The sequence below is a fragment of the Carya illinoinensis genome, chromosome 8 (assembly GCF_018687715.1).
Source record: "Carya illinoinensis cultivar Pawnee chromosome 8, C.illinoinensisPawnee_v1, whole genome shotgun sequence".
Classification (NCBI taxonomy): domain Eukaryota; kingdom Viridiplantae; phylum Streptophyta; class Magnoliopsida; order Fagales; family Juglandaceae; genus Carya; species Carya illinoinensis.
In genome coordinates, this window is record NC_056759.1 from 25,892,086 (window position 1) to 25,964,174 (window position 72,089).

General features: G+C 37.2%; 1 protein-coding gene and 1 pseudogene across 1 annotated transcript; one reads left to right on the plus strand and one right to left on the minus strand.

Moving 5' to 3' along the window:
- The first annotated feature begins 12,059 nt into the window (after positions 1-12,059).
- LOC122274544 lies at positions 12,060-31,074 on the plus strand (annotated as a pseudogene).
- A 497-nt stretch (positions 31,075-31,571) lies between these two features.
- LOC122319331 (potassium transporter 5-like) lies at positions 31,572-37,122 on the minus strand. Its single transcript, XM_043137357.1, has 9 exons — positions 36,502-37,122; positions 36,308-36,406; positions 35,563-35,771; positions 35,211-35,436; positions 34,029-34,277; positions 33,611-33,922; positions 33,081-33,248; positions 32,726-32,980; positions 31,572-32,569 (listed from the first exon to the last, which is right to left on the minus strand). Exons 3-9 carry the CDS (start codon positions 35,752-35,754, stop codon positions 31,647-31,649), a joined length of 2,325 nt encoding a protein of 774 aa, XP_042993291.1. The 5' UTR covers positions 35,755-35,771; positions 36,308-36,406; positions 36,502-37,122; the 3' UTR covers positions 31,572-31,646.
- Positions 37,123-72,089: the final 34,967 nt, after the last annotated feature.

A 72,089-nucleotide genomic window follows, 5' to 3' on the forward strand; every position in this document is an offset into this window, starting at 1 on the left:
CATGTTTTGTCAATTACTTCCTAATTTAGTTTAATTCTTAATTTAGTTTTATTAATTTCTAAGTTTAATCTATTAGTCCTTTACATTCCAATCCGACAATCAAAATCTAAAAACATGAATCTAGTCCATGACTAGTACCCTTTTCCATCCATTGCACATACCATCATTTTATTTTCTCTTTGTGAAGTTTTTCACCCTTTTCAACGAGTTTGATTTTTAAGCAACTTTCCCTGAGGAGACGATCTAAGAATTTATTCCTAATTATTACACAACATCCTCCTGCACTTAGGATAGCTTTAGTGTTACTCATTTTTGAGTGAGTCAAGTTTTTGGCGCCGTTGCCGGGGAAAGTATTTTAGCTTAAATTTAAACTCGTTATTTTTGTTATGCTCTTTAAACTGATGTTTCATGTCATGGGTGAGAGACAGTTCAAATATGTTGCTTAGAGTCACATCGTGTGTTGAGAGTAGTATACACAGTTTGGAGATAGATAGCTCTTCTGTCTTTTCTATAAGTGAGTCAGGTGAGGAAATTGAAATTGAACCAGAAAACATGGCTGCACCTGCACCACGCACTCTTAAGGATTATTTGCAACCCACTCGCACCACTACACCTTCATGCATAGTTTTACCTAAAAATGCACCTAATTTCTCTATTAAGCATGGCATGATGTCAGTGATACCTCAGTTCCACGAGATGGATTCTGAGAGTCTTTACCAGCACTTGACAGATTTTGAGTTGGCTTGCACTACTTTTATCACTAGGGCTGTTACTGATGAATTCATTAGACTTCGTTTATTTCCTTTCTCTTTAAAGGATAAAACGAAGATTTGGTTTAATTCTTTGAGGCCTAATTCTATTTCTAGTTGGTCTGATATGCAGCGTGAATTCTTACAAAATTTTTTTCCTTTTTAGAGAACTCAGTTTTTGCAAGAGCAAATCAGCCAGTTCAATCAGAGACCTGATGAGACATTTCAGGCCAGTTGGGAAAAATTTAAAGATTTGGTGAACATTTGTCCACATCATGGTTTTGAATCTTGGAGGTTGGTGAGCTACTTTTACACTGGTCTCACTCCAGAATGCAAGCAGTTTGTTCAGACAATGTGCAATGGGGAGTTCTTCAGCAAGGAACCTGATGAAGCTCTATCATTTTTTGACTACCTTGCTGAGAGCGCACAACAGTAGAACACTCGTACTGATCAAGTTCTATTAGCAGTACAGCCACTGAGGGCTATTTCTGGAGGGGCTAGATATGAGCTTAAAGAAGACACTGATGTTCAAGCCCGAATAGCTGCATTGACTAGAAGACTAGAGGTCATGGAAATGGAAAAAGTGAAGGCTGTGAAAGTAGTAGAGGCATGTTCTATATGTGCTGACTCAAACCATAAGACCCAAGATTGCCCAATTATGCCAGTATTTCAAGAAGGTGGGTCTGAGCAGATGCAATCCGCTAACTGGGTTAATAGAGCACAAAATCAGCCTTTCTCCAACACATATAATCCGGGGTGGATGAATCACCCAAATTTCTCATGGAGAAATGATCAGCCTGGTCGGTCCCCACCACCTCAGCAGCAGCCATTTAATCAGGGTGCTCCTCAGCACCAGTATCCACCATATCAGAATCCTCAGAGCTATCCTTATGTAGCTCCTCCTGGATTTCAGCCTCATGTAGCTGCACAGAGTTCTCAGCCTTCATCATCTGCAAAGAAGACTCTAGATGACCGTATGGCTCAAATGGCCAATACACTTTAGCAATTCATGCAGATTCAGGCCACCACAAATAATCAGAACACTCAGGCCATAAATGAGTTGCGACGCATTATTAATAAGATGAGCACAACCTTGAGCACCCTAGAGAAAGGGAAATTTCCAGCACAGCCTCAGCCTAATCCTCAGGTATATAGCCAACAACAACAGCAAGTGCATAATGTCTCAGGGGATGTTATTGAGACAGTGAAGGCAGTTCTTACTTTGAGAAGTGGGAAGGAAGTTCCCCAACCAGAGATGCCTATAGACACACAGGTAGTTGGTCCTACACCTGAAGATGTAACAGAGACTGATAAAGTTGAGAAAGAATCAGAGGTAGTGAGACTAGAGCTGAAGAAGCCTGTGAGTGCAGATGTTGAGACTAGTAAGGGATACCAACCTGTGGTTCCCTATCCTCAAAGATTGGCAGCTGCCCAAAAGAACAAGTATCACAAGGAGATTCAAGAGATTTTCAAGCAAGTGAAGATCAATATTCCACTCTTAGATGCTATACAACAAGTGTCTTCATATGCAAAATTTTTGAAGGGCTTGTGCACAGTGAAGAGGAAGCTGAATGTGAAGAAGAAAGCTTTCCTAACGGAGCAAGTTAGTGCATTGATATTGAGCGAGACTCCTCAGAAGTTTGGAGATCCCGACTCTCCCAACATTTCCATTATGATTGGTGAATCACGCATTGGGAGAGCTTTACTTGATTTGGGGAGTAGTGTGAACTTACTACCGTTCTCAGTATATGAGCAGTTGGGATTGGGTGAGCTGAAAAAGACCACCATCATGCTACAGTTGGCTGACAGATCAGTTAAGATACCGAGGGGTATTGTAGAGGACGTGTTGGTCCAGGTGGACAAATTCTACTACCCAGTGGATTTTGTGGTTCTTGACATGCAGCAGCCGGTCTCCACTATTTACCAAGCTCCTGTCATCCTTGGAAGACCATTTCTAGCTACATCAAATGCATTGATCAATTACAGAAGTGGAGTTTTGAAGCTTACCTTTGGGAACATGACACTTGAGTTGAACGTTTTCAATGCTTGCAAGATGCCAGCACATTTTGATGACACAAGTGATTTGAATGCTGTGGAGAGTTTGACACCAACAAAGTTTATTTGCTAAAATTCTCCTTTCTCTGATAATGATTCTATTTTTCAGACACCTGAATTTTTACTTAATGAAAAAATTGATCATATCAATGAAGATGACTTTGAATTTTTTGATTGTTTTGCAGATTCTTCTTTACCACTTCAAGAGTTAAACATCAACATTAAGGACAAGAAAGGAGTTGAAAACGTGGTAGCTGACCATCTCTCTAGATTGTCATCATCTCCTTCTTCAAATGTCAGCCTTCCTCTTGATGATAGTTTCCCGGATGAGCAGCTGTTTGTGGTTGATAGAGCTCCCTGGTATGCTGACATAGTCAATTATCTGGTGACTGAGCAAATGCCTTCTGAATGGTCCACCCAAGATAAGCGTCGGTTTCTCTCTAAGGTACGACACTTTTATTTTGATGATCCATATCTTTTTAAATATTGTTCGGACCAATTGATTCGAAGATGCATTCCTGATGATGAGTTTTCTTCGGTTTTGAGATTTTGTCATATGGGTGCATGTGGTGGTCATTTTTCAGCAAAGAAAACAGTTTCAAAAATTTTGCAAAGCGGTTTTTACTGGCCTTCCATGTTTAAAGATGCTTATAATTTTTGCAAGGCTTGTGAGCCTTGTAAAAAATTGGGATCCATTAGCAAAAGAGACATGATGCCTCTTTCCCCTATTCTTACTTTAAAAATTTTTGATTGTTGGGGAATAGACTTCATGGGACCTTTCCAGTTTTTTTTGAAAACACATATATTCTATTGACTGTGGATTATGTTTCAAAATGGGTGAAGGCCATTGCTTGCAAAACAAATGACCATCATGTTGTCCTGAAATTTTTGCAATATTTGTTTGCTCGTTTTGGCATGCCAAAAGTTATTATAAGTGATGGGGGTTCTCATTTTTGCAATAAACCATTTTCTACACTTGTAAAGAAATATGGTATCACACACAGAGTTTCTACCCCTTATCACCCTCAAACAAATGGGCAAGCTGAATTGGCAAACAGAGAGATAAAAATTATTTTAGAGAAAACCATCAAGCCTAATAGGAAAGATTGGTCGGTTAAACTTCTTGATGCTTTGTGGGCTTATAGGACAGCTTTTAAAACAAATCTAGGGATATCTCCTTATCGATTAGTTTATGGTAAAGCTTGTCATTTACCTGTTGATATTCAGCATCGAGCTCTTTGGGCCATAAAACATGTTAACATGTCACTTGATGAAGCTTCAGGATTGAGAAAATTGCAGATCAATGAATTGGATGAAGCTCGTCGGAATGCTTATGACAACGCTCAGCTTGCAAAAGAACGCATGAAAATTCTGCATGATCAGAAAATTCATCCAAAGCATTTCACATTTGGCCTGGAAGTTCTTCTTTACAACTTTCGCTTGCACATTTTTCCTGGAAAGTTGAAATCCCGATGGAGTGGGCCGTACATTGTAAAGACCGTTCATCCTCATGGTGCGGTAGACATTGTCAATCCGAAGAATGGTAATAGCTTCACTGTCAACGGACAACGTCTAAAGTCATTTATGAAAGTCTTTGATCCACATGAAGAGATCTTGCTTGTGCAAGACCCCAGGGAAGTGTTTTGATTTGCTTCTCCTTCTTTAAAGTTTTCTTTACTTGCTTTGTTTTTATTTGTTCTTTTGCTTTGATTTTATATTTCATGTTGTTTGTTTGTTTTGCTTGTTTTGTCTGTGCACTTTGTTTTCTTTCGTTCGACTCATTGAGGATTATGTCTCTCACTAGTTGGGGGGTAGCATGTGTGCACAGTTTAAAAAATATATATATATATAAAAAATAAAAAAATAAGATTTGTGAAATTTGAGCATCTTGGTGGAGTAGGTGAGCGGGATCATTTGTGAAGATTTATTTTCAAGCTTAAACATAGAGCATGATTTTTTATGCATCATATTTTGTTGATATGTGGCTTGAAACACTGGGATGTTATGCTTATTGAGATGAAACTTGATAAAATTTTTGTAGAACGAAAGGCAAATTTTGAAGGACATTTTGCACATGCTTACGCTTGTAGTGTTCCTTATTTACCATTCATTGATTTAACACTGGAGAAGTAAACTGCAGGACTACCGAGCCATGCCAAAAAGAAAAAGAAGAAAAAAAGAAAAGAAAAAAGGAAAAGGATTTGAAAAGATTAGAATGAAAAGAAAAGAAGAAAAGAAAAAAAAAACAAAAAGAAGAGAAAAAAAAAAGAGAGAGAGAAAAGGAATAAAGGCAACTTAGTGAACTTTCCTAAGTAAAAAGGGCTAGAAACAGTTACCCAAGACTTTGGGGGTTGAGTTTCCAACCTTTAAAAACAAAGCTGGCGTGAAAACTGCTAGACCCTTGGGCTTTGAGGTAGTTAGAATCAGCAATGATTAATCTTAAGGTTGAAAAATCCTATGGCAAATCATGGCTGGTAATGAGGAACACACAACCGGTCTAGCTCCACACACACATTTGAGTTCTGAGACATTTGCCTTAATTCTATGTGAAAGATTGTTGAGATAGTCTTGGTGGGTATAATCCTTGGGGGTTGAGTAGTAATGTGTCACTTTTGTGAGAATTCAGAATTGTGTTTGATTGTTTTTGTTTGAATTTCGATCTTTATGCAATATTCATCTCAATTAATTTTCACTATTTTGCTCAAGGATTAGCAAAATGCTAGTTGGGGGTGTGATTGAGCTGAATTATTGCATTTTTAATACTCTTGGAACCAATATATATTATTCTTTCATTACTTGATCATTGGTTTTATATGGAAAAATGAATAAATCAAAGTTGTAATTTTAATTGATTAAAAGCATGAATTTCTGCTTTAATTTTATCAACTGTTGATTACTATGGATTATGGTACATATCGCTCGAGCAGCGGCTTTTGGCCATTCGAACGAATTCAGGCAGATTCAAACGCTCGACTGCTGCTCGACAGTGAGCTCGAGCGGGTGTGCGGGAAAGGAGATCGCTTGAGCGGAGGCATTTGGCCGCTCGAGCGAAGTCAGGCAGAGTGGAACGCTCGATGTTCGCTCGATCCTCCGCTCGAGCAAATTTAGGCAGAGTCGAACGCTCGATGTTCGCTCGACACTCCGCTCGAGCGAATATCGTATTTTACAGATTAGTGTTTATTCCGCCGTCAGAGTATATAAATGATTTTTTACATCTTATGGCGGACTCTTGGCCTGAAAAACTCGGTTTTGATTAGAGAAATACTTAGAATTTATTTTTCCTTGGATTTTCGTTCAGATTCGGAAAGGAGGATTCATACAATCGATCATTCACGCAACTACACAATTTCCACTGGATCATTCACTCACACTGCAGCAGATTGAAGAACTCCTTGAGGGGTCCAATTGCCACTGCAGCTCAGCCTCCTCCACCGCTTCAAATCTTCGTCTCCATTCAATTGGCTTGATCTTTTCAATTCCCTACTTGCTATTTCATTTCAGTTTTAAGTTTCTGAATTATTTTGGAGAATTTTGATTTAGACGTTTGAGTAATTTATTTGTTATTCATTTAATTCATGTTATTTATTTTTATCGTTTCGTTAAACTTTCATTTTAATAGTCATTACAATTATGGTGATTTAATTTGAGAATTTGTGTTTTGAATACAATGATGAACCCTAGAACATTGATTTTGGGGCTTTTCAATTTTCAGTGCATGTTTTGTCAATTACTTCTTAATTTAGTTTAATTCTTAATTTAGTTTTATTAATTTCTAAGTTTAATATATTAGTCCTTTACATTCCAATCCGACAATCAAAATCTAAAAACATGAATCTCGTCCATGACTAGTACCCTTTTCCATCCATTGCACATACCATCATTTTATTTTCTCTTTGTGAAGTTTTTCACCATTTTCAACGAGTTTGATTTTTAAGCAACTTTCTCTGAAGAGACGATCTAGGAATTTATTTCTAATTATTACACGACATCCTCCTGCACTTGGACACATAATCAACAGCTACCAAAATGTAGAGATTGCCAAAAGAAACTGGGAATGGTCCCATGAAATCGATGCCCCAAGAATCAAATATTTCAACAACCAAACTTGGATTTAATGGCATCAAATTTTAGCGGGTAATCCCTTTCAATTTTTGACAACGTTCACGTGCTTTACTAAATTCATGGGTGTCCTTGAAAAGAGTGGGCCAATAAAAATCATATTGCAAAATTTTAAAAGTTGTTTTCTTTCCAGAAAAATGACCACCACATGCCCCAGAATGACAAAAAGACATCACACTTTGAAATTCACTATCAGAAATACATTGCCTAATTATCTGATCTGGGCAATATTTAAACAAATATGGATCATCTCAAAAGAATTTTTTTACCTCTACAAAAAATTTTCTCTTGTCTTGTTGAGTCCAAATGTGAGGAATTTCACCTTTAACAAGAAAATTAACGATGTTAGCATACAAAGGCAATTGAGATATAATAAAACATTGCTCATCTGGGAATGCGTCTATAATAGGAACTATCTCTATGGAATTTGAAAGAATAAATCTAGACAGATGATCAGCAACAACATTTTCAACTCATTTTTTATCTTTAATTATCAAATCAAATTCTTGCAGCAAAAGGATCCATCTAAGCAACTTGAGCTTTGCATCTTTTTTTCGCTAAAATGTATTTCAAAGCAACATGATCAGTAAAAATGACAATTTGAGACCCAATCAAATTAGAACAAAAATTTTCAAGTGCAAAAATTACTACAAGTAGCTCTTTTTCAGTTGTTGAATAATTCATTTGAATACTATTTAAAGTTCTACTTGTATAATAAATAACACAAGGCTTTTTGTCCTTACGTTGGCCCAACACAGCTCCAACAACATAATCACTAACATCACACATAATTTCAAATGGTAAATTCTAATCAGGTGATTGCATAATTGGGGCTGAAATCAGCATACATTTTAGCTTTGTAAAAGCTAACTTACAATCCTCAGTCCACAAAAAAACATTTCTTTTGACAATAAATTGCACAAAGGTCTAGAAATTGTACTGAAGTCTTTAATGAACTTCCTATAAAAATATGCATAACTTCGAAAAGATCTGATATCCTTGATGTTCTTTGGAATGAGCAAATTAGAAATTAATTCAATTTTGACCTTGTCCACTTCAATACCTTGAGAAGAGACAATGTGACCAAGGACAATCCCTTAAGTGACCATAAAATGATACTTTTCCTAGTTTAAAATCAAATTCTTTTCTTTGCATCTAATCAGCACTTTTTCCAAATGAGTCAAACATTTATAAAATAAATCACCAAAAATAAAAAAATTATCCATGAATATCTCAACAAAATACTCTACCATGTCACTAAATATGCTCATCATGCATCTTTGAAATGTAGTAGGAGCATTATAAAGTTTGAATGACATCCTTCGATATGCAAAGGTACCAAATGGACATGTAAAAGTGATCTTTTCTTGATACTCAAGAGCAATCTCAATTTGGTTATATCTAGAATAACCATCTAGGAAGCAATAGAATTTATGGTCCGCTACACGTTCAATGATTTGATCCATGAATGGTAGGTGAAAATCATCATTCCTAGTGACAGAATTTAGTTTTCTGTAGTCAATGCACATACGTCAACCAGTAGTAACTCTAGTTGGAATCAATTCATTATCAACATTCTTAATTACAGTCACACCTGATTTCTTAGGTACCACCTGCGTAGGACTAACCCATTTACTGACAGAAATAGGGTAAATGATCCCACATCCATAAGTTTTAACACCTCCGCTTTGACAACTTCTTTCATGTTGGGGTTCAGTCTACGTTGCATCTCTCTAGAGGGCTTAGCATTGTCATCTAGATATATCCTGTGGGTACAAATTAAAGGACTAATACCTTTAATATCAGCTATGCTTCTTTGTGTTCAATGAAAACACCAATTAATTTTCTCTCCTAAATTTCATCTAGTTTTGATGAGATGACCACTGGTAATGTCTTTTCTTGACCTAGAAAAACATATTCGAGATCAGCAGGTAGATGTTTCAAGTCGAGTTTTAGTGTTTGCACACTTGAGGGGAGGGGCAAGATATCATGAGGTGGTAATTCCTCAAAATGTGTCCTTCATTTATCAGTGTCTATTATAGGAGTAGATTCTAACAAAAAATTCATAGATGCAAGCATAGAGTTATCATCAAAATTTTCACCATGAACCAAACAAGCCTTAAGAGGGTCAGGAAAAATTGACAAATCAAATTTATTTTGAACAAAAGTTTGGATCAAATTTACTTCATGCACATCATCATCATCACCAAGTTGTTTATAAATATTAAAAATATTCAACTCCAAAGTCATGTTGCCAAAAGAAATTATCATCACACCACTCCTAAAATTTATTAAAGCATTTGAGATCGCAAGGAATGGCCTACCAGAGTGCAAACATCAAAGACAGGTTCTGTGTCCAAAACAATAAAATCCACTGGGAAATAAAATTTGCCTACTTACACTAACACATCCTCAACTATCCCTCTTGGTATTTTTATTGAACGGTCAGCAAGTTTGAGTGTTACCTTGGTGGGTTTAAGTTCACCAAGACCTAATTGCTCATATACCGAGTAAGGTAGGAGGTTAACACTAGCTCCAAAGTCAAGTAGGGCTTTCTCAATTTTAAAATTCCCAATAACGCAAGAAATTATTGGACAACCTAGATCTTTATATTTTGGAGGAGAATTATTTTGAAAGATGACGCTTACCTGTTCTATGAGGAAAGCCTTCTTTTGCACTTTCATCGTACATTGCACTGTACACAGATCTTTCAAAAATTTAGCGTATGACGGAATTTGTTTAATCGCATCTAACAAAGGAACGTTAATTTTCACTTTTTTGAAAATCTCAAGAATTATCAGCATTTTGAACCAATTTATGAGAAGGTTATAATCTTTAGGGAAAAAGGGTAGGTATTAAGGCTTTCACAGGCATATCTAGCTCAACCTTGTTAAGCTCACTATCACTCTTGAAATTTAAAGAATTGTTGGTTTCATCAACTTTTATTGAAATACTTTTATCAATTGTTTGTCCATTCCTTAGAGTGGTGATGGACTTGGCATGTTCAAATTTTGAATTAGAAGAATTTGAATTTCTTACCTCAAAGTTTCCTTTGGGATTTGGCTGAAGTTGAGTAAGAAACTTACCATTTTCTTGAGCGTGCAATGAGGAGGTCAGGTTGCTGGTCGCTAATAGAACTTCTCTTCTCATTAATGGCCTGCATTGTCTGAGTGTTAATATTGGCTTGCCCCTGCATAAAAGTTTGTAATATCTTCTCAAGGGTTTTCTTATGTGGAAGCACATAAGGAGTAGAAGAAGAAGGCCCTTGAAGATTTTGATTTGAATTTGAATCGTTCCTCCAACTAAAGTTGGGGTGATTTCTCATCCAGGATTTTAAGTTTCTGAATAAGGGGAAGAAAATGGTCTTATATTAGAATTTATGGCATTTGCTTGTTTGATGGTCATGTTGGTGGCATTCAACTTGCATTTCCTTTTGTCCTTTCAACAATCTATATATGTAGGAATTTCTATATGTAAATGTGGGCTTGTTGGCTTGCTTTGGGTGTTATTCAACTTTTTATATGATTAAAATATACAAAAGACTGTTTGTGAAATTATTATTGCACAAGTTTGGGAAAGGCATTGAATGTACGTTGATGTTTGTGCATGTGAATATGTATTTTGATTTCTCATTATTTCTTATTGAAAAGTATTATGTATAGCATTCATTTCAACACTAGCTAATGCCAAAGATTGCACAACAGATCGAAATGGAAGAAAGAGTCATTCCTAGTCTGTTATGATGATGTGAGCCTCGATCGGTGTGGTATGGAGCCCCTCATGTGCTCTAGAGCAGCTATGCATACATCCATGATAGTGAATAAAAAATAAATACTGAGAATATAAAAAAGACATGGACACATAGGTTTACACGGTTTGGCATATTGCCTACATCCATGGGGCATTTAGGGAGGAGAAATCCACTATGATATGTTTGCTTTACAGTCTCTCATAGCCTCTCATTTCTTACTGTACAATAGAGATCTTATAGCAAAGGCACTTTAGCCTATCCCTAGAACTGTAGATAGGCAAGCTGGTTAGATTAGTCTCTATAGCAGGGGTATTCACGATTGGGCGACAGAAAGGAAAACATCGCTTAGTGGGTGATAGAAAGGAAGCCGTAGACCATGCATGACGGCGCAAATAGATGGGTCTCCAATCCCCTATTTGAGTAAGATAAGGTTTATATATAAAAAGAAAAATAAATAGATCTTTTATTATGAAATTCCCCACGCGTACACAAGATGGGATTTAGCGGGGTAACTTGAGGAGTCAATGTTGATTTGGCTCAAGTTAGGGGCCCAGTGCCCATCTTCCATAAATGATTACTACTAAAAGAAGATGTGGATCATGCATGGACTCTAGCCTTCCTATCTATTAGGGCAGATAGATCCCTGCATTATGGATATGAATAGAATGGTGACCAAATAATTATGCGGTGCAAGGGATAGTCCTTATTATGGCTAAGTCTTAGATGAAGTTGATCGATTAATAGTACTCGTCCAGTATTCTCCACACCTATATATAGAGACAATAGATAACCCTCTGATCATTTGATTGAACACCCTTAAACTATCATCTCTCATTTATTATTGACTTAGGCATTGGAGGTGTCTCAAGCACATCTTGTCGCCAATGTTACTCTTTGCAATGAACGGTCACAACTGGTGGTAGGACATGTCCTTTACAGTGGCGCTGTCTATACCATCCAATATTCTGTGATTTTAGTTTCTCATCAAACTTCAATGTGATTTCCTCATGCCGACCATGACATATTCTCAAGCAACTCGTGATGCAAACGCAACACCTACACACATGGAAACATGGTTAGCAATGATAGAAGAAAAGCTGAAGATGGCATTGGATGCCATGAAAAACCTGAGGAAAGAGAACGAGGAACTAAAGTGCTACAAAATCGAGCTCAGTGACACTACCATGCCCAACCATAGCGAACGTGGAGAACAAGAAACACATAGCAAAAAGGGAGTGAATGCGGAGAATGTTGAAAAGAAGAAGCTGCATGACGAGCTACGTAGCCTTGTCAGCAAGTATGAGGAGATGGCGAAGAAGATGGACGGATCTTCCTCGGTGGAACAGCTCTGAAGCCACATATATCTGCCTTATGGAGCAGAAGTAATGGCCGTGCCACTCCTCTTGAAGTTTAAAGTGCCACAAATAGAGATGTATGATGGGTACAAGGACCCAATAGATCACCTGGCGAACTTGAAGGCACATATCACACTTCATGATTTCCCAAGAGAAATTGCTTCTCGAACTTTTCCTATGATCCTGAGGGGAATGGCGAGAGGATGGTTTGGAACATCTCGACAAAGATTGTCGATAGCTTTAAAGAGTTGGCTAGACAATTCTTAATACAATTTGTGCCCAATAGAAAGTGTAGCAACCTAGTGGAATACCTCCTGACCGTTAAGCAAAGAGAAGAGAATAGCCTAAAGACATACCTCACTTGTTTTAATAAAGAGAGGTTGACAACAGATGATCAAGACAAGAAGATTACCCTAGCCGCCCTATTGGGTAAAATCTGGCCACTTAGCTTGTTCATGACTAAACTGGCTAAAAAGACCCCCTCTACCCTAAGAGAGTTTATGGATAGGGCTCATGACTTCGCCAACACCAAAGATACATTATAGGATCTTTTAGAACCAAGGATAGGGAAAACGAAAGCGGAGTGCAAAAATAATACGGGCGACACGAAAGCTGCACTGAACCACCAAGATAGGAGGAGTGAAAGGCAACAGGAGCATAACACTCAACTCATCCACAATAATTTGAATGTGCAAGAAAAGGAAGAATCAAAAAGAGAACACTTCCAACCCAAAGCTGACAGGCGGTATTGCAAACATCATCAAACTGACTCATACTGGATAAAGGATTGCATGACCATGAAGAAAAGAGTGATTGAACTAACGGGCACTGGAGAGTTTGAACGAATGGTCGCGGAACAAGTAAAGCCTAAATAACAATTTGAGGACACCACCCACGTAGAAGCAACAGGTTGGATAGGCAGCACCCATTGAGGGACGACGCCTGTAATAATGACAGGGACAAGGTGCCTCAAAATAACGACAAGGACAAGGCAACCCTAGGCAAAATCAGGACAATAGTAGACAGATTTGTTAGGGGCAGTGCATCATCTTCCAATAAGAGGGTGCACGCCTAAAGGGTGAGATACAAAAAAATCTATGTAGCTGACAGGCTGCCCAAGCACCAAAAATGCGACGCCTCAGTAGCTATCTCTTTCAAAGAAGAGGATTGTGAAAGAGTATTATACCCTTACGATGATGAGCTAATGGTAACATTGCACTACCAGGTGCATCATCGCTGATAATGGAAGCTCAGCAGACATACTATTTTGAGAAGCTTTCACAAAGATGGGCATAGACAGCACTAAGCTAAGACCATCTCCAATGGAGTGAAGAGGGATGTGCACTGCGACCACTATGACCAACTTTTTAGTCTTAAAGGTGCCTTCCTTGTTTAATGCTATAATAGGGTAGCCAACATTGAATAATCTCACGGCGGTCAGGTCCATACCAACTCAAGATGAAGTTTCCAATTAAAGGAGGAGTAGGAGACGCACAGGGCGAGAAGGCTTTTTGATGAGAATATTATGTTCAGGAACTGAGGGGTAAAGGGGCAAAAATATGCACTATTGCAGGCATTATTAAAAGAATAAGCTATCTTTTAATGCTAACATATAACTATATGTAAGATAAGATTTATATAACAGGAAAGATAGATTTCTTTTTTAAAAAAATGATAAAAATAAATATTATACATCTGGATCAATCAATGTTAGATTTTGGAACTTCAACAGCGAGTGTTGACTTATTTGTTTGGTTGATTTGTCTACCATGATCATTTTGATTTTTCAATTCCTTGTATTTGAAGAAATATCTTTTATTGATGTATAAATTGTCCTTATATTGAAAGCTATTAATCTACAAAGAAATCAAATGTATAAGTATATTAAACACATTTGCATTAAAAAAAAGGTAATAAATTAAAGAACAAAATAACAGTTAAACAGAAGAGAATTTGTCTTGAAGAATTGAAATAAATTAAAGCGTACAATATTAAATATACACAAAAGAAAATGAAATTAACTATGCAATTTTCTTTCAACAGTTTGATTCAAATTTTACAATTGAATTTAGTTACCTGTATAACATTAACTGGAACACGTTAATCTTAATAATTTTGTATATACAGTACTTTTTGTGCATTTTTTTTCAGATTTTTCAGTTGAGACTGGGCATATTTAAATATTGATTGTAGAAGCAGTCTTATCTCTTGATAGAGTCACATATAATTGCCCATCTAAAAAAATAGGTTGAGGCAAATATATCCCAACGAAATCTAATGTTTGCCCTTATGACTTCTTTATACTCACTACAAAGTTTAATCTAATAGGGAACTGATTTCATTTGAATGGGAAGCCACTATTTTCATCAACATTTGGTAAGAATTTCTTGGAACAAAAACTCTTTTTCCACTACAATGCCCAACTACAATTTTTGCATCAATAACATTACAATCAAAATTGCAACAAACTAGACACGTTCCATTGCATAGTCTTTCTGAAATATTAACGTTTCTAAGCAATATGATGAGACTGTTTTTTTTTTTTTTTTTTTTTTTTTTTTTTTTTTTTTTTTTTTAGCAACAGTTCATGGGGAGGAAGTCCATTTGGGGTCAAAATATATAAAAAATCTTCCATAACTGCTTATTCAGATGCATCAATTGTTTCATCAAAACTATAATATTGTTTAAGCTCACTAGGAAACCTTTGAATTAATAAAGCATTTATATCATTAACATAATTATTCTTTAGTGTTAATATGGCCCGATTCATCATACTTGAAATATTTACTGAATAATTATGAATATCATGAAAAACAACATCTATTAATTATCCAAAAAAGTAGCATCATCTTCATAGGGATTGAGCATGCCATTAGGGATTTTTATGCTTTGATCAACTGTGATTGGTGGCATCTCAATGCCTAATTCCAATAAATCCTTTGAAAAGCTTGGATCTAATCTTGCTCGCATATTTTCAGTCGAGTGAATCTTGATCAATATAGGCCACAGATAGGAAGAAACCAAACTAGCATCAATTTGTTATTATCTTGTTCCTTTGCGAATCACAAGTAAAGTTTGGCGAAAATCTCCATCAAATACAACCGAATCATTGATGTATGGGAGCATTTTATCTAGTGTTTCTATGGCTTATTTTCTTGACATAGGAGCTTCATCCCATATAATCAACCTGGTTAGACGCAACAACCTTGCAAGTGCACTTTGTTTACTAACACTACATGTGCTATCTTTGTTAGTATCCAAAGGAATTTGAAAGCGCAAGTGCTACTAATTGCCTTGATCTTACTGCAACAAGAATTGCCTTGTATAGAAATGTCTTTCCTATCCCACCAGGGCCATCAACAAAGAGTGCAGCAGTTTTATTTTAAAAAAAATTTCCAAGACTAAATCATAAACATGTCTTTGTTCACTATCAAACACTCTTGATGCAACAATATCTTCTTTTAGGATTAGAACATCCAATTCATCATCAATCTACCTAGATTCAAATTGGTTTTCATCAAAATAGATGTTGTGATCAAGAAGATGAAATGAATTAATATATTTTCCCATTGATTCAAGTGTTGAAGAGACAGCGCGCAAAACTTGTGTTTTGACATCCAACGAAGAATTTTCAGTTGATCTAAAATCAGCTAACAGATCTTGTTCAATGCATTCCCAAAGCTCTCTCAGATTTGCAGAATTATAATAAACCAATATTGTTGCAAATAGTCTTCTCAAGTTGAAGGGCATTTGATATAGAGATGTTTAATGCAAATAATCTTTTAAGCTATTATCTCTCTCTAACAAACCATGCATAGTAGCCGCTTCACGAAATGTTGGAGCCACAACACCATCAACTATCCTAAGATCATCAAATGGTAAAGGACCTCTTATATGATTTAGCAAAATCTGTAGATAATACCTTTCACATTCAAATGAATTTGCCGTAACAATTCGACCTATAACAATTTTTTCCTTAAGGAGTCCACATTTTGTACTATTGGCTCCAAACTTAAAATTCTAAAAAATTCTTTATACAACAACTATCTAGCATTTTCATCTACTTGATTTGTTGCAAAAAATTTTGTTAACATCAATTTTGTTTTCATGTGCTCGAAAAGCCACTTGATGTTGATTTTCAAGATTTAAATTTAAGCTATAGACCGCTAGATACATTTTGTTGACAACAAATCCATATGTTCTCCACATAGCTTTAGGTGGAACAATCTATCAGGTCGATTGGAATTGTTCAATTTCATCAATTTGTTGACTGCCTTTCAAAAATGAAATTAAAAGCAACACGATCATGACCTTTGTAAATGTACTTATAAATATACTTAACTGCCTTTATTGTAGAACAAATCTCCATATTAACATAGCAGTCAAACGTTGCAACCAAATAAGGATTATATGGACCAACTTAACAGTTATCCAAATTATGGCCTCTAACTTTGATAGCTGTTTCATTGTCAAAACGTTTGTATATTAGAAAGCAATCATTTCCAACAGTTGTATTTGATGTAAAATTTTTTGGATAGTATTTGTTTGCAATACCCTTTTTTTTTTCTTGCATACATTTGTTGGATTCAACATTTCACATAGTCCTTGCATCATATGTTTGACAACTGTAATATGCAGATGCAAATTCTTATTTTTATCAGGTAATTTTGCTGATACAATCTCGTTAAAAGATTCGGGGGCATAGAGCTCCCAATCTCGTTGTAATATAATATAACATAGATATATTGTGACGCCCCCAAATCCCCACATATAGACACAGGAAAATCGAGACGTCCGGATGATGACAACACGGGTCACCATCCTAACGACGAGTGTTAAGTGTGTGTAAAAGCAACAAATGTGTAAAAGAAAACGCAGCGGATAACGAAAGCCATATAACTAAGTACCAGAATTTTTCTTAGTTTAATTCAAAACTGTTCAAAACATACATAATAAAATATTACAAAACACAAATATAGTTTCAAAGTCAAATACAAAGCATAACCCAACTCAGAACTCCGGCGGAGCCGCATCCTCGGGCTCAGCCTCCTCCTCCTCGAACTCTGCACTAAAATCTATGGAACCAAAAATGGTACCGCAGGTGTGATGACCTGCTTTTGCTTGTGTTTTCGCTGAAATGGTTGTTTTTATTTTAATTAATATATTAGTTTATTTATTTTAATTTATTGCATTTTAAAATTGATTTTTAATTTAATTGATGTTGTGTTTTATTTCTTTTAGTTGTTTACAGTTTTTAATCTCGTTGCGGCGGTTTGGTGTTGTTTTCCCGGAATGAGGATTAGACCTCATCTTCTTTCCCTACACCTCTTTTCCTTTTTTCCTTTTTCTTTTTCCTTTTTCTCTTTTTTTTCTCTTCTTTCTTTTTCCTTTCTTTTTCTCTTTTTTCTTTCTTTTCTTTTTTTTTTCTTCCCCTTCCCGCGTCGACCCCCTTCCCTCTCTCTCTCTCCTCCTCTCTCACGCCGGAGCTCTTCCTGCCCTCGACCTGCTGCCGTCCGGCCGCCGTGCGGCACGCCGCCGCCACCATTCGACTCCCCTCCCTCCGGCGCACCTCCCCACCAATTCCCACCACCATCCGGCCGGCCGTTTGGCCGGAAAACCCCTTTAAAGCCTGCATGGATTTTGCTCCGATTCGTCGCCGTCGCTCCACCTCCGGCCACCATTTCTTCACCACTTCATCACCGGTCCCTTGCCGTCCTAACCCACCTATTTTCGACCTCCAACGACCACCGGAACAGCTCCCACGAGCTAGCTTTCCTTTTTGGAAAATCCGGTCTCTCTCCGGCGTTTTCGCCGCCACCCACGGCCAACCACCACTTCCAATAGCTTCACAATTATCCCTAGACCATTCCCTATCAATCCCAAGCCCTGGTTTGTCCCCGTTCAAAAGTGGGTATTTCACAACCCACGGCCACAGTGATTTTTCACTGTAACGTTGCTTTTTCTCTGCCGTTTGCAACGCCGAGTGTTTTCTAAAATTACCGTATAGCACTGTAAGTATTTTCCAAACCCTATTTTCAGATTTAAATATATATTTCTCTTTCAATTATTTTATCTACTGGTTGGTTGATTCCGGACTGAGTCCGAGGAGTTCGGGGGTCGGATGGATGGAGGACAGAGTTGCCTGTTTTATTGAATTATGTTGTTTGTTTATTTTTGTGCATTGATATTGCATTTACATGGTGCATGCACGTGCGTTTTTGTTTAAGTGTGAAAAGCCTGTTTATTGGTGTAAGTGGACTTACAGGTGCGTGTGTATCACGACCCCAAGCCGGGATGGGGTATTATCCCGGTGGAGCTCCTCTGGTCACTCAGGAGCGAAATAAACTGAGTGATGTCCCTTGGGTTGTCGCAGGGCGATGGGAGCGGGGGCTAGGGGTTGCTTGGCTACGAACGCACCGGGCGCGAAACTGGGCATCGCCCTATGCACCGACTCCGTGGCCCTTCGCTGGTGAGGGCTAGAGGATGCTTGGCTACGAATACGCGGGGCGTGGAACTGGGCATCGCTCGTTAGGTGTCACATGCGTAGTGGTACTCTGCGATGTGGCACTGGAGCCAGGGTGTGCGGATGACCCCCAGGGGAGGTCATGGTGCATACGAATAAAATGGTTTTTGGTTTGAGACGGTTATCGAGGCCAAATGTGACTTTTGGCGTGGTTTTTGGAAAATGTGTTTTTGGGCCAAATGGAATTTTTGGCGTGTGTGGAAAAATCATGTTTTATGGGATTTGTGCATCGGGCATACTTCATGCATTTTGTTTGAGTTCTATGTCTTTTTATCTGGTAGTGTTTGAGTTTTACTTACCTGCGGCACCATTTTTTGGTTCCGCAGCTTTTGGTGCAGGTTTTGAGGATGAGGAGGAGGAGGCTGAGCCCGAGGATGCGGCTCAGCCGGGTTGCTGATGTTATGCTTTGATTTTGGTTTAAAGCTATGTTCGTGTTTTGTAATATTTTATGTATGTTTTGAACAGCTTGTATTACATTAAGAAAAAATTCTGGTACTTAGTTGTATGACTTTCGTTATCCGCTGCGTGTTTCTTCGTGCACATATGTTGCCTTTGCACACACTTAGCACCCGTCGTTAGGGTGGTGACCCGGGTTGTCACCATCCGGACGTCTCGATTTCTCCGTGTTCGTGCGTGGGGATTTGGGGGCGTCACAGGTGGTATCAGAGTGGTTTGGCTCTGGGTAAAACCACATGTCCCGTAGGTAGTACCAGAATGCTTTAAAAGTTGTGTTTTAAAATTTATGTTAAGTAAAGTTATTTGAATTGTTTTATTTGTTTTATTTGTTTGAGCTTGTTTGCTTTATTTTATTTATTTGGTTATGTTTTTGCAAGTTGGTTTCTTCTGTTTTCTATGATGTGGTGTTGGTCTGTGGTTCTGTTTTTGTTTGTTGTTGGTTTTATTTGTTTTTGTTTTCTGAAAGGGGGTCAAAGGTTGTGGTGACAGGAAAAAAATGGGGAGACCAAGGAAATCTACTCAGGAGCCACGGGACAATACCTCAAGGGATGACTCCATAGCCGAAGCAATACGGCAGATGACGGAGTTTATGCAGCAGAATATTAGGCCACAACAGGCAGGGCCTTGGCCACAAGGAGGACCTTGGCCACCACAAGGGGGTCCCTGGCCACAACAAGGAGGGCCTTGTCCATAGCAAGGAGGGTTTTGGCCACAACCGGGAGGTCCTTGGCCACATCAGGGAGGGCCTTGGATGTACCCGGGAGGGTCCAGTAGCATGGTGCAAGCCGGATGCACCTATGAGCGCTTTCTGGCGCACAGAACCCCACACTTCACTAGAGAAGAGGATCCACTTCAAGCTGGAAAATAGATCAAAGATCTGGAAAGAACATTTGAGGTGTGTGGTTGCACCGAGGCGCAACAGGTACTCTACGCCAGCTATCTCTTGCAAGGCACTGCATCTGATTGGTGGGATACCAAGAGGATGATGCTGGAATCAGAATTGGGGTCTTTCGCTGCTGTGACCTGGCAGCGCTTCAAGAAGGAGTTTAATGACCGCTTCTTCCCCGCAGCGGTAAGGAAGCAAAAGGCAAGAGAGTTCTCAAATCTGGTCCAAGGGGGCGCGACAGTGGAACAGTACGCCCGGAGATTCATAGAACTTGGGCGATTTGCTCCCCACCTTATCGCCACAAAGGAGATGCGAGCTAATCATTTTCAGGAGGGTCTACATCATGACATACGCCGTATGGTGGTCAACCGTCGTATATCCACTTTTCAGGAATTAGTGGATGTGGCCACCCTTGTGGAGCGGGAAAATAATATGAGTGTGGGCTCCCCTCCAGGGCATAAAAGGCGGAGTTTTTCTGGTGAAGGAAGTAGCTCGGGTTCGCCCCAGAAATTTGTTCAGCGGACCGGAACTCGACCTCAAACATCCTCAGGTGTTCGTATGGGAGGACGGGTACCTATTTGTGGAGCATGTAATAGAGCTCATGAGGGTGAGTGTCGGATGAGTAGTGGACCCCAGTGTTACCGGTGCGGCCAAGTGGGACATATTGCTCGGGATTGCCCCGTCAGAGCTCAAGGAAGCCGTGGAGGTAGACACGGTGGAAGAACCAACCCGAGACAAGCAGTGCAAGCCCGGGTTTATGCTGTCACACCCGGAGAGATGGATGATGAGGCGCCAGCGGCCCATGATGCAGGAGTAATTACAGGTATGGATTAATTTAATTTTAAGTTGGATTTAATTTTTGGTGTATTTGGTTTCTTCTTTATTTTTTTTGGATTTCATGGGTTGATGTGTTGGTTCAGGAAGAGTTCGTTTGTATGAGTTTTATGCTTGCACTTTGTTTGATTCCGGTGCGTCGCAGTCATTTGTATCTTCCACGTTTGCGCGGGTGTATAATTTGGTTACGGAACCGTTGCCGAAATCTATGGTAGTGGCTCTACCCGATGGTGAAATGGTGTGGTGTTCCAAGGTTGCTTTGGGATGCCCGTTAAATTTTGAGGGAAGGTTCTTGGATGCTGATTTGGTGGTGTTTAAGCTGTTGGGTTTTGATATCATCCTCGGGATGGATTGGCTATACCGATATTGTGCGAGTATTAATTGCAGAAGTCGGATAATTAGCTTTCAGCTTCCAGATGGTGATTGTCTGGAATTTGCGGGAAGTAAATTAAAAGAAAAGCCGATAATTATATCGGCGATTCAAGCAAGAAGGGAGATTGCATGGGGAGCGGATGCATTCTTGGTTCAGATGGTGTCCACGACGTCCGAGGAGAAGTCTTTGACAGACATTCCAGTTGTGGAAGAATTCCCCGATGTGTTTGTGGACGACTTGCCCGGACTACCCCCTGTTCGGGAAATGGAATTTGTTATAGACTTGGAACCTGGAGCGGCTCCTGTGCATAAAGCTCCTTATCGCATGGCACCGGCTGAATTAAAAGAGTTGAAGACTCAGTTGCAAGAGCTGGTAGAGAAGGGATTTATTCAGCCTAGTACTTCACCGTGGGGTGCACCAGTTTTGTTTGTTGAAAAGAAAGATGAAACCCTCCGTATGTGCATAGATTATCGGGAATTGAATAAGGTGACCATCAAAAATAAATATCCTCTCCCGCGGATAGATGATTTATTTGATCAGCTTCAAGGAGCAGCCGTGTTCTCTAAAATTGATCTGAGGTCGGGATACTAACAGCTGAGGATCAGAGACAAGGATGTGCCTAAAACTGCCTTCAGGTCGAGGTATAGACATTATGAATTTAAGGTGATGCCGTTTGGGTTAGCTAATGCCCCTGCTGCTTTCATGGATTTAATGAATCGAGTGTTTCGACCTTATCTGGATTCCTTTGTGGTAGTATTTATTGATGATATTCTGATTTATTCCCGAGATATTGAAGAGCATGTGTATCATCTTCGTCTGGTACTTGGGAAATTGAGAGAACACCAACTGTACGCCAAGCTCAGCAAGTGTGAATTCTGGTTGGAAGAAGTTAAATTTCTTGGGCATGTAATTTCCCGAGACGGAGTGGCTGTTGATCCTAGTAAGGTAGAAGCCATTTTGTCATGGCAGCGCCCGACTACAGTGCGCGAGATCCGGAGTTTCTTGGGGCTGGCCGGGTACTACCAAAGATTTGTGGAGGGATTTGCTCACTTATCTGGACCTCTCACAGCTTTGACTCGGAAGAATACAGAATTTGTTTGGTCAGATAAGTGTGAGAGAAGCTTCCAAGAATTAAAGAACAGGTTGACGACGGCACCAGTGTTAGCGCTTCTAGAAGTGCATAAGCCTTTCGTAGTCTTCAGTGATGCGTCTAAGTTTGGTTTGGGTTGTGTCCTTCTGTAGGAAGGACGGGTTGTTGCCTATGCATCTCATCAGCTAAAGGACCATGAGAAGAATTATCCGACGCACGATCTAGAATTGGCTGCGATTGTTTTTGCTCTCAAGATCTGGCGGCACTTCTTGTATGGGGAAGCTTGCGAGGTATTTACTGATCACAAGAGCTTGAAGCATTTGTTTTCCCAGAAAAATCTGAATATGAGGCAGAGGCGATGGCTAGAGCTAATCAGTGACTATCAGTGTGAGATCAAGTACCATCCGGGGAAGGCTAATATAGTTGCTGATGCTTTGAGCCGGAAGTTGCACTTAGAAGATGAAGCCGAGCCGTCAGATTTGGATTCGTTGCTTTGTGGGATGAGAAGGCTCCTTATTGAGAGTTCACAGCAAGAAGAGATTTTATCTTCAGTTCTTGATATTCGGGTAACTGATTTTGAAGAATTGAAGACTCTCCAAAGGAAGGAGCCGAAGCTGCTGAACATCAGGAAAAGAGTCAGAAAATCTCGAGGGTCATTGCATTATAGCATGGATAACGATGGGGTACTTCGGTTCCGAGATCGCAGAGTGGTCCCTAAAGACTCAGAATTTAAAGAACAAATCATGGCAGAAGCTCATGCGGCCCCTTATTCAGTTCATCCCGGCAGTACAAAGATGTATCGGGACTTGAAGAAAAATTACTGGTGGGATGGAATGAAGAAGGATATTGCCTTGTATGTTGAGAAATGCCACACATGCCGTCAAGTGAAGGCCGAGCATCAAAGACCTGCAGGTATGCTCCAACCCCTCCCTATTCCTGAGTGGAAATGGGATGACATCACGATGGACTTTGTAGTGGGTTTGTCGAGAACGCCTAGTGGAAAAAATTCTGTTTGGGTGATTGTTGACCGGTTAACGAAGAGTGCTCATTTTCTGCCTGTTAATAACACCGACTCTTTGGGGAAGTTGACCCGCTTGTATGTCAAGGAGATAGTGCGGCTACACGGCATACCAAAGAGTATAGTGTCGGATCGAGACCCGATGCTCACATCGCAGTTCTGGAAGAGTTTGCAGGCAGCTTTGGGTACTAAGTTGAAGTTCAGTACTGCATATCACCCACAGACAGACGGCCAGTCAGAGCGCACAATTCAGACCCTTGAAGACATGTTGCGAGCATGTGTCATGGATTTTCAAGGGAGTTAGGAAAACCATCTGCCGCTCATCGAGTTTGCATATAATAACAGCTTCCATGCGACCATTCAGATGGCTCCCTATGAAGCTATTTATGGGAGAAAGTGCAGGTCGCCCTTGTGTTGGGATGAAGTCGGGGAGAGTAGGATAATTGGACCTGAAATAATTCAAGAAATGCAAAGCTAAGTCTGGATCATCAGAGATAAAATGGCGGCAGCTTAGAGTCGCCAGAAAAGCTATGCTGATACCAGGAGGAGAGAGTTGTCTTTTGAAGTTGGTGATTGGGTTTATCTCAAAGTCTCTCCCATGAGAGGTGTTAAGCGTTTTGGTAAGAAGAGAAAGTTGGATCCGAGGTATGTCGGCCCTTTTCAGATTCTGGAGAAGGTAGGGTCCGTCGCCTATAGAGTTGCTTTGCCAGGATATTTTGGGGATATTCATGATGTCTTCCATGTATCATCCCTGAAGAAGAGCTTTGGACAGCAAGAGCCACGCTTCGTCGACCCTGCGGGTATTCAGTTGCAACCGGATCTCACTTATGAAGTTGTTCTGTTGCAGATCATGGATTGGAAGGAGCAACAGTTGAGGTCCAAGACGATACCTTTGGTTAAGGTGGCTTGGGGAGATCCGTTAGCACAAGACTTCTCTTGGGAGCGAGCAGCAGATATGAGGGAGCAGTACCCATACTTGTTTGAAGGATGAAGGTATGTATCTTAATCTTGGTCACAGTTGGTTTATGTGCTTTTATGTAGCTCGCTTTAAGTTGGTGGTTGATCTTGCAAATTTCGAGGATGAAATTTGTTTTTAAGGGGGGAGGATGTGATGACCTGCTTTCGCTTGTGTTTTCGCTGAAATGATTGTTTTTATTTTAATTAATATATTAGTTTATTTATTTTAATTTATTGTGTTTTAAAATTGGTTTTTAATTTAATTGATGTTGTGTTTTATTTCTTTTAGTTGTTAACAGTTTTTAATCTCATTGCAGCGGTTTGGTGTTGTTTTCCCGGAATGAGGATTAGACCTCATCTTCTTTCCCTACACCTCTTTTCCTTTTTTCCTTTTTCTTTTTCCTTTTTCTCTTTTTTTTTTCTTCTTTCTTTTTCCTTTCTTTTTCTCTTTTTTCTTTCTTTTCTTTTTTTTTCTTCCCCTTCCCGCGTCGACCCCCGTCCCTCTCTCTCTCCTCCTCTCTCACGCTGGAGCTCTTCCTGCCCTCGACCTACCGCCGTCCGGCCGCCGTCCGGCCGCCGTGCGGCACGCCGCCGCCACCGTTCGACTCCCCTCCCTCCGGCGCACCTCCCCACCAATTCCCACCACCATCCGGCCGGCCGTTTGGCCGGAAAACCCCTTTAAAGCCTGCACGGATTTTGCTCCGATTCGTCGCCGTCGCTCCACCTCCGGCCACCATTTCTTCACCACTTCATCACCGGTCCCTTGCCGTCCTAACCCACCTATTTTCGACCTCCAACGACCACCGGAACAGCTCCCACGAGCTAGATTTCCTTTTTGGGAAATCCGGTCTCTCTCCGGCGTTTTCGCCGCCACTCACGGCCAACCACCACTTCCAATAGCTTCACAATCATCCCTAGACCATTCCCTATCAATCCCAACCCCTGGTTTGTCCCCGTTCAAAAGTGGGTATTTCACAACCCACGGCCACAGTGATTTTTCACTGTAACGTTACTTTTTCTCCGCCGTTTGCAACGCCGAGTGTTTTCTAAAATTACCGTATAGCGCTGTAAGTATTTTCCAAACCCTATTTTCAGATTTAAATATATATTGCTCTTTCAATTATTTTATCTGCTGGTTGGTTGATTCCGGACTGAGTTCGAGGAGTTCGGGGGTCGGATGGATGGAGGACGGAGTTGCCTGTTTTATTGAATTATGTTGGTTGTTTATTTTTGTGCATTGATATTGCATTTACATGATGCATGCACGTGTGTTTTTGTTTAAGTGTGAAAAGCTTGTTTATTGGCGTAAGTAGACTTATGGGTGCGTGTGTATCACGACCCTAAGCCGGGATGGGGTATTATCCCGGTGGAGCTCCTCTGGTCACTCGGGAGCGGAATAAACTGAGTGATGTCCCCTGGGTTGTCGCAGGGCGACGGGAGTGGGGGCTAGGGGTTGCTTGGCTACGAACGGGCTGGGCGCGGAACCGGGCATCGCCCTATGCACCGACTCCGTGGCCCTTCGCTGGTGAGGGCTAGAGGATGCTTGGCTACGGATACGCGGGGCATGGAACTGGGCATCGCTCGTTAGGTTTTACATGCGTAGTGGTACTCTGTGTTGTGGCACTGGAGCCAGGGTGTGCGGATGACCCCTAGGGGAGGTCATGGTGCATATGAATAAAATGGTTTTTGGTTTGAGACGGTTATCGAGGCCAAATGTGACTTTTGGCGTGGTTTTTGGAAAATGTGTTTTTGGGCCAAATGGAATTTTTGGCGTGTGTGGAAAAATCATGTTTTATGGGATTTGTGCATCAGGCATACTTCATGCATTTTGTTTGAGTTCTATGTCTTTTTATCTGGTAGTGTTTGGGTTTTACTTACCTGCGGCACCATTTTTTGGTTCCGCAGCTTTTGGTGCAGGTTTTGAGGATGAGGAGGAGGAGGCTGAGCCCGAGGATGCGGCTCAGCCGGGTTGCTGATGTTATGCTTTGATTTTGGTTTAAAGCTATGTTAGTGTTTTGTAATATTTTATGTATGTTTTGAACAGCTTGTATTACGTTAAGAAAAAATTCTGGTACTTAGTTGTATAACTTTCGTTATCCGCTGCGTGTTTCTTCGTGCACATATGTTGCCTTTGCACACACTTGGCACCCGTCGTTAGGGTGGTGACCCGGGTTGTCACCATCCGGACGTCTCGATTTTCCCGTATTCGTGCGTGGGGATTTGGGGGCGTCACAGCAGGTAAGTAAAATCAAAACATCACTATATAAAAATATAATAACTCCACAATATGCATGAAAGAATGCAAATGCTCACGTCCCATAAAATCACATTTTTCCATGCACGCCAAAATCCCATTTGGCCCTAAAAACGTATTTCCTCACCAACTCACGCCAAAAATCTCATTTGGCCCAAAACATATCCTTTAAACATTAGCTAGCCATTATCCCCGATAATGGCCCAAAAACCAGATCGTCAGAGCATTGTAGGCGAGAATCACAGGCGGGACTCTACCACCATCCCTACTCACCACCGTTCCTACGCAAGCACCATAGGCAGGAATCATAGGCGGGACTCTACCACCATCCCTGCTTACCACCATCCCTACGCGAGCATCGTAGGCGGGAATCACAGGCGGGATTCTACCACCGTCCCTGCTTAGCACCATCCCTACACGTGCCTCTGACTCAAACCAGACAATCCAACCGTTCACATATACCATAAATCATTTCTCGCTTACAAGCCCAGCTTTCATTTTACAAACACGTGTACATGCATGCAACTATACGAAAAATCCAGTTTTTCTTTTTTAAACATGAACATGCGTGCACTATACAAAGCAAACATCAAAGCACAAATATATCAAAAAAACATCAACATCAACCCAACAACTCCGTCCTCAATCCATCCGACCCCCGAACTCCTCGGACTCAGTCCAGAATCAACCAACCAATCCAATAATTATTGTAAGAGTAAAATATATTTAAATCTAAAATTAGAGTTTGGAAAATACTTACTGCGCTATATGATATTTTTTAAAAGCTCGCGGCATTGCAAACGGCGGAAGAAAAGTAACGTAACAGCGTAATTTACACTGCTGCCTTGGGTAATAAATTACCCACTTTCTAACGGGAACAAACCAAGGCACGAAATTGATAGGAAAAGGTTTTGAGATATTTATGAAGTTAAGGGAAATGAGTTTTGGCCATGGGTGGCGGTGGAAATGGCGAAGGAAGCGGAAAAAGCTCAAATCGGAGTTGAGCTCATGGGAGCTGCTCCGGCAACGGATCGAGGCCAGAAATGGGTGGGTTAGGTCGGCAAGAGGTAGGGGAAGAAGCTGTGAAGAGATGGTGGCTGAAGGTGGTGCGACAGCGTCGAAATCGGTGAAAAACTGTGTGGCTTGGAGGAGCTCGTGGTGGCTAACGGTGGCTCGGATGGAGGTGAAACTTGGTGGAGATGTTCACCGGTGTGAGGGGAAGAAAACTGGGTGGGTGGTGTAGGCCACGCCGCTGGCGAGCAGCGGTTCTAGGCTGCGAAAGCAACCGGCGACAAGGGAGAAAAACAAGGCAGGTGCCATGACTTCCAACCGTACGTGGCGGCTAACGGCTGGTCCGATGGCTCTGAAAATTGGTGGGGATGATCTCTGGTGGGAGGTGAAGAGAATGGTGGGGGTGGTGTACTACACAGTGGCCAGACGGCGGCGCACTGGGTTGTCAAACAGGCAGCGACGGGAAGGAGAAATGGAGGCTCGGGCACGCGGGAAGAGAAGAGAAAAAGAAGAAGAAAAAAAGAAAGAAAGAAGAAGGAAAGAAAAGGGAAAAGGAAAAAGAAAAAGGGAAAAAAGAAAAAGAGAAAATAAAAGAAATGAGGTCCAATCCTCACTCCGGAATCCAAAAACTGATCCGCCGAAAATGATTTTAAAAACATAAAACAACTAAAATAAATTAAACACCGCATCAAATAAAATAAAAACCAATTAAAATACAATAATTTAAAATAAAAGAAATAATATATTAATTAAATTAAAAACACACCTTCAGCGAAAATACACGTAAAAGCGGGTCATCACACATATGCTATGAATTTTCTAAATATTTCTCGCTTGAATAATTGATGTTTTAATTCCACTAATTTTGCTCGAAAAATTTGACCAATTAAATCAGGACGATTCTATGTCTCTTCATGCGGTTTCAATTCATTTAGAAGTTCTTGCCAATTTGGATTGCATTTCATTGTCAAGAAAATGTTTGGTTTATCGTAACGTTGAACTAAAATCATTGCTTCCATCTATCTCTTGACCCCCAATAAAAGACGAAGGCAGAATAATAATAACCCAATCTTAGAAGCATTAGTTTTTCCAAGTGTGATGCTATCAACAATACATTGATACAACTCAAATATAATATGTTGTTGATTACTATGGAAATAATCCAACCTTGATGTCTCAATTGGACATCATCATTTGACACATCATCAACTAACACAGTCATTTGATTAGCATCAAATGGAACTGAATCTTTCAATTGAATCAAATTGTTTTTAGACGCTTTTTTTCTAGCATATCTTTCTCTATCTTTTCGATGGAGTTCTTTTTTCTGTTCTAGCAAATGATCTCTATACGGGATTTTTTTCCTTGACTATTTTCCATGGTCTTAAAAAAATGTTTTTAAAACTGAAGTTGTAAAAATTCTATTTGATTTTATCTACAAACAAATCTTCCATAACTCATTAATACAAGCTTTCCACTTTTCATTATGTTAGCAAAGGAAATGATAGACCCAACAATTGGATACTGTGTCAAAGAAGCAGGACCAAACGAACTAATGATGACTATTTAATGTAAAATCTACATCCAACAACGCATTTTAGATGCTTTAAAAAGTTCATTGATTCCTACATTGAACTATACATAATATCTAATTATTCATAGTTTAAATTAACAATGAATTGAATGTGAGAAAGTAAGTTAACAAATAAAAAAGTTCACATGAAAAAGGAACAAATAAAAACCACAAATTAATATCACATTTCATAATTCTTAAGTTGATTATCTACCAAAACTTATCAGTTCCACAAAATGAATTCTAGGCAAAAATTACAAACAAAAGGAATCACAACATGTTTGTACCAATTTTATTTTTTAAGTTTCTATTCCTTTTGTTCCTCAACCAAACATACAAAAAAAAAAAAAAAAGATATATAATTAGGTTTGGATAGTGAGTTGAGATGAGATGAGCTTATATGAAAGTTAAAGTTGAATACAATATTGTTAGATAAATATTATTATTATTTTAAAATTTGAAAAAGTTGAATTGTTTATTATATTTTGTGTGAAAATTTATAAAAGTTGTAATAACAAAATAAAATAAGATAAAATAAATTGAGATTTCCTCTCAATCCAAAGCAAGCCGCAGGTTTTAAATCCAAGAGAGGAGAACGTTTTTTGTGTTTAGATCTTTTGATATGGAGAATAATCCCTATTTTTTAGCACAAAAATCATTGTAAATTTTTTTTCATGGCAAAAATATATATAAATATAAACAAAACAAAACATGATATAAAATAAATATATGTAACTTTTTAAGAAAGACACAATAGTTCTTTAAAAGAATGTGATATAACAAAGAAAGAACATGCACAAAAAGAGAATTGTATGAAATATAATAAACTAGTTCATTGAGAGTACACATTGGCTAAATAATAGTTTGGATGGATATATTATTTTTGCACAATTAGTTTACCACGCTGAAGATTTTTTTTTTTTTTTTTTTCATATGGAAACATAGATCAAAATTCTTCTTAGAATTGCCTTTTTTTTTTTTTTTTTGTTACCTACATCAAGCATTTCTAAATTGCAAATTAAAATTATATTTAATAATGTTTTGAAAATATCAAAAATCTTCATCGATTAAAAACACATCTTTATTTCTGATAGTTAAAATTATATTAAATAATTTTTTCACAGGTCAAAATTTGAAAATATCAAAAATTTTCATCCATTAAAAACACATATTTATTTCTGATAAAAGCCTCCAACCTTGATCAATCAATTTTTTAATTCATAGGAAGATAACCCAAAATTTTCGTTAGGCTCGATGATTTTTCTTATACACTTTGTTCAACTATGTATTAATCTTTTTTTCAAAAAATAAAAAATAAAAAATAAAAGGAAGAAGAAGAAGAAGAAGAAGAAGAAGATCAGGTTGGTCATGATTTGTAAATCCTACTTGGAGCAATATTTTCAATTTGGTGAAAGCCATTGCTAGGGGTTTCTATTCCAGTCAACCTCACTAATCAAAGCCTAGCAATAGTGCAAATAGATGAAGAAAAAGAGCTCAGCAAGAAGCAGAAAGCGAGAGTATAGAACTCAGAAGGAGCAGAGCAGAATTTAAGTGATTGAATGATTGAAAATGAGAAACTGGAAAGAAAGCTTGAACCTCTTGGTTTGGCTATAAAATAAAGCCGCATGGGCACTGTCTTTACTAAGCTGTTGGGGACCAATTAACCCTTCTATTTGCTGGTTTTATCTCCATATATATATATGAGGAAACATGCATCTAATTTACTTTATTTTTCCTCTCAAATAATGCAAATGCAATAGAAGGAGATTATGATAATTCACTAGCAGAGAGATTTGAGAATTACTGCAAAGAAGTGGAGTCAACAACAGTGTGGGGAAGGAACGAGTACTAAATAATAGATTTGATACCTGATAATTAGAGCTCAGTGCTTTAACTCCCTGCTTTATAAAACACATCATGATATACTTAAGGTCATTCTCTGATGTAGAGATGGGGAAGGAGTATGTATAAGATGGTGGGAATGGTTCATCAAATTCAAGTATCATGCTATCATACCAAAGGCATGCATTTGGCCTGTGGGAGCACTATCATTATGTGATCCCAATTTGATTGAATAGATATGTTTTGAATCATGATTATTAAAACTAGTTGGAGAGGTATTGTGATGTTGAATCATAATGACCCTCTTGTCATAATATGGTTGTTTTAATTTCAAGTACATAAATTTTTATGGAATTTAAAGTGCTGGTAGGACTTTCTTATCAATAAGTTACCCTTTGAGATTGATTTTTCCTCCTTGAATGGAATTATTTTTCTTTTCTTCTCTAAATTGAATTGAACACTTGGATTGTTCATTTCTTCTTTATATATGTAAATGTAGGTGTAACCCTGATGTATGGCCATCAAACTATCAGAGAAATTTCCAAATCTGAAATTGGTTGGCAATAAAATTCCTGATATATCTCTTTGTTCTTTTTTATTAGATATTTCTGATTGAATTCCATATACTTAAGAGAAAGCAGGATGAAGTAACAGTAGATGCTACCCTCTGCAAAAATTGACGATACTATGTGCATAATCCACTTTTTACTCCTAAAATTGTAAATATATCCTTCACATGAGAAGTCTAATTAACAAAATAGAAGGAAAAAAACCACATTGAATTGATCAAAACTCTAATATTAGACATCATAAGTCATCCCCACTTTGAGAAGTCGCTTGCGAGGAATCATAAAAACTTCATCAACTTGCCTTACACTTTTTCGCAACCAATTATAGGCATAGTTTATAACTAATTTCTTCAAGAAGCTTGAACCCTTTGAAGCAACCACCTCATTTTCACCCATAAGATGAACAATATCCCCAACATTCAAAGCTTCATCCACTTTCTCTACCTCCCTTTGAGCTATCTCTTCAATTCTCAGCCTTGAAACTTCGTTATCATCTGATTCGTGTGAAGCCATATTTGTAGTGTGTGGCAGCCTAGACATGAACACATCTTTTCTTATGAAATCCTTCAACTGAATTGTCAACATCTCCTTAAAAAACTCCCACTCTGTTCTTGCATCCTTGTATCCATACCGCACAATACATCGAAAAATGCTCAGCTCACGAGGCTCCACTCTTTTAAACAAAAATCGATCTTCCAGAGGCACTGTGCAAATAGGTAGGGATTTGATCGAGATAAAGACAAGAACTGAGTGAAGAGCTGGGACATTGGCTACATAATGTGTGAAGATTGGAGAAATGCCTTGGACAAGCTCAGTGTAAAACAATGCAAGACCTGGGATCCAGTGGATGCTAGTATCAGAAGCTATCTCAACTAATTTTACCGGAGAAACTTTGTTATCAAGCTCATAAATGTACTTCTTGCGATAGCCATAATTCCATAAATACATAATTGTCATCGTAACCATGGCAAATAACAAAGGAAGATACCCTCCATCCATAAATTTGTAGAGAACTGAGCTCAAGAATAGGAGTTCCAAGAGCCATATAGATAGGGCATAGATGACTATCAAGCATATGTGTGTCTTCCATATCATTACCATCACAAGGACAAGAAATGCAGATGTGATTGTATATACAAATGCCACAACAATTCCTGTGAACATAACAAAAACAGTGAAAATGGCTTCAATATAGAATTAACAATTTATATAGTTTTGAAATCCATTAGAAACTTCGAAAAATTACAGGCATACAAAAGATGATAGCTAAACTTGAAGTGCTCGAAAGAAAGATCATCCGTTGTGTTTACCATAAGCGTTACCAATCTTCAATGTGTTTTTGAAACCAAGAGTGACACCCACACAAGCCAACATGAGAATGGTGTTGATCTCGGGTACATAGACTTGTCCTTTGTATTTAGATGAAGTGTGCACTACCTTAACCCGTGGGAAACAACCCAACGCTAATGACTGTTGGATGATGGAGAAGGAAGCTGAGATCAAGGACTGACTAGCAATGATGGCTGCCATTACAGCGACAACAAACATTGGCCAGTATATTGATTCTGCATATTTATAAGAGATAGCTAGTCAAATTAAGTAGAAAAAATGCAACATCAATGACAAATTTAGAAACAAAGTTTGTTGTAAGGCCAAGTAATGTACTTGGAACTGAGCTATAGAAGGCATTGCTAGCATCTTGACTATGTTGGCGGAGATAGGAAGCTTGGCCAAAGTAGGCAAAAACAACAGATGGAAAAACTATAGTGCATGAGCTTATCTGAATTGAGCGAACACTGAAGTGACCAAGATCAGCAAAGAGGGCTTCAGAACCTGAATTTGTTTGACCAAACTCAATATATGAGTGAAGGCAAAGTTGAGTGAACAAGATGATTGGAAAAAGTAGTATTATGTTTTGGTACAACTATATATATATTTTAATATAGAAGGTTCAAAGAAAAATTACTTCAAGTAAAGTTTCAGCTAGTAATTAATTGACTAGAAATTTTTCAAACTTGAAATTATAGACACATTTGAGTTTGATCATGTCAAATATAAACTATGATATTTGTCAAAAATAATTCTATTCACCCAACTTAAAAATCACAAATTTTCTAGACTTGAAACTTGAAACGATACCTATGTCGTCTAATGACTACAGTAGAAAACTTTAATTAATACAGCATGGTACTCACCTGTTAGGCATAGGATGACGCCTCCAAGAGAAATCCATGCATCCTTCTTATTCCTCTTGAAGTATTGAATGATATACATTGGATTAATTGCCTTTATAACACCTGGATCGTACTTAAAGAAGTTGTACAAGCCAATACTTCCAATGAAAATAAACCAAATTGTGAGTATTGGAGCAAAACTGTATCCAATTTTATCTGTCCCAAACCTTTGAACTTGGAACAAAACAATCAAGATTCCCACTGAAATCCACATGATCATATTATCAGTCAGACCACTAGCAGCTTCCTTAACTCCTCCCACCGCTGACAATACTTCACGAAGAACATCATGATATATATTATTATCACATATTGATAAATAAACTGATTAAAAATAAATTAGTAGATACAAAATTGGTTACTCTAGATATCGTATTACCTGAAATGCATGGTGTAAGGATTCCATCTCCAAGAACCATGGAAGTGCCAAGCATGGTTATGAACAATATGAAGAACTTTATTGTTTGGCTATTTTCAAGCATGGATTTCACAAAGGATGCCCTCTTGAGCCGTCGATTTGGCACATCTAGTCGGTAGTTGGACACTTCTTTGTCTTCAGCTTGCTGGTTAGGTGTCAAGCTTGCCTTGGCATGGCGACACAAGAGAGAATACAGAGCAAAAGTTCCTCCTATATATGATTTTCAAAATATTAATTAACAAAAAATACTTTGACGATAAGAACATTGATTACATATTTTCTATTAATTAATGAATAGAAAATACGTTGATTTCATACGTTGGTTACATAGACATATATATATATATATATATACACATATAATACAAAAGCCTCATGTAGGGAAGCTTGTATTAATTTATTGAATAATTAAATCCCGTGACTATGCGACTAATTGGTGCATGCATACATTAAATAATTAAAACTTACTGGTTGGAATATTATGCATGCATGGGATGATTAGTTATGTTATCAAGTCTCAGCATGTACCAACTAATTCATATTATTAGTAATTGATTTCATAAAAATAGTCACAAATTGACGTGGTTTGATATGGTACTTTAGATTATAAAGTTACTTTTATTATAAAATAGATAAATATATCACATGAAGTTACATCAGTTCATGGATTTATTTGTATGAAATATCTTTGTGATTTTAGAAGTATCATGACAAAAAATAAATTACAGACTAGATCATGTGATTATTGATATTACCTTTGCTAGGATGCTAATCAAATATAATATAATAGCTTTGACTATATATATGAATATATAAACAAGAAAATCATAATCATTAGAGATTTTGCTAAGGTGGTGGTAGGCAGATGTGATTGTGACCTTATTGGATGAATTTTTAGGGGTAGCCAGAGAAATCAGAATAGGTCTTTTTAAATAAAGTAATACTGTGTCGAAAATGTAAAATGTGAGAGTCTCGAGAAAAACATACGTGCATGAAAAAAAAAAAAACTTAAATAATGGAATTTATCTCCAGTACCAAGAAATGAAATGCATACATCATATACCTAAAAGATGCTATCATCAAAGAGGAAAATAAATCAAATAATTAATGATGATAAGCATATGTAGGAGATCAGAAGATTACCATCACCGTTATTGTTCGCCGCTAACACAATGAAAACGTACTTTATCAAAGTGATTAACATAAGTGAGTAAAAGATGAGAGACAACACCCCAAATATGTCATCATTGTGCTTAATCCCAGTAGGGAAAATTCCCGGCAACACATACAAAGGCGAAGTGCCCAAATCACCATACACAACACCAATGCTCTGAAATGCTAACTTCATTATTGTTTTCCAATCTTCAACCTACAATCAATTAAATGTCTTACATCCCATATATGTAGAAAATTGAAAACTAATGATTATAACATGCAAATACGAAAATAAAAACCTAAAAAAATGGAAGAAATTAAAACAGAAAAAGTAAATTACCTGAGACAAGCCTTGGTTTGTGGTGAATCTACTTGCCTCTAAATCGAAAGAATCACGAAGAGCCAGCTTTTTGTGAGATAGCATGTCGTTCTTACTTTTGAGTATGTCATCTTTTTGTTCTTCTAATATTTCTTGATCTACATGATTTGCCTTTCTTGACCTTTCTTGTTCCATGGGACTACCAACTTCCATCTCTCTCAAACAATCTACTACTCAAGAAATAATGTTGATTTTCTTACTGAAGTGTTTAAAAAGGTAATGCTGTTTTTAGAGACAGAAGCATATATATTCAAATTTCCATGCGTGCAATATGCATGCTCGGAATTTTGCATGCGGTATTAGTAGCCAGACCAATAGCAAACGCATTGTTCATGTAGACTTAATATGGAACCCACCTAAAGACAGGATGTTTCAAGAAATAACCATAAAATGCATACATGGGCTCTTTGTGGGGTTAAACTTTACAAAAAGAGTGATGCTACGCTTACTGAAAATTCGGTACCGAATAGTATAAATTATTTTTTTATTTTTTATGTTACTTTTATTTACATATTTTTTTAATCATTTTAAATATTTTAAAAAAATAATCAAATTTATAAAATTATTATAAAATATTTTCATCAAGTAAAAATAAAAATAAAAATAAAAACACAATTCGGTATAAATTTTCGGTATAAACTGTGGGAATGGTATTTCTCTTACAAAAATTACAACTAAAAAACCGTGCGACAGAGACTATGCTCACCCAGAGAGAGTGCAACTCGCGACAGAGAGGGAGGAGATAAGCGAATCTGGGATGACGGGCCTTCCTGTTGGCCGTGGACTCCGCTGCGTGGCGGTGGAGCTGTGCGGTGAGAGGGAGAGAGAGAGAGAGACAGCGTGGTGAGAGAAATAGTGAGAGACGGAGAGGAAAGAGAACGTGGTGAGAGAGGGACTTACGTACGGTGGTCCCGGGAGTAGCACGACGTCCAAGCTGCGGCCTTGTCTTGTGGCCGTTTCCAGCGAGAAACGGTGGCTGCCAATGGAGGGACGTGGGTTCTTGCTTTCTTGGGCAGTGCTCTGTGAGCGGAACGTTCTCACGGTAACGGCTTGTTGCTGCGGCTGAGGTTGTGAAGGAGGTGGTAACGCACGGTGCGGCTTTGGGCTTTGGTGATGGTCGTTTACGGTGGAGGGAAAGGCTACGGTGCAACGGTGGTTGGGTTGAACGTGTGGCTAAGACGGGGGTTGTTTTACAGTGGTTGGGCTAGTCCGGGGGGCAGATCACGGTGGCTGGGTTAATTTGTTGGTATTGGGTCTTCAAGCGGTGGCCACTGGGTGTTTGGTTTCGGCGTGAGAGGGTAGAGTTCGATGATCCCTTGTAACCGGGGTTACTGCCGAGTGATGGATAAGCTGATGTGGGGCTTGGGAAGCAAGATTCACAGAGAATAAGAGAGAGAGTTCGGCTGGAAGAAATGATTTCTGGATGTTGGGCAAAGAAGAAATAGAGAGGTAGAGGAAAAAGAAGAGAAACCGATAGAGGGAGAGGAAGAAACGGAGATGTGGAGAGAGAGCAAACTGAGAGAAAATCTGAGTGGGGCAAGGAGAGCAGCTGTGGGGAATGAGAGAATTTGAGAGGGAGTTTGCGAGACGCGAGGGAAAGTAGAAACGGGGAGTAGAGGAAGTCGGAAAGGATAAACTGACCTCCACGAAACGACGCCGTTTCCTTCTCAAGCGGCCGTTACATTTCCTGTTAATTTCATCCGTAATTAATTCTTATTTTAAAAATAGTTGGTTAGTTCAATATTTTTCAGTTTTTTCTTTATTTTTATTATTTTTTTTTTACCTTGAATTTAAATTGAAAATTGATTAGATTATTCTTTTGACTTTTTAATTTTTCAATTTTTTAAAATCTCATCTTATTTTATCTTTTAAATTTTGATTTGATTTTCAAATGATATAAGAGTTCAATTCAAACCACATCTTTATTTCTGATAAAAGCCTCTGACATTGATCAATCAATTTTTTAGTTCATGGGAAGATAGCCCAAAATTCTCGTTAGGCTCCGTGATATATATATACACACACTTTGTTTAACTATGTATTTAATCTTCTTTTCAAAATTAAAAAAAAAAAAAAAAATCAGGTTGGTCATGATTTGTAAATCCTATTAGGAGCATTTTTAATATATTTAAAACTGAATATCGTTGCTATTAGTGATATTTTACAACGGTTTTTTTTACGATTAACATAAGATTATCGTAATAGACCATTTTTCTTGTAACGACTTACATGAAATTAAAAACTTGAAAATGCTATTGATCATAAGGAGATGTTTGAAAAAGCACGAACATAATATTTATGTTTAGAGCTGCAAAATAGTTGAATTTCAACAAAAGGTTGCAGCAGTTTGTTTATTTTTTAGTTTGATCCATTGGAAAGTTGCTTTTACAATTTTTAAGCATGTTTGAGGTACATTTACCTACAAGCGATATTTTAAAATTGTGAAATAATTATTAATACCATGAAACGGATTTTTTTCCAAGAACTTACAGTAAAAATTTAAACATTTATGTCAATTACAATAACACCATTTTTAAGGTTCTTGATGGCTTAACGTAAAAGTAAAGAAATTTGTTTAAAAAATATAAACAAATTTTTTAATTTCTTGGGAGTATATGTAAATATTAATGTCTCATTTAGTTATACAGTTTAGATAAAATGAGATTATATATTTTGTTTAAAGTTAAATAAATTGTTGTTATAATATAATTTTTTAATATTAATTTTATATATAAATTTAAAAAAATTAAAATGATTAGATGAAATAAAATGAGATGAGATAATTTGATATTTGATAACCAACTCAGGGCTAAGTTATCAAGAAACTTGAAAATGGTATCATTCATATGATCACGTTTGAAAAGTAGAAACAGAATCTTTAAATTGAGGATTTATAATTTGAATTAATCGACATTGTCCCAAAATAACAAGGCATATTATTATAGCAAAACATAAAGGCCGAGAATATACCTCTTGTACGTGTCCAGAGAAAAGAAAATAAATGAAAAATAATTGGATAAATTTTACAATGTAAAATTTTCCAAAACACAAAAATTTATTTCATCGTACGTATGCTCTTTTTAGGAGACAAGAGGAATGTTTTTGGCGTTTTTTATTTTATAATGAGAATATCTTTTGAGTTTTTTTTTTTCCTCCGTGAGGCAATAAATTTCTCAAATTATAAAACCTTAATAATTAATGCATAAATGAAATGCACTAAATGCTAGCATTTTAATGTGTATTGCCAAATGCGATATTTTAAAATTGTGGAGTTACTTCATTAGTTTGAAATATTTTTTTTTTCCAACGAGTCACATGAGAAATTCAAACGCGACAATAACACGAACACCATTTTCCAGATTCATGTTTAAGCGCTAAAATTTGCTCAACAAAATAGCAACAAATTATTTAATTTGTTGGGAGAATTGGTAAATATCAAGTTATCAAGAAACGTTTGAAAAGAAATATTATGATAATATGTGAAGAGCAATACTACACAACCTCCCAACCTCCACACACTACTTTTTTTTCAAATTTTTCATATTTTTAATATTTAAATTTTTTTTTAGTTTATTCTTCTTAAATTAATTTAATTTTTCTATTCATTATTCATATATTAAATATTTGATAAAAGATAAAAGATAAAAATTAAAAAAAATATAATGTATAGAAGTTCTGTGAATAGTAAGAGATTATGTAAATATTTTTGATTAGTGATTATCTGCTCTTTTAGAGCATTGGCATTGGTTTGGCTAAATTCATCTTTAAATTTAGCTAATAACAACACTTTTTTACATTTGCCTACTTCATCAAAATTCAATTCCCACATTGGATTAGCCATTTATTCTCTACATAATAATAAAATATTATTAAATTAATAAATTTTTTATTTAATTTATTTTCTCATATTTTGTAATTCTACCAATTAAATGTTAATAATAATTATATTATATTAAATTAATATTACAAAAAGTATTATTAAATATTAATAGTAATTATATTCTAATTAAATTAATATTAAAAAAGTATTATTAAATGTTAATAGTAATTATATTCTAATTAAATTAATATTTAAAAAAGTATTATTAAATGTTAATAATAATTATATTCTAATTAAATTAATATTAATATTACAAAAAAGTATTATTAAATGCTAATAGTAATTATATTCTAATTAAATTAATATTAAAAAAAGTATTGTTAAATGTTAATAATAATTATATTATATTCAATTAATATTAAAAAATATTGTTAATAATAATTATATTCTAAATGTTAAATGTTAATTATATTCTAATTAATTTAATTTATTTGTTTGGAATGAGAAATTAATATTTTAATGTTTGATGAATGAATAGTGGTCTTCCATCTTTAGCCAACCACTATAGCAAAAGTCTAAATTATTTTAGATTTGCCCAATCCAATGTGAAAGATTTTTGAGCCAAATCATGTAAAATTTGGCCAAACACCTCATTTGGTCAAGCCAATGTGGATGCTCTTAGTAAGTGAAATATCAAGTCTCCATGGGCGTTCAACCTCTAGTGTGGGCCACGTCCATTGTCATGATTTATAGTTGGGCTGCTGGGGCACTATTGGGCCCCCCAACATGTTCAGTAACAAATGAATGTTTAGCTATGACAATAAACATAACAGGAATAAATTTCAACACAAAAAGTATGCAACAACTCGAGTTTTTTATTCTAATGTTTCGATAGGTTCTTTTTTCACTGGAAAGGAAAAGTTTTATAATTAGAAATATTGATTACATTCTTCGCAAATAAACAATATTGATTGAGTTGAATTATTGCATTTTTAATACTTTTAAAACCAATATATATTAATTCTTTCATTACTTTATCATTGGTTTTATATGGAAAAATGAATAAATTAAAGTTGTGATTTTAATTGATTAAAAGCATGATTAAAAGTCAAAAGCTGCTGCTCGAGCGAAGTCAGGCAGATTCAAACGCTCGACTTCTGCTCGACAGTGGGTTCGAGCGAGTTGCGGGAAAAGAGATCGCTCGAGCGGAGGCATTTGGCTGCTCGAGCGAATTCAGGCAGAGTCGAACGCTCAATGTTCGCTCGACAGGCCGCTCAAGCGAACTTAGGCAGAGTCGAACGCTCGATGTTCGCTCGACACTCCGCTCCAGGGAATATCGTATTTTACAGATTAGGGTTTATTCCGCTGTCAGAGTATATAAATGATTTTTTACATCTTATGGCCGACTCTTGGCTGGGAAAACTCGGTTTTGAGTAGAGAAACACGAAAAATTCATTTTTTTCCATTGATTTTCATTCAGATTCGGAAATGAGGATTCATACAATCAATCATTCAAGCAGCTACACAATTTCCATTGGATCATTCGCTCACACTGTAGCAGATTGAAGAACTCCTTGAGGGGTCCAATTGCCACTGCAGCTCAGCCTCCTCCACCGCTTCGAATCTTCATCTCTATTCAATTGGCTTGATCTTTTCAATTCCCTACTTGCTATTTTATTTCAGTTTTAAGTTTTTGAATTATTTTGAAGAATTTTGATTTAGACGTTTGAGTAATTTATTTCTTATTCATTTAATTCATATTATTTATTTTTTATCGTTTCGTTAAGCTTTCATTTTAATAGTGATTACAATTACGGTGGTTTAATTTGAGAATTTGTGATTTGAATACAATGATGAACCCTAGAACATTGATTTTGGGGCTTTTCAATTTCAGTGCATGTTTTGTCAATTACTTCCTAATTTAGTTTAATTCTTAATTTAGTTTTATTAATTTCTGAGTTTAATCTATTAGTCCTTTACATTCCAATCCGACAATCAAAACTACAAACATGAATCTAGTCCATGACTAGTACCTTTTTCTATCTATTGCACATAACATCATTTTATTTTCTCTTTGTGAAGTTTTTCACCCTTTTCAACGAGTTTGATTTTTAAGTAACTTTCCCTGAAGAGACGATCTAGGAATTTATTCCTAATTATTACACGACATCCTCCTGCACTTGGGATAGCTTTAGTACTACTCATTTTTGAGTGAGTCAAATACATATTGTTACGATAAAACAAAGTATATCCAAAAAATTCTCATGTTACCAAAAAGAAAGATAAATAGAAAATATTAAAATAAAATAATACCGTTCGATATATAAAAACAATTTCTACTCACCTCATGTATTATTTTATTAAAATCTTTTTAATTTATTTCATTCTTTTTAGGAACAGAAGAAACTCCCTAAATATATTTTATTTTTTCATTATGATATGTTTTGTTTGTTTGTAGATAATGCAGTGAATTTATTTCATCCCTTGCCAAAAATAGAAGAAGAGATAAATCAAAAAAATTTGAAAAAAAATAATTAGGGGATTTTTTTAATCAATTGTTTTCCTAACCTGTTTGAAATTACGGTGGGAGATCTAAAAGTACGGTAGAATGGTCTAAAGTATCAAAGTGATGTTTTTTGTAAAAAACACTTTATGAAAAGTAGTCCCTATTTTACCTTGATATGTATAATACAAAATGACCCTAATCATTTTAATATAATGACAACTTTACTCATCTATATTTTTCATTATTATCGTATAATCTACTCAAGACTTTACCTATTAATATTTTTCATTCTTCTCCTATCATTTATGTATCGTTAAAGAGATTTTCTTTTTTTATTATAATTATTGAAAAAACTGTTAGATTGTTTTTGTTATTATTTTATTATAATATTTTATTTTTATCAAGTATATGCCCTTTTATGTAATTTCTATCTCAAAAAGTTATTTTTTTAATTTATTTCTAAACAAATCTAATATGTTTGAAAGTGCTTTAGACGTATAGATCTCAAACAATAAATAACTTTTTAATAACAGAACTTATGACATTGAGCTTTAAGCTATAAGCCTTAAGTTAAAAGTAATATTTTCCACCACAATCCCAAACATGCACTAAAGATGCTTGGCAAATGTAAAAAAAAAAATTAAAACACTTTCTGTGACAATTTCCCATCCTTTTTTTTTTTTTTTTAAAAAAAATGGCTTTTAAATTATATCTTCTTTTTTGGAAAAGGAAGAATGTTCCATCTGTTTTTAGTTTTATTATTACAATATATTTTGTTTTCTTCTGAATAATGCAATAAATTTCTAAATACAAAAAAACCCTTTGTTTTTTATGACAAAGAATTTACAAAAAATTATAGATGGTATAATTCAAATTGTAAATTTTGTTAAATGCCATTAATCTGATATACATTTTGTACAGTAGAGTTGAGAAAAATTTTATTTATACCAAGAAAAATTAATGAATATGCGTAATATATTATAGCATTAAAACATGATAAGTCCTGATCTCAATAATGAAAAGAATGGATGAGGATTTTCATCGGATGATGGAAGAAAGTTATAACAATAACTTTGTTTTATTTAGAGCTTATTATCGGGAAAAAGTACTTAAAAATGTCAGTCAAGTAATGAGAACCCTCATCATCTAAATTCTCTTTCTTTGGAACCAAGGGTATATTCAATGTTTCTTTTGCTTTTATTGTTATAATATGTGACACAACAATCAAAAAAAAAATTAAACCACTCTTATAGCTTTTTTCTATTACTTTATTCAAATCTTTCTCATTCATGATCTCTACAATAATATAATTATAAATTTGTATAAATAATGCAATAAAGTAACTAAATAAAATAAAAGTAGTGACAAGTAATTACATCAATGAAATTGACCATATGCTAACTTACCATTGTAACTTGCTAAGAAAGGCTTGTGTTTGAAATTTTATTGTATGTTTTTTAACCATTGCTATAAAACTACCCAATAGTCTGAATCAATAGTTTTTCTTAAGAATTCAAATTTAATAAATTTTTCTTAAAATGTTCTTTACGAAAAAATTTGGTCAGTTGCATCTTTGAAATACATATGATCATGTGTGTGTGTCCTGTTGTTTCAAGCACAAAATTGGCTAAGGTAAGGAGAGTAACATTTGATTTTGTAATCACAATGAAAATAGTATAAATCAATGAAATATAAATTTTTAAAAAACATATACCCTTTCCAGGAAATAAAAAAGCACCCATGAAAAATAGCCAAACACAAACACGTAGGAATCTTTTTAATTTTTTTTTTTTAACTCTAAACATTGTTAACTTGAGTTTTTAAAGTAGCAACTATACAATTTCTCTTCTTTTTCCTAAAAGAGTAATGTTAAATATAGTCTTAGAATGTAGAAGACCCGTGCACTCCATTTGAAAAAAAGTAGATCCATCATTAAATTTAGTTCTTCTTATAAGTTCTATATTTATCCATTCTTTTCAAAGTGAGTGTGCGAGACTTACACATTCTAGGATTGTAAATACTATTTCTCTATTTTTATTAACAAGAGCATATCTTTATCTGCCAACTAATCAATAATCCAAATAATTCGGACAAAAAATTCTCATCTATGATGTTCAAGCCATGCCACCATGGTCACTAATGGTCACATGGCTTTGAGGAAGTCTTTTTTTTGTCAATCAATCAACTTCAAATTAGCATGCATGCGAACGCACATGACATGGGAAAAATTTATTTTTAAAACCCAATACCATTCAAACCGAATGGGAAGGATATCTCTATTTTTAATAATCAAAATTTTGAGTTTTAATGAAAAAAGGAAAAAAACTAAAAGCTTAAAAATGAGCCCAAAAAAGTATAACACCTATTACCATACAAACGGAACCGAATATATAATACAAAGATACTAACAATTCTTAGAGTAAAAAACATAAGAAAATCTATTAAGCTATTAATAACAAAATATATAAATCCAACAATATATACAAAAAAACAAATATATAAATTTTGAACCCACTTGTTCAAAAAAACACCAACTAAAATATACAAGCCCTAAAAACAAAACTAAAATATACAAACTCTAAAGCAGCTTTGAAGTCCAAATAAAAAACTGCCAAACAAAATATACAAACTGTGGGAAAAAGTTAAAAGACATACATTCCTAAAATATAAAACAAATCTAACTTAAAAAGATGCACCACCATTTATATATAGGGTAGTGATAGGGTTATTACCCTATAACTACCCATTTATTACTTAAAAGGTATTAGGAATTTTTATTTTTTTATCATTTTATTTTAAGTATTTTTTTAACATCCTTAACCATTAAGAAAAAATTAAATATATATATATGTATAAATATAATTTTACTAATAGTCACTTTCTTAACCATTAAGTAAAATTAAAAATTAAAAAAAAAAATCAAATACAATAAGAATAGTAAATGAGTAATAGAATAGTAGTAACCCTATCATTTTCTTTATATATATATAAGGGTAGTGATATAATTGAAGTGAAGTCTAGCGTGTAGACGCATAATAAGGAGAAAAACTAAAGAAAAAAAAAGACTGACTAACTGACAAATGTAAACCCGTCTGGCGAATAAGAAGGAGAAAAAAGAAATGAGAAAAAGGCTAACATCTTTCCCCAAACGATGGATAAGAAGGCAAAAAACAAAGCAAAAAACTTCAACCAACTAACACACATAAACCCAAACACTCAACCCATCCCCTCAACCTTACACACTGACACACAAACCCAATCAGCCGATTCCTATCCCCAAAAAACTGCATTTACCCATACCCAAAAAAAAAGTGAAAGTCTCAGACATATAAATCGAAAGAGACAAAAAAAGAGTTTGTTGAATAAAAAAAAGCAAGACAAATTGGACATGAACAATAGAACGATGTAAAAAAAAATTAAAAAGTTACAAAATTGAATTGAAGTGATAAAGTTGAAGTGAAGTCCAGTGTGTTGATGACTTGATGCATGAGAAGCAGCAAAACCAAAGAAAAAAAGATTGACTCACTGACACATGTAAACCCATTAAACAAATAAGAAGGAGAAAAAAGAAAGGAAAGAAAGATTGACTGATTGACACACGTAAATCTATCAGCTTGACTTGCCACCCTTTTCCCAAATGATGGATGAGAAGGAGAAAAACAAAGTAAAAAACCTTTGACCAACTGAGACACATAAACCCATTCCCTCAACCTAACGCATTGAGACACAAACCCAACAGCCAATCATTATCCCAACAAAACTACGTTTACCCAGATAAGAAATTAAAGAAGAAGAAGAAGAACAAGAAGAACAAGAGAAGAGAAAAGCAAGCCAGACATATAAATTGAAAGAGAAAAAAAAAAAAAAAGAGCTTTTGCTGAATCGAAAAGGCAAGACAAGCTGGGCATGAATAGTATATAGATGTAAAAAAATCTAAAAAGTTACAAAATCGAATAATGTACTGACTAATGGATTGACGCAGTGACAGTAAGAAATTTCAATTACCTAGACGAATCATTTACCATTAGATGCAAAAAAGAAAAAAATAAGCTACAATCCTCAAGCCAAGATCAAAACTTCGAAAAAGAACTACATTCCTCAATTAAAACATACTCAACAGATCTGAACCCGAATTAAAATAAAAGAAAGCCATATAATTTTGTCCACAAAGAAAGAAATCGGGTCTTTTAAATCAAAATAAAAATAAAAATAATAAAAAAAAAATTAGATCTTGGATCATCTAGCAAGAGATGCAACCCCCCCCCCCCCCCCCCCCCAAAAAAAAAAAAAAAAAAAAAACTACAATCCTCAAATCAAGATCAAAACTTGAAAAAATCCCCTACCCAACTAGAGAGGGCACCTCACCCGATCAATGTGATATGGGCCCAAGCCCTTCAATCTTTCTTTATCTGAGCCCCAATACCGAAAACATCAGGTAACACCGAGAAGGCCCAGCCCACAGCGCAAAACTGATTGATAACCACCCAGCAGTGATAAACCATAAGAACGGTTACGACGATGATCCATTAAGGGATGAACCCTCAGATGCCCATCCCCAAGTTTGAATTTGAATAATAGATATATCTATTATCACCTAAGAAACAAAATGATTAAAAGCTCTATATATGATCTTAACCTAGGTACGTAAAGGGGGACTTTTCTTTGCGTTAAGAACGATTGACAACTATTCTGACTTAGGCATCAAAGGCTTCACATTGAACCCCCAAGCCATTCACTCTTTGGTTGCAGGTGATTGAGAGGTGTTTGCGATGAAACATGTCCCAAACTGTTGGCCTTGTCTGTGGGATCTTGGCAGACACTCAGTGTGCTTTTCACCTGCCCATCACCATGCAATTGCAGGCAACCAGAGATTAGCGAGAAGCTTCACAAAACATGGAGGAAAGACTCCTGGAAATGGAAGAAATAACAAGGAGGCTTACTACAAAGGTTGACCTGTTGAGAAAGGAGAATGAGGCTCTCAAATCATGAAACAAGCCTTCGGGAGAGGTTGGAACGCTCAATAAGGTCAACAGGGAAGAGATAGAGGCAAACAAAACGGGTGCTGGAAAGGGCCACCAAGAGGGTGAGGAAACAAAGAAGTTGCACCATGACGTGCTCAACCTGATGGACAAATATGAGGAGATGGCTAAGAAGATAGGAATGTCTTCTTCGGTCGATCAGTTGTTGTCCTACATAACTTTGCCGTTCTCGGCGGAGATTATGGCAATGCCTTTGCCTTCAAAAGACCCATCGGTAGACCTGTATGATGGCTCAAAAGATCCCGTAGAGAGTCTTGAGACTTTCAAAGCTCACATGACGCTTCACAGATTCTCGAGAGAAATTGCATGTAGAGCTTTCCCTTTGACTCTAAAGGGGTCAGCAAGAGGATGGTTTGGTACATTATAACCAAATTCCATCGAAAATTTCAAAGAACTAGGTTGGCAATTCTTGACCCAGTTCATGGCAAGTAGAAGACGTAGGAGGCCAGTTGCGTATTTGCTATCTGTCAAATAGAGAGAAGAGGAAAGTTTGAAGGTGTATCTAACATGCTTCAATAGAGAAAAGATGACGGCCAATAATCAAGATGAGAAGATTATGCTAGCCACCTTACTGGGAGGCATTTGGCCAAGGACCCCTTTATGGTCGAACTGGCCAAGAAGACCCCTCCCTCTTTACAAGAGTTCATGGAAAGGTTTGACGACTTTGTTAATACTGAAGACACCCTTATCGCTTTGACTGCCCAACCTGAAGGAGGAAACGGGTGAGAATTGAAAGAAGGGCGGATAAGAGACAACGATAGGGGTCAAAAGGCAAGGAAAGACCAATAGGAGCAAAGACGGGATAATAGTTCCAAAAGACATAATGGAGGTTAAGTGCACTATTCCAGTACACAAAACCAGGACAACACAAGGGAAGAAGAACAAGGCGATGATAACTAGTGACAGAAGGAGAAGTACTATGCTTATCACAAAACAAGGGGATACATAATTGAAAACTATTACAACTTGAAGCAAAAGGTAGAAGAAATGAGAGGCAGTGGTGAGTTAGAACACTTAATCGCCCAGAATATCACCCTCCCAATGACGGACGAACGACCAAAAGCTTGAGTATAAAAGAAGGAGGAGTGAAAGCCCTAGGTGGCGAGAAGCACCAAGGAATGAAAGGAAGTCACGTGAACCCCGTGACCGAAGACAGAGAGTAGATGATACCCACAAGAACCCCCCTTTGGGAAAAATACATATAATCGCAGACAGGTATGCACGAGGAGGCCCAACTTCTTTGGGAATGAAGGCGTACGCTAAGTGGGCGAGATATGAGGAAGTTTTTATTATGGAGAGACCCGCCAAACAGCCCTGAATGCAGATGTCCCCCATAATATCTTTTAGAGATGAGGATTGTCGAGGGGTCGTGTATCCTCATGATGATGCCTTGGTGGTAATAATGTTGGTGGAAAATTTTACCACAATAAGGATATTAGTTGACAATGGGAGTTCAGCGGATATCTTATTCTAGGATGCCTTTAGAAAAATGGGAATCGGCGCAGACCAATTAAAACCAGCACCCACTATTTTGAAAGGATTCATTGGAGAGGTGGTACAACCAATGGGATTTATTACATTGCTGGTACCCGTGAGCACAGACCTCCATATTGCAATGGCAATGACTGAGTTTTTACTTGTGAAAACTCGGTCAGCCTAAAATGCAATCATTGGGAGACCCACCCTGAATGCTTTAAAAGCTATTGCCTCAACCTATCATCTAAAGATAAAGTTCCCAATGAAAGCTGGAATAGGCAAGGCACGCAACGAGCAAGTCCTAGCCAGAGAATGTTATGTATAGGAGCTCAGACCAGGCCAAGGAGAAGTCAGCATTGTGGACACGGGGGAAGAAGCAAATTTCCCACCAGCACCCCAGATAATGATGACTCAGTTGGAAACTAGTGATGAAAGCACTTTGATGCAAGGGGAAGCTGATGAGCCCCTTGAATTGGTCACTCTCGAAAATGATCATCCTAAGAGCCATCTGAAGATAGGGACCAAACTGTCAAAGGAAGAAAGACAGCTATTGATAGATTTCCTTTTAGACCACAGAGACCTTTTTGCGTGGAGTCATAATGATATGCCAAAGATAGGCGAGGAAATCATCGAACACAAGTTGAACATAGACCCGAAAGTGCATCCAATTAAGCAAAAGAAAAGAAGCTTCAGCACTGAGAAGTAAAAGGCAATCATGGAGGAAGTGGAACGATTGCTAACGACAGGATTCATCAAAGAAGCACAGCATCCTAAATGGCTATCCAATATAGTGTTGGTGAAGAAGTCAAATGGGAAGTGGCGTATGTACGTGGACTTCACCGACCTCAACAAGGCCTGCTCAAAAGACAGTTTTATGTTTCCACGTATAGACCTAATATTAGACGCCACAACAAGGCATAAGATGTTAAGTTTTATGGATGCCTACTCAGGGTACAATTAGATCAGAATGAATGAGGTTGATCAAGAGAAAACTACTTTTATAACTGACAGAGGATTGTACTGCTATAAGGTAATGCCTTTTAGACTGAAAAATGCTGGGGCAACTTACCAGAAGTTGGTGAATAAAATGTTTAAAAACCAGATCGGGAAGAACATGGAAGTATACATCGACGATCTACTGGTAAAGAGTATGGAAATTGCCCAACATATGGAGGATCTTAGGGAGGCTTTTCAGGTTTTGCGACAATATCGAATGAAGCTCAACCTGATGAAATGTGCATTCAGAGTGCAATCAGGAAAGTTCCTTGACTTTATGGTGTCAAAGAGAGGAATCAAAGCAAATCCTTAGAAGCTAATACCAATAATGGAAATGAGGTCACCCACGAACCTAGACGAGGTATAGAAACTAGCGAGAAAGATAGCCTCTCTTAACAGGTTCATATCACGATCGACAGATAAATGCCTTCCATTTTTTCAGGTACTTAAGAAAGCACGAGATTGGGATGACAAGTGCGAGGAAGCATTTGCCCACCTAAAAGAATATCTAGCTAAACCACTATTGCTCAGCTACACCAAACGAGGAGAACCATTGTTATTGTACCTGGTGGTAACCCCATTTTTATACAAACTGGGGGGAACAGCTGAAAGACATACATTTTGAAAATATAAAGCAAATGTAACTTCAAAAGACGCACCACCATTTATATAAGGGTAGTGATAAAGTTGAAGTGAAGTCCATCGTGCGGATGCATAAGGAGAAAAATCAAAGAAAAAAGGGTTGACTAAATGACACACGTAAACCCATCAGACGAATAAGAAGGAGAAAAAAGAAAGGATAAAAAGACTGACTGGCTGACAAACGTAAACCGATCAGTCTGACTCACTTCCCTTTCCCCAAACGATGGATAACAAGGAGAAAAATAAAGCAAAAAAACTCTGACCAATTGACACACATAAACCTAAACACTCAACCTAACACACTGACACATAAACCCATCAACCGACTCCTATCCCCAAAAAACTACGTTTACCCAGACTGGGAAAAAGAAGAAGAAGAAGAAGAAGAAGAAGAAGAAGAAGAAGAAGTGAAAGTCTCAAATATATCAATCAAAAGAGACAAAAAAAAAAAAAAAGATTTTTGCTGAATCGAAAAGGAGAGACAAATCGGCCATGAACAGTAGAAAGATGTAAAAGAATATAAAAAGCTACAAAATTGAACTGAAGTGATAAAGTTGAAGTGAAGTCTAGCATGGAGATGCATACGAAGCAAAAAAACCAAAGAGAAAAAGATTGACCAACTAACACATATAAACCCATTAGAGGAATCAGGAGAAAAAAGAAAGGAAAAAAGACTGATTGACTCATACACGTAAATCTATCAGCCTGACTTGCCACCCTTTCCCCAAATGATGGATAAGAAGGAGAAAAACAAAGCAAAAAAACACTGACCGACTGACACACATAAACCCATTCCCTTAACCTGAGACACTGGTACACAAACCGATCAATCGATCCTTATCCCAAAAAAACTACACTTACCTAGACCCAAAAAAAAAAAGTAAAAGTCTCAGACATATAAATTGAAAGAGACAAAAAAAAAAGAAATGAAAAACAAAAGTTTTTTGCTGAATTGAAAAGGCAAGACAAAGTGGGTATGAATAGTAGAAAGATGTAAAAAAATCTAAAAAGTTACAAAATTGAATTGACTAGACGAATAATGGACAAACTGATGGATTGACGCAGTGATAGTAAGAAATTTTAGTCACCCAGATGGATCATCTACCATAAGATGCAAGAAGGAAATAAAAATTAAAAAAAAAAACTAAAATCCTCAAGCCGAGATCAAAACTAGAAAAAAAAAAACTATATTCCTCAATTAAAACTTACTCAACAGATATGAACCTGAATTAAAATAAAAGAAAGCCATATTTTTTTTTTTCCTTAAAGAAAGAAATCGGATCCTTTAAAGCAAAATAAAAAATTACAATCCTCACGAGATGCGAAAAGGAAAACAAAAGCTACAATACTTATGGGAAAAAAAGAAAGAAAAAGAAAATAACCAACTGTGTAGACAACAAACATGAATTGGATTGTTTAGATGGGACAAAAAAAAAGGCTACAATCCTCATGGGAGAAAAGGCCAACGCTGCACAAAAAAAAAAAAAAACCTGAATCGAATCCTTTAGAAGGGAAAAAAAAAAAATCAAATATTGGATCATCTACCACGAGATGAGGAAAAAAAAAACCTACAATCTCAAACCAAGATCAAAATTCAAGAAAAAACCCTACAACTCTCAAACCAACTTCAACGGCATGAAACCCCCCCCCCCCCCCCCCCCCCCCCCAAACACTACAAAAAAGACCGTAGACTCAAACATGAAGCTAAGAGAAGAGAGAAGAGACAGAGAAGCAAAGGGCTTTAAATAATAATAATAATAAAAAAAAAACAGACCTTGGATCATCCATCACGAGTAGGGGTGTAACCTGTCTGGTTTGATCCAGTTTGGAAAAATTTTAGAACCGAATTGGTATATACCGGTTTTGAGATTTGAAGAACCGATATCGTACCGATTACACTCCTAAATCAGTATTTCCACTTTTATTGGTTCTAGTCCAATTAGGTCCGGTTTGTCCAGTATATTATATAGTATATAATAATATAGTGATAATATATTGTATTATATTATAATATATACTATAATTGAATTATAGACTATAGTGATATATTATAATATATAATATAGTGATATAGTATTAGGATAACTACTAATACAATAGACTACAGTGATAATATATAGTTATTTATATAGGATTTTAAAATTTAAAATTATAGTAATTAGTAATGGATCATATAAGACAAAATTATTTTATAAATAATTATATATAAAAATGATATATAATATAAAAAAATATTTCATACAATATAAAAAATATATATTTCAACCGTTTCAGTCCAGTTTGGTCCAGTGTTGGTAAAAGGAAAACCAAAATCCAATCGATTTCGACTAGTTTTGAGAAAAATGGAACCGGTACTAGACCAAATAGGACTAAATTTACCAGTTTGGTCCGGTTTATTGGTTCACCAGTTTATTTTTTTACCCCATGTACAAATGAGTTTTTTTATTTTTCTTTTATTTTACTTTAATAATTTTTTAAACATCTTTAACCATTAATAAAATAAATAAATATATATAAATTCACTAATAATCACTTCCTTATCCATTAAAAAAAGATATGAGTGAACACATTTAATAGACATTTAAAAGTCATACTATCATTTTGTATATATATTATGTGTATATATATATATCTACTATATATATAAAGCGGCAATGTAGGAGAAAATATGAGAGATTTTTATTTTGTTTTACACATTATTATTCCCATTTTGCCCCTATTTGTAACTTTTATTTTCATTTCTAGTTTTTCCCATTTTTTATTTTGCCCCAGCTTCTATTTCCAAATTCCATTCTATGCACATTCTTGCCCCTCCTTTTATAATAATATTTCCATTTTGTCCATTATTGTGACGCCCCCAAATCCCCACGCACGGATACGGGGAAATCGAGACGTTCGGATGGTGACAACCCGGGTCACCACCCTAACGACGGGTGCCAAGTGTGTGCAAAGGCAACATATGTGTACGAAGAAACACGCAGCGGATAACGAAAGTCATAACTAAGTACCAGAATTTTTCTTAACGTAATACAAGCTGTTTAAAACATACATAAATAAAATATTACAAAAACACAAATATAGTTTTAAACCAAACTATAAAGCATAACTTCGACATTAAAACTCCGGCGGAGACGCATCCTCGGGCTCAGCCTCCTCCTCCTCCTCGAATCCTGCACCAAAATCTACGGAACTAAAAATGGTACCGCAGATAAGTAAAATCCAAACACTACCAGATAAAAGCATATAGAACTCAAACAATATGCATGAATTAATGCCAATGCGTAAAACCCATAAAATCACAATTTTTCCACACACGTCAAAAATTCCATTTGGCCGAAAAACACATCCTTTCCGAAAAACATGCCAAAAGTCACCTTTGACCTTTATCCGTCTCAAACCATTATCCATATTAACCGTATGCACCATGACCTCCCCTAGGGGTCATCCGCACACCCTGGCTCCAGTGCCACACCGCAGAGTACCACCACGCATGTGACACCTAACGAGCGATGCCCAGTTCCGTGCCCCGCACGTTCGTAGCCAAGCATCCTCTAGCCCTCACCAGCGAAGGGCCACGGAGTCGGTGCATAGAGCGATGCCTGGTTCCGCGCCCGGCGCGTTTGTAGCCAAGCAACCCCTAGCCCCCGCTCCCGTCTTCTAGCGACAACTCAGGGGACATCACTCAGTTTATTCCGCTCCCGAGTGACCAGAGGAGCTCCACCGGGATAATACCCCATCCCGGCTTGGGGTCGTGATACACACGCACCCGTAAGGCCACTTACGCCAATACACAGGCTTTTCACACTTAAACAAAAACACACGTGCATGCACCATGTAATGCCATAACAATGCACAAAAATAACCAACTAACATAAATCAATAAAACAAGTAACTCCATCCTCCATCCATCCGACCCCGGAACTCCTCGGACTCAGTCCGGAATCAGCCAACCAACAGATAAATAATTGAATGAGCAATATATATTTAAATCTGAAAATAGGGTTTGGAAAATACTTACAGCGCTATACGGTATTTTTAGAAAGCTCGCGGCGTTGCAAACGGCGGAGGAAGAGCAACGTAATAGTGTAATTTACACTGTTGACGTGGGTAATAAATTACCCATTTTCGAATGGGGACAAACCAAGGCACGAAATTGATAGGGAATGGTCTTGAGATATTTATGAAGCTAAAGGAAACGAGTTTTGGCCGTGGGTGGTGGTGGAAATGGCGGTCGAAGGCCAAAAAGGGGCTGAACGGAGTTGAGCTCGTGGGAGCTACTCCGGCAACGGATCGAGGCTGGAAATGGGTGGTTTAGGTCAGCAAGAGGTAGGGGAAGAAGTTGTGAAAAGATGGTGGCCGGAGGTGGTGCGACGGCGTCGGAAACGGTGAAAAACCGTATGGCTTGGAGGAGCTCGTGGCGGCTAACGGTGGCTCGGATGGAGGTGAAACTTGGTGGGGATGTTCACCGGTGAGAGGGGAAGAAAACTGGGTGGGTGGTGTAGGCCACGCCGCCGGCGAGCGGCGGTTCTGGGCTGCGAAAGCAACCGGCGACAAGGGCAAAAACAGAGCAGGTGCAGCGACTTCCGGCGGCTCTCGAAATCTAACGGCTGGTCCGATGACTCTGAAAATTGGTGGGGATGATCTCTGGTGGAAGGGGAAGAGAATGGTGGTGACGGTGCACCAAACGGTGGCTGGACGGCGGAGAACTGGCCGGTCAAAGTGGCGGCGACGGGAATGAGAAAAAGGGGCAGCTATGCGTACGTGGGAGAGAAAGGAGAAGAAAGAGAAAGAAAAAGAAAGAAAAAGAAAAGGAAAAAGGGAAAAAGAAAAAGAGGAAAGACAAGAAATGAGGTCCAATCCTCACTCCGGAGACCAAAAACCGATCCGCCGAAAACGATATTAAAAGTCGTAAAACGACTAAAATAAATTAAACACATCAAATAAATTAAAACCAATTTAAAATACATTAATTTAAAATAAATAAACCAATATATTAATTAAATTAAAAACAACCCTTCAGTGAAAATACACGTAAAAACGGGTCATCACAATTATTATTTTCTTATTTTACCCCTAACTTTATAACCAAATTCAATGTCCTTTGTTATTGATTTTGCTTTACTGACTATGTAATATTTTCTTCTTCATTTCTCAACTTTATCCCTTCCTCTCACTGACTGAAAGCTTGAAAGAACCTTTGTCTTTTTTTCAAAAAGACAATCAAAGTCAAAATAGGAAATAAAAGGAACAAGGAGTGGGTACATATAGTTTTCGTTTGACATTTGTTTTTTCGATTTTGCCCATACATGCATTTCAGAATCGCCGTTACATCCCCCCATTCCACCAGCTTGAATTTCTGGAATACATCTTTCCTCTCACTTCCACAACCTTCCTATTTTGTATATATCCTCTTCCACCACAATGTTCCAGTGTCTTTCTACTTAGATCAAACACATCCACGTCCAACTTCCACTACCTTCATAATTTGTCTAAATACTCTTTCATTCATCGCTTGACTAACTTTTTGGAAGATAAAATTCTTCCACCTCCTTCATCTACTCTATAAATCACATTTCTACTTCCATTCAAAATCAGATCAAAGGGAAGCTCAACCTCACTTAGCCCCATCACGCCGTCAACCACCCATGTGAGCCATAGTTTACACCTCGCAACCAACATTGAAAACACAGCATCAGACGAGCTGTCTAACCAAGAAAAATAAAACAAAAGATTTACCAACCAGAAAATATGAGAGATTTTTATTTTGTTTCACACATTGTTATTCCCATTTTGCCCCTATTTGTAACTTTTATTTTTATTTCTAGTTTTTTGCATTTTTGATTTTGCCCCAGCTTCTATTGCCAAATTCCATTCCGTGCACATTCTTGCCTCTCCTTTTATAATAATATTCCCATTTTGTCTATTATTAATTTTCTATTTTATCCCTAACTTTATAACCAAATTTAATGTCCTTTGTTATTGCTTTTGCTTTGCTGATTATGTAATATTTTCTTCTTCATTTCTCAACTTTATCCCTTCCTCTCACCGACTGAAAGCTTGAAAGAACCTTTGTCTTTTTTTGAAAAATACAATCTAAGTTAAAATAGGAAATAAAAGGAACAAGGATGTGGGTACATATAGTTTTCGTTTAACATATTTTCTTTTTCCGATTTTTACCCATACATGGATTTCAGAATCACCGTTACATCCCTCCATTCCACCAGCTTGAATTTCTGGAATACATCTTTCCTCTCACTTCCACAACCTTCCTATTTTGTATATATCCTCTTCCACCTATATGTTCCAATGTCTTTCTACTCAAATCAAACACATCCACGTCCAACTTTCACCGCCTTCATAATTTGTCTAAATCCTCTTTCATACACCGCTTGACTAACTTTCTGGAAGATCAAATACTTTCATCTCCTTCGTCTACTCTATAAATCACATTTCTACTTCCATTCAAAATCAGATCAAAGGAAAGCTCAACTTCGCTCAGCCTCATCACGCCGTCAACCACCCACGTGAGCCATAGTTTACACCTCGCAACCAACATCGAAAACACAGCATCAGATGAGCTGCCTAACCAAGAAAAATAAAACAAAATATTTTGGACTAACTAGGAAATGGCTCATAGACAGCGAGAGAGCAGAGAAATTATTGGTGGTCTTGATAATTTTTCTCTGCAAGTGAATGCGTGGGAGGAACCACCTTGGATGACATTGGATGACATGGTATGGTGGCGTAGGTGGTGACAACAAGGGTTTTGCAAACTCAAAATGGATATGAGTTTTCATGTGAGAGAGGTTGGCTAACGGTGATACGGTGAGAGAGATATAGAGGAGACCTACTGGTGGCTTCGTACGATGTGAAGGCGGTCACGATGACTTAACAGTGATACCACTTGACTAACTTTCTGGAGAGGGTGATGACCAGTTTGAGTTGAACTCAGTTAAAGAGATTTAACGTGAAGATGACTTGTAGAGTTGTATCCTTATTAGGATAGGATGCAATTGAGTTAGAGTTCGAGTTAGACTCGGTCCAGATCATTCAAGAAGAGAGTTTGAATTTAAAAACATGATCTAGTTGTTCTTTTAATGTAGGATTGATAGTGATTGAGACTGCGTATGAGACTTCAATCAGTGATGATTTTAAATTGAAATAAATTTCTAATGGCCGATCTTTAAATTTTAAAAGGAGTCTAACTCGTTCAATAAATAACAAATGAGATTTAACCTAATTATTAAGCCTAATTAAAACTCATAATCAATCTCAATAATTTATCGCTCTTATCGCTCTTGTGCTTATCCATTATGGCTCATTAAATATAATTTAGGCCCAATAAAAGCTATTAATATCTCAACATTAGAATTATTGGGCTGGGTTGTTGCGTCCTAAGAGATTTTTATCTAAATTTATTTTAAAGGACGTAAATAATAATAGAAGTGCTACCCACTCCACCCTACTCCCACACATGAGTGAGGGGGTGAGTTGGGCCCCTGGCCAGCCTCCTATCTGGATGTTGAGGGGCGGATTGGTCCCTCAGGCTGTTTGCCCCCTGTGAGCCTCAATGGGTCCAAACTTATTTTTAGGCCAATTTTTTGCCTAGAAATTGGCTAAAAAACTATTTTCACTTCCAATTTAGCCCAAAAACCTGTTTTCAATTTTTCACTTCAATTGAAATTAAACTTATAAAAGATAAAGTATAAATGTTTTCTAAATATAAATAAACCTAATAAAGTTGCTTACTAATAAGTCTAACCTATTATAAGCAGTATAAACAATTACTTATTAGTCTAAAACTATTCTAAATAATTTAAAAATATTAAAAATTGTCAAATAGATTGAATCTTAGCAATGGTATTACAACTGAAACAAATATACATTAAAAAAAAAAGGAAATAAAGGTAACATAGCAAGCATTTGGGCTTTTTGAGTTACATCATAAAAGCAAAAAAGAAAACAATGAGAATATGAATAATATTATGTCTCAACAATAGAAGTTAACTAAAGAAATTAACAAACCAATGATTGTGTATAAAGTCAAATTGTGGCCGATGTAGATTAAGATAGAGCCTTTTTTCCCGACGTTGTTCGTACAATAACAGAATTTGTAATAAAGTTTGCCAAATAAATATAACACAATATATCATTAGCAAAAGGAAAATAATGAATTAAGAGTGATTATTGCTTCCAGGCTGATTAACATAATCTTGCTCATAGCTCTCCACAAAGTCTACCACATTCGGAACTTGAATTGACTTCCTTTGATTCAATTATGAGTGTTGGGAAATAATGAACTCTGAAATGGATCCAATATACACCCCTAGTGCTAAATGCGAACTCTGAGGCTACGTTAGAAATAGAGATGACCAAAATAGTACTGACAATCTCTCAATTTGAAACCCCAAAATAGTTTAGGGTTTCAATTATGAAACCCCGAAATAAATTGGGTTAGGGGTTTCATAATGAGTCCCAAACCTAACTTAGGGTTTCAATCTAAAATCCGAAGACAAATTAGGGTTTTGGATCAAAACCCTAAAGTTTCATTACAAATGTTATTCTTTTTTAATTTATATATATTGGGTTGAGCAGGCCTGTGGCCAACCCGAGCCCCACCCTCTAGCACCTATTGTTTGCGGGCATATGCCTGCACACCCACCTTTTGCTAGTGGGCACCTCCCACTCCAGGCGGGGGTCAAATGGGTGGGCCAAATATGGGAGCCTCCCTCCCATTCCTAGATAATGAAATATAATTTATTAAAATTTGTATTATTATTGGCGTAACAATGATTAGGGATGTAAAATTTTCAGTTCGGACCAGAAAATTTGATTGGATCAGACTAAAAACTTGTTTGGCCTATTTCGATCCTCCATTTGTGGGACCGAATTCAGTTTAGCCTTGGGGTGGGGTTTTTTCACCCCAAACCAGACTAGACTGACCGAACTACAAATATATATTTTTAAATATTTTTTTATAAATTATATTTATTATTTTATATAGTAGTTATATAATTGAATTATGCAATTTTCATCTAACCTATGACGGTTGACAATATAAAATTTTCAATATATAATTATTAATTAACTAATTCAATTAACTAATATATAATTATCAATTTTGATAATTTGAAAAACTTTCTTTAAACTATTTTTAAGTAAAAAAGTGTGCAAATAAAGTTAAATAGTTTTATATTCAAAATATTGTAGACTTTTTTTTTTTTTGAACTGAAAATACACATTATGGGTTTTCTTGTATTTCAAGACCGATGGGCTTTTTTGTATGATTAGGCCACCACATTTCAAAAGTTATTTCGGAAAATTGTAAATAAAATATACTAAGAGCAAACAATAAGATAACTTAATAAATTTTCATTTAAAAAACAAAATTAGATGTAGGAACACTTTTACACACTGTCAATAATGTTTGATACCATGAACTAGAATTAGAAAATAGAAAAAGATACAAAATTGATGCCTATTTTACATTCCTAGAGGTTTAATAGTCATGTCATACGAGCCTCCATGTCACTCAGTTGATCAATGTTAGGCATCATGATCGTATATTGTACCCCAGCCTATGTCTTTGACTTCAGACTTGATATTTTTTGTAATAACCTACTCATTTCTTCTATAATTACGAGCCTCGTTCTACATGCCGTACTTCGATGGCGTGTTCTAAAAGATACCAAGCGGATTTTAAAGCAAACCCATTATTTTAAAGCTTACGAATATTTTAAATATTATGAAAATATTTATATGTGATGTTTCCAGTGTTATTGGTCTAAACTTGTTTTTAAATAACACAATTATAATATTTTGATGAACTCTAAAAATATTATAGATGTGAAAAATTATTTTAAATAAAATATTTTAGTCATTTAAAAATATTACGAGATTTAAATTTATGCTGAAAACTCTAAATTAATTTAAATGATTTTATTCTCTTTGAGTGATTAACGAGACTTCATCATTTTAATTAATGATGAAAGAATATTATTTTATAAACTTTATTTTATAAAATAATATTCTATCTTAATTCCTCTCAGTGTTTTATTTTAAAATAAAACACTTACGTGTTTTCAAATCAGTATTTAAACTCACTGTTAGATCGTTTTGAAAATTCTGAAACGAATGGCCTGGATTAAATACGCAAGCCCCTCTCTCTCTCTCTCTCTCTCTCTCTCTCTCTCTCTCTCTCTCTCTTACATGTGCGGCTCCTCCTCCCAGCTGGCGTCACTGTTATCTCCTCCTACCACGACCAACGTGGCCACCGACCACCACCAACAGCATCCTCACTCTGTGAGCTTCCCTTCCATGGTCTGTTCCACCCGGCTCTATCTCTCTCTCTCTCCATCGATCTACCTCACGCACGAGACTCCTCATGCACAGCTCCTAGCACCGCCGTGCGTGGCCAGATAGGCCACCAAGCACCACCATCATGATCTCTAGCCACCAAGAAACTACCAGCAACTCCTCACCTCCTCCACAAGCCTCTCTCTCTCTCTCTACCCCAAATGGGTCTCTCATGACCTAGATCTACCACCGATGGCCATATCGCCATCATGCACCACTCCCCTACCACCAAGCACTTCCACCAGCTTCCCTCTTCCTCCCCCCAGCTTCCCACGAAATTCCATAGCATTCTTCAACCTCAAGCACCCTCACTCTCTCTCGGGTGTACTATTCACGGCGTGATGCCGCCATCCTCCGCCACCCCAGGCCGCCATGAGGACACCTTGAGACTTTACAAGACCACGCCTAGCTATTCCTAAGCTCAAACCGTCACTTTATGTGGTGGACAGCCATGTACGGTGGCTAAACTCCACTGTACGCGGTGTTAACCGCCATGTACGACTCCTCCAACGTCTTGATCGTGACGGGCAGTGAGCAATGCACAGGTTATCCAATCGATGGTATAACCCTCTATCTCTCGTTATTTATGATATATGTTAGTTAATAGGTTGTGGACTATGCTGTTAGTATTGTGGAGTTTGTTGTAAAGTCTGGCTATCTAGTGAAGTGTTGGGTATAATTGTGTAGTATTGTGGGCTGTGCTATGAAGTATGGGTGTGAGGTGTATGCCGTAATTGTGATGCGGCGTGGTGTGAAGGGAGTACACGTGGAGCATACTCCATGTAGTACAATGACGCACCATGTGATGTGCGTCGTAGTGATGTGTGGTGTAGTGTGAGTGGAAAAGGGTACACATGGCGTGTGCTCTGTGTTGTGTAGCAATGCACAGTATGGCGTGTCACTAAGAATGAAATGGTTGTGTAGTTGAGGAGTGTAGAGTGTATTGTGTAGCATCGGAAACTGTGTAACAATGTCCTGAAGCAGATGTGACGTGGCCAGTCGTTCGAGGTGACAGATGTCACCTTGTGGTTGACTTATGGCTAAGAGTAGTGTGAAGTGGTAGAAAGATATTAGAGTAGTGCAATGGAAGTATGACGAGTGTCGTGACGTGACTTAGGGTTAGTCTCGAGCTACGTGACGTGACAGATGTGCATTTGTGGATGTAGTCCTCTTGTTAAGTGCCGGGATGAACTTGTACAGGGCAAGAAAGTAAGAAGAGTCCTATCAACCGGGTCTAAGTAAGTTGGTATCGGAGTATGAAACTTGTTTATACAAGCGGGTGTTCCTTAAACTATAAGTTGGTCTTAGGTGATAAAAGGGATAAGATACATGTTCCTTTGGCGAGACACATGTGCCAGACAGGTTTACCATATGTAATAGGTAATCTGCCCTCAGCATGGTTGCACGATGTTTAAGCGTCAGAGTTGGCTTAAAGTCATGTGGCATGCATGGATGGGAATGAGGATTGAGTATGGGAATGAGGATTGAGTATGGGTTAGGATGTATGAAGGTAGTGATGAGTATATCGTCTAAGGTTGGAATGTGTGACTCTGTCAGTCAGAATCATGCATCGGAATGTGGAAATAGAAGAGTAAGACAACAGTCTTAATGTCTTAACCCTAAGGTGATTGTGATTTTGGAGGTTCACTATAAGGAATAGGACTCTGAAGATTTTAGCATAGTAAATGGCATGTAAGAGCCCGGGAATAGATGGAGAGTGTTCCAAGTGAAGCATAGTTCTCTTTCTAGTACAGTTGTTTATGCATTAGATAGAGAATGACATAAGGTTTTGTATATGCATGTAGGTTACCATCTGACACACAGACGAATGAACTGCATGGAATGAGTATGGCATGAAGTCCAGGTAAGTATTGAGTTCATACTCTTCTAGAGTTTTTCCTAAATAAAAGATGACGAAAATTAAAGCTTTTTCTTTAAAATGCTTTACAAAATGATGCGAAAGGCTTTTTAAGAAAGAAAGCTAAGCATAAGTTTTCAAGTATAAGTAACGGCCCAACTTGGCAGCCCCTTTTCACCCACCAAAAGTATGCAAGTGTATGCATGTGGATGGATGCTATAAGCTTTACGTATTGTATGTATGTTCACGAAAGGAAACAAACAGATGCTTTAAATGAGGCACGAACTGACGTTTTAAACGATGCCATGAAAAGAAAATTGTTTTTAAAATGTCCAATGCTTTTAAAATGACTTTTTATGAACGAAATGACTGTAAGATTTGAATGAAAGGAATGAAAGAACTGTAAAGGAATGAATGGACTGTAAAGCAAGGAAATGACCGAAAAGGAATGAATGGACTGAATGCATGATGTATGAAGATACATAACAGCCACATGAACAAAAATGGAAAAGTACCGAATGAATGGACTAGGCGGATTGCAATGATGGGTAAGTAATACTGGTAGTGCACCCAGTGCTGCACCTTGATGGAATGGATTACCAACTCGTGGCAACAGGCAGAATCAGGTCCAAAAGATTGCTAACCCCAGTACACAGGGCGTAACAGTGTGTAACGGCCAATGAAAGCGATAAGAAAGAATGTATGCATGTAAAGAAAGAATGCATGTATGTATGCATGAATGTACGTAAGAAAAGATATATGCATGAACAAACTCTTTAAGAAATGAAGGCAGCAAGGTGTAGGGAACTGTTTTATGAAAGAAAATGTTTTTAAAGAAAAACCCTACTTCGCAACATTTTAAAACGAATTGATTGTCTATGTATGATGAGTATACGATATGTATGGAGTGATGAATGCATGACTGAAAACCCAGGTCAATTCTGTGCATTGGAGGATGTTCCCTCCTAGATACTATGTTTTCTTCCTCTATTAAACATGATTCAACACAATCTGCACGTCAAGAATAGAAAACACAAAGCCTTTCATAAATATATAAACATTTATGTAATTGAAATTTTAAATAATTGATATATAGAAAGGTATAGTTCAAACTAAAACAATTATTGTTCGAACATAAAGACATGGTTTGAATGGTTAAAGCCATGGTTTGAACTTATGAAAATAATTTTTGAATAATCGTAAAGAATGTTCAAACAAACTATTAACTAAATTTGAACATAGTAGTTATAAATTGGGCATACAGAGTCCCCTATTTGTTCAATTGCTTCTATGAGTTGTTCAAATGGTAGCAAATTCTTGTTTGGAAATTTAAAGTCATTCGAATGCTTTGAGCCTAAGTTTGAATGGAGAACTCAAGAAGACATCAATGACTAAGTCAACTCGTTCCTGAAACCAAAACCAATGAATCTTCATGATTTAATGGTTTTTCTCCCACATTCACATGGTCATCCACCATGTGTGGTGGTCGGAAAAGTAAGGAATTGGTTTCAAATCTATTAATGATATATATATATATATATTTATACACACACACACACACACACCATATATATATGTATGTATATATATATTTATGGTGTGTTGTATGATGCTTGGATTGCTTATTAATTCTATTCTAAAAATATTTTCAAGGACGAGTTTGAAATTAATTTCAGGGGATGAGAAAAGCACAAGGCCGCTGATAAACTAATGAATAAAATAGTTTATTCATCCATTCCAGTGTTGGTGGTTAGAGAGGATAGGACTTCAACTAAAGCTGTAGGGGAGACTTCATTCCTCAGTAGATGATATAGGTCATTCCTCATTTCACCCATACCAGTCATTTTTCGAGTTAAAAGATCCTGAATAAAACAATTTTCAGGTAGAAAAATTAGACAACATCTTGATTTTTGACTATGTTTTCTAGCAGATATGAGGTTAAAAGAAAATGATGGAACACAAAGCACATCATACAGGGTCAAGTATTTTGATATCTTCACTATTCCAACATGAGAAACATTGACAATTTCACCATTTGGAAGAGCTACAGAATATGTGGCAACACTTTTGATGGTGGTGAAAAGGGAGGTTGAACAGACCATGTGGTCTGTTGCCCCTGTGTCTATTATCCAAGGTGCATCAAAGGTGTTATGTGTGTTTATGCTACAAGTTGAGAGACAAAGTGAGATAACAGATATTTTTGACATGTCAGATTTAGAATGATTGAGGGAATGAACTTGATTAAGTGAAGGTGTGTGAGAATGACTGGGTTATGATTTGAGTAAGGCAATCAACTATGAATATTGCTCATGAGTGAGTGCTGCTTGGTTATTGTTGACCTGCTCTTGTCCAGATGGCATAAGGGTAGTGACTAGATTGACAAATGCTGGTCTACCCTTCCTATGGAGCTTGTGGCCTAGTGGATAACCATGAAGTTTAAAACACTTTTCTACAATATGGCCAGACATTCTGCAATGGCCGCACACTGGTTTCTCAGGGTTAGCTTTAAAACACCTTTCTAAGGAATGTCCAAGCACTTTATAAAAAGTGCAGTAATACTTTCTCTGAGATGTGATATTCTGTCTTCCTACATCTTTAGCAATTGCTATCATAGCCTTGTAATCACCAGCTGAAGTGTCTATAGAAGTTTGTCGCCTCTTTTCTTCTTGTTGTATTATAGAGTACACTTCATTTAGACTAGGGAAAGGCTTGATTAGAAGGATCCGAGCCATAAGAGCTATATATGTGTCATTTAAACTCATAAGAAACTTCATCACCCAGTCTCTTTCTTGATTATCCACTATTGTTTTCAAACCCCCACATGTGCAATCAGGAATACACTAATAGTTAATCAATTCATCTAACAGAGTTTTTAACTTAGAGTAATACATACTTACAGTGTCTTGGTTTTGCATTATTGTAGCAATACCTTGCTTTACTTCATAAATCCTGGGAGCATTTTGCTATGCAAGTCATTGTTCAAGTTCCTTCCACAGTTGGTGAGCAATCTCAACATAAAGGGTGTTGCTCTAAATGTCAACAGACATAGTGTTTTTGCTGCCAGGTGATGACTATGTCTTTGCATTGAAGCCAATGATCCATCAATGGACTATCAGCCTCAGATGGTTCACAAATGCTTCCATAAACAAACCCAAGTTTATTTTTGATGCGAATAGCTCTTTTCATTGAACGTGCCCAAGAATGATAGTTGCTTGAATCAAGCATTTGAGTGACAAGAAGGACTCCAGAATTGTCATTGGAACCAATAAAATAAAGGTTGTTTGGTTGGGATGGACTTGTGATCCATATATCTGCAACTTGTGATCCACTACTTACATGCTCAGTAATGACACTTCCTTCTTGAATTTTGTCACAGATCAAATAGCAATTGAGCTTTATGTGCTTAATCTGTTCATGGAACACTGCATTTACAATAATGCGTAATGCAGCCTTGTTGTCACAATGTAATATAGCTACCTGGGGATGATCTACCATTAAGTCTTGAAGTAAAAACCTTAACCAAGTTAATTCACAGCAAGCACTTGCCATGGCCCTCTATTTAGCTTCAGCTAAGGACCTAGAGATGGTGTTTTGCTTCTTAGATTTCCAAGACACTAGAGAAGGACCAAGAAAGGCACTGTCACAGAACTTCATGTATTTGGGCATGCTTCCTAATCCAAATCACAGTACACCTAAAGTTGTAGATTTGATTGTAAAGATTACAACAAGCCTTGTCCTGGAGCTCTCTTTATGTATCTTAGCACCTTATGAGCAGCGTTTAAATGTGAGACTCTAGAAGCGTGCATGGATTGGCTAAGCAATTGGACTAAATATGCTAAATCTGGTCTGGTGATGGTGAGGTAAAGAAGCCTTCCAATCAGTCTTTGTAGATAGAAGGATCCTTAAGCAGGGCACCTTGATACTTGGGCAATTTGCTGTTTTGATCCAAAGGTATCTTAGTAGGTGCAACTCCAATGGTTCCCAAGTCTGATAATTTTTCGAGTGCATATTTTCTTTGACATAAATCCTCTTTTCTGATCTTGCCACTTCCAACCCAAGAAAGCACTTTAAAGCACCTAAATCTTTTATCATAAATCTGTCATGTAGGGAAGATTTGAGAGAATGAGCAATGTCTGGGTCATTACCTGCTATGATAAGATCATCCACATAGACAAGTATAGCTATAAAAGACTCTCCCACTAACCTTGTAAACAGACTTTAATCTGCTTTTAACTATTTGAACCCCTTCTGAACAATGAAATCTGAGAGCTTGGCATACCATTGCCTCAATGCCTATTTTAATCCATACAAACTCTTATGAAGTTTGCAAACTTATGCACAATTACTATCAGCATATCTTGGTAGAAGTTTCATATAAACCTCCTCCTCCAAATCACCATGGAGGAATGCATTGTTCACATCCAATTGATGCAAATGCCACCCTCTGACTGCTACTACAGCAAGTAGTGTTATCACTCTTACTAACTTTTCCATAGGAGAGAAAGTCTCATGGTAATCCAACCCCTCCTGTTATGGAGAGAAAGTCTCATGGTAATCCAACCCCTCTTGTTATGTGTATCCCTTTGCCACTAGCTGTGCCTTATACCTTTCAACACTTCCATCTGCATTGTTGCAGCTTTAATTCATTATTCCCATCACCTTCTTTCCTTTTTCTTCTAAGCCATTATGGACTTGTTGGCTGTCCAATTCAGCTGGATCATGGTCATGTTGGTGGCATTCACCTTGCATTTCCTTTTGTGCTTTCAACAGTCTATATATTTTGGAATTTCTATATGTAAATGTGGGCTTGTTGGCTTGCTTTGGGTATTATTCAACTTTTTATATGATTAAAATATACAAAAGACTGTTTGTGAAATTATTATTGCACAAGTTTAGGAAAGGCATTGAATGTACATTGATGTTTGTGCATTTGAATATGTATTTTGATTTCTCATTATTTCTTATTGAAAAGCGATTATGTATAGCATTTATTTCAACACTAGTTAATGCCAAAAATTGCACAACAGATCGAAATGGAAGAAAGAGTCATTCATAGTCTGTTATGATGATGTGAGCCTCGATCAGTGTGGTATGGAGCCCCTCAGGTGCTCTGGAGTAGCTATGCGTACGTCCATGATAGTGAATAAAAAATAAATACTGAGAATATAAAAAAGAGATGTACACACAGGTTTACGTGGTTTGGCATATTGCCTACATCCATGGGGCATTTAGGGAGGAGAAATCCACTATGATATGTTTGTTTTATAGTTTCTCATAGCCTCTCATTTCTTACTGTACAATAGAGATCTTATAGCAAAGGCACTTTAGCCTATCCCTAGAACTGTAGATAGGCAAGCTGGTTAGATTAGTCTCTATAGCAGGGGTATTCACGATTGGGCGACATAAAGTAAAACATCACTTAGTGGGTGATAGAAAGGAAGCCGTAGACCATGCGTGAGGGCTCAGATGGATGGGTCTCCAATCCCATATTTGAGTAAGATAAGGTTTATATATAAAAAGAAAAATAAATAGATATTTTATTATGAAATTCCCCACGCGTACACGCGATGGGATTTAGCGGGGTAACTTGAGGAGTCAATGTTGATTTGGCTCAAGTTAGGGGCCCAATGCCCATCTTCCATAAATGATTACTACTAAAAGGAGATGTGGATCGTGCATGGACTCTAGCCATCCTATTTATTAGGGCAGATAGATCCTTGCATTATGGATATGAATAGAATGGTGACCAAATAATTCTGTGGTGTTTGGGATAGTCCTTATTATGGCTAAGTCTTAGACGAAGTTGATTGATTAATAGTACTCATCTAGCATTCTCCACACCTATATATAGAGACAATAGATAACCCTCTGATCATCTAATTGAACACCCTTAAACTATCATATCTCATTTATTATTGACTTAGGCATCGGAGGTATCTCAAGCACATCTTGTCGCCAATGTTACTATTTGCAATGAATAGTCAAAACTGGTGGTAGGACATGTCCTTTACAGTGGCGCTGTCAATACCATCCAATAATCTGTGATTTTAGTTTCTCATCAAACTTCAATGTGATTTCCTCATGCCGACCATGACACATTCTCAAGCAACTCGTGATGCAAACGCAACACCTACACACATGGAAACATGGCTAGCAATGATAAAAGAAAAGCTGAAGATGGCGTTGGATGCCATGAAAAACCTAAGGAAAGAGAACGAGGAACTAAAGTGCTACAACATCGAGTTCAGTGACACTACCATGCCCAACCATAGCAAACATGGAGAACAAGGAACACATATCAATAAGGGAGTGAACGCAGAGAATGTTGAAAAGAAGAAGTTGCATGATGAGCTACGTAGCCTTGTCAGCAAATACGAGGAGATGGCGAAAAAGATGGAGGGATCTTCCTCGGTGGAACAGCTCTGAAGCCACATAGATTTGCCTTATAGAGCAGAAGTAATGGCCGTACCACTCCTCCTGAAGTTTAAAGTGCCACCGATAGAGATGTATGATGGGTCCAAGGACTCAATAGATCACCTAGAGAACTTCAAGGCACATATCACACTCCATGATTTCTTAAGAGAAATTGCTTCTCAAACTTTTCCTATGATCTTGAGGGGAATGGCAAGAGGATGGTTTGGAACATTTCAGCAGAGATTGTCGATAGCTTTAAAGAGTTGGCTAGACAATTCTTAACACAATTTTTGCCTAGTAGAGAGCGTAGCAACCTAGTGGCATACCTCCTGACCGTTAAGCAAAGAGAAGAGAATAGCCTAAAGACATACCTCACTTGTTTTAATAAAGAGAGGTTGACAACGGATGATCAAGACAAGAAGATTACCCTAGCCACCCTATTGGGCGAAATCTGGCCACTTAGCTTGATCATGACTAAACTGGCTAAAAAGACCCCCTCTACCCTAAGAGAGTTTATGGATAGGGCTGATGACTTCGCCAACGCCAAAGATACATTACAGGATCTTTTAGAACCAAGGATAGGGAAAACGAAAGCGGAGTGCAAAAACAATACGGGCGACACGAAAGCTTCACTGAACTACCAAGATAGGAGGCGTGAAAGGCAACAGGAGCATATCACTCAACTCATCCACAATAATTTGAATGTGCAAGAAAGGAAGAATCAGAAAGAGAACACTGCCAACCCAAAACCGACAGGTGGTATTGCAAACATCATCAAACAGACTCATACTGGATAAAGGATTGCATGACCATGAAGAAAATAGTGATTACTAACGGGCACTGGAGAGTTTGAACGAATGGTCACGGAATAAGCAAAGCCCAAATAACAATTTGAGGACACCACCCACGTAGAAGTAACAGGTTGGATAGGCAGCACCCATCAAGGGAAGATGCACGTAATAATGATAGGGACAAGGCACCTCAAAATAACGACAAGGACAAGGTGCCCCTAGGCAAAATCAAGACAATAGCAGGCAAATTTGCTAGGGGTAGTGCATCATCTTCCAGTAAGAGGGCACACGCCTAAAGGGCGAGATACGAAAAAATCTATGTAGCGGACAGGCTGCTCAAGCGCCAAAAATGCGACACCTCAGTAGCTATCTCTTTCAAAGGATTGTGAAAGAGTATTATACCCTTGCGATGATGAGCTAATGGTAACCCATCGCTAATTACACTACCAGGTGCATCATCGCTGATAATGGAAGCTCAGCAGACATACTATTTTGAGAAGCTTTCACAAAGATGGGCATAGACGCCACTAAGCTAAGACCATCTCCAATGGAGTGAAGAGGGATGTGCACTGCGACCACTATGACTGACTTTTTAGTCTTAAAGGTTCCTTCCTTGTTTAATGCTATAATAGGGTAGCCAACATTGAATAATCTCACGGCGGTCAAGTCCATACCAACTCAAGATGAAGTTCCCAATTGAAGGAGAAGTGGGAGAAGCACAGGGCGAGAAGGCTCTTTGACGAGAATATTATGTTCAGGAATTGAGGGGTAAAGGGGCAAAAATATGCACTATTGTAGGCATTATTAAAAGAATAAGCTATCTTTTAATGCTAAGATATAACTATATGTAAGATAAGATTTATATAACAGGAAAGATAGATTTCTTTTTAAAAAAAATGATAAAAATAAATATTATACATCTAGATCAATCAATGTTAGATTTTGGAACTTCAACGGCAAGCGTTGACTTATTCGTTTGGTTGATTTGTCGGCCACGATCATTTTGATTTTTCAATTTTGTATTTGAAGAAATATCTTTTATTGATGTATAAATTGTCCTTATCTTGAAAGTTATTAATCTACAAAGAAATTAAATGTATAAGTATATTAAATACATTTGCATTTAAAAAAGGCAGTAAATTAAAGAACAAAATAACAGTTAAACAAAAGAGAATTTGTCTTGAAGAATTGAAATAAATTAAAGAATACAATATTAAATATACACAAAAGAAAATGAAATTAAATATGCAATTTTCTTTCAACAGTTCGATTCAAATTTTACAACTGAATTTTTTTTTTTTTTTTGAAAGGATCAACTGCATTTCATTAGAGTAAATGCTGGATACATGGAGGGTAATCCTCCAGAAGGATACAATCCTCTGAACAATTCAGAGCAAACTTTGCAAGAGTATGGGCAATTACATTCAACTCTCTAGGAACATGATGAATTGACCACTCTTGGAACCTTGACAACAAGGACTTGACATCTCTAACTACCATACCAACAGCACTCCAGTTTTCTTCCGCGTCTTGGACAGCCTGAACCACATTGAGAGCATCACCTTCTAAGACAATATGAGTTAAACCCAGTTCAGCACACAAAGTGGTGGCTCTTAGTGCTGCTGCCGCCTCCCCAAGCAAAGGATCAGGGGTTAGATTGATGGAAGAACAGAGAGAGGTCGTGACCAAGCCTTCTGAGTCTCTTACAATCACCCCAATTCCAACCCTGGAACTACCCTTATCAATGGCTGCATCCCAATTGGCTTTGAAGAAAGCTGGTCGAGGAGCAGACCAAATGGATCCAGACACCACCTGGTGTTTAACCTGCCTTACCCCACTGTCCACCCAAGAATCAATGGCTTCCATCTCAGCATGAACCTGCTGTGACACCTGAGAAGGGGATTGAAATTTATCCTCAAAGATCCAAATGTTTCTCCTTTGCCACACTGCCTTAGCTGTTACTGCAATTTCTGTCAGTTCTCTCTTGGACAACTGGTTCCATAGTGGCATTAGGATTTCTCTGAATGAGACATTCAGGACATCCAGTTTCTGAATCCTTCTTGAGCTTTTTGACCACACGTCTTGAGCTGCTGCACAAGTCCAGAGAGCATGTGAGACTGATTCAGGATACTTGAGACATATTGGGCATGCAGGGGACTTCAACACCTTTTTCTTAAACAGATTCGAATTCGTAGCTAGGGACTCCCTTACAGCCCTCCACAGAAAGCTTTTGGTGGCTTGAGGAGCTTGGAGGCCCCATATCTTGTTCCAAAAACCTGAAGAGCATTGTTTTTCTGAGGGTTGGCCTTTGCTTTCTTCTCTGATGGAGCCTTGTAAGTGGTAAGCACTTCTAACTGTGAACCTCCCATTTCTTGAGCATCTCCAGGTCAAAACATCTTGGTTCCTGCATGGGCTAAGGGTCATCTTGTAAATTGAGCTTGCCTCAGTCTCTGAAAAAATAGCTTGGATGAGAGGTAGATCCCACTGCATTGTATCACTATTAATAAGTTCAGAAACTGTTGCATCGGCATTGAGGATGGAAATAGGAGATTGCACTCTATAGGTTGAGGGGCATGGGAGCCATTTATCC

Coding starts and splice junctions, on each gene's coding strand:
- LOC122319331 (XM_043137357.1), bottom strand. CDS start 35,754: ATGGAAGTTGGTAGTCCCATGGAACAAGAAAGGTCAAGAAAGGCAAAT. Junction 35,437..35,562: donor CAAACCAAGGCTTGTCTCAG/GTAATTTACTTT, acceptor AATTGATTGTAG/GTTGAAGATTGGAAAACAAT. Junction 32,570..32,725: donor GAAGATTGGTAACGCTTATG/GTAAACACAACG, acceptor TTATGTTCACAG/GAATTGTTGTGGCATTTGTA.